This window comes from Melopsittacus undulatus, chromosome 4 (assembly GCF_012275295.1).
Source record: "Melopsittacus undulatus isolate bMelUnd1 chromosome 4, bMelUnd1.mat.Z, whole genome shotgun sequence".
Taxonomy (NCBI): Eukaryota; Metazoa; Chordata; class Aves; order Psittaciformes; family Psittaculidae; genus Melopsittacus; species Melopsittacus undulatus.
Genome location: NC_047530.1, coordinates 39,172,014 through 39,244,102, shown reverse-complemented (window position 1 = coordinate 39,244,102; position 72,089 = coordinate 39,172,014). Strand labels below are relative to the sequence as shown.

The following is a 72,089-nucleotide window of genomic DNA, read 5'->3' as shown; positions in this document are numbered from 1 at the left end:
GGTAGGTCTTCCAGTCACTTCTCTTACTTGAACTGCTGCCTCTGTTGCTTATCTCTGTTGGTGAGAGTTTTAGGGAACAAACAATTGCCTGCTGGAGAAAGCTAAGAAGAATTTTTAATACGTTCCACCTCAAAAACAATGCCATTTGGTCATCTTTATTGAGACATCTGTCATGTCTCAGTACATTGGAATATTCTTGAATTATTATGCTGCTTTAGTCTTCAAATAAACTCTCCACCCTTTTATTGCATGCCTCTGCTGCCCTGAAATCTGCTCAACCTGAGCTCAAAGATAAAAGTTATCCACACCAACTTTCAGAAGCTGTGTTATAAAATCTGGTGTGAAGTGTTGGGGACTTATTTATTTGGTTATTGGAAAAACATGGAAGCAAACTTCTGGAACTGTACAAAAAGGTCTCTCTGAAAGGTGTTTGCCAGTTCACTCCAGAGAGAGGAATTTTCTCAGGAGTGAAGTCTTGAATCAATATACTGCTCCTGTAACCTGTGACAGTATTCACACTGAAAAATGCAAAGTAGGATTTAAAAATAGAAGTAGAAATTAAAATTATTTTAAACTATTGAACTATTTTAGACAGAAATAGTGGTAATATCTTGAATGTAAAGCTCTTCCCTGAGAAATTCCATTTTACCAAGGCTCAAGTATTTTCTGAGCTCAGGAGAAGACCAACAGTACCGAGAGACAGTGAATTATAAACCTGACCTTTCTCATCTGAAAACACCTTTCAACACATTCTGTTTTGTGAAAATGTTCAATAAGATCAGGGGATTTTCTGTTTCATTTCAGAGCAGAATGAACAAACAAATAAAATTTTAAACCTTGAGATTGTCATGAAATGCAATTGTCATTTTCTGGCCTGTTCTCCTTTTAAGTTGCTTGTCATGGTTTGTTACATTCCCTTTGATGCCATGAGAGTTCAAAGTGATGTCTAGAGGTTGGATTGTGACTTATTATGCCAAGTCCAGCAAGCCCTGAAGAGACTGTGCCTGCCTGAACTTGCATGTTGAGGTACTTTGGATTCCCCTTTTGGGAACAGGAGGAAGCGACCCCTAGGAAAGCATTGGGAGATACTGTAGGAAACATTCTACAGCAGTGGAATGTTCATTGGGATTTGCACGTTTCTGTCTTGCTATGATTGATCATGGGCATTTTTTAATACATCCTTATACTGCTAATTTTTTACCTCTTTTTTCAAGAATGAGGCAGAATTCAGCATTTCAAGACAGCTTAAGCCTGCCAGTTCCAAACTGAAAGTACAGCTTCACTGCTCCAGTCCTAGCAGGGCTTTAAAATGCCCAGAAATGTGCTCATATCCAGCTGGAAAAGTGGTCCATAAGAACTGTGAAGAGTTGTTTCTATCCCCTTTGCTGCTTTCCAGTGAACCTGTTCCACAAACATCCCACAAAATTGTTTTTTCTACCAGCAGAATATTCCTAAAAAAAACCCAAGAACCAAAAAACAACAAAGCAGTGTGGTCTTCCCCAGGTCCTCTCCCAGAACTTGATTTTTCTGCTGCGTTCCCTCCGCTGGTCTGTTAAAGCAAGATTAATTCCTCCACTGAATTTGTATTTTTAATTTAGATTTCTCCTAGTAGTGGAATCTGTGAAAGATCCAAATGTCCAAATAATATTTTAATGACAGATCGAGGCATAATTAGGTCTACTCTTAGCAGGAGTACTGGTCTGTATACATTTCCATGCATTAGAAAGTATGATTCAGCTGTCTGTAAAAGGATAGACTAATTATAGTGACAGGGAGGATTAATGCTGTTCTTGTTCTAGCAACTTGTTATTCACAGTGTGAAAGCCCTCAAACATCTTTTGCTGGGAGGGGGCAAATTTGGGGACTGCCCTGGGATGCAACAGAATAAAGTCACTTTGTCAGGACAAAACCATAAAGATGATAATCGTAAGAATGGCATTTCAGTGTGAACTGTGTGAACTCTGAATTTTCACAGTATGCTGTAACAGGCTGAATATGGGCAGACTGTCATTGTGATAGTGTGTCAGTCACCCCCAGTGCTGCCTCGTATTGTCCTGCTCAGGGCTGTGGATTTTCTGCTCTATCACCAGGCTGGAATTTGAACTGCATAGAAATGTTCACCTATTCAAAAATGATTAAAGACTTTGTTTATTTTCAACATTCCTGTGCCACTTGTGTCTGGCTGTGTCTGTTTCCCTGCCTTTGTATGGATTTGGGAAAGGAACACATTTTAAAGGGTGCAAACCAAGAAAAAGCATAGGGTTGGGTTGGGTTTTTTTTAGTTTCTCTGATAGCGTAGCTTTTTTACATTGCAGTCATGTTCATTGCTAACAAGTCACAGGTGAGCACCACATGAGCAGATGAAGATATGATTATAATGGGTGTGTTGACAGTTCCTTATCCCTAACATATGCATCTTATCATGCACATGTGCATCTGTCATATAGTTAGAGTGGTTGCTTTAGGTTTCTTGGTGATGTGGATGCATGTGTGCAGTGTTTAAGAAATATTTAACCTTTTTTTATCTATTTTGGGGCCAAATTCATTTAAGCAGTGGCCATTTTCTTAGCCCATACTGAGCATCTTCTTACTAACTTTATGTATGGTATGCTTGATTAAAGTGTGGAAAACAGGAATGTTCAGAAAAAACAGGTATTGAAAGGGCTCTGGCAAGGTTGATAGAGAACACTGTTACAGAGATAACTCTAATAGACATTGCCGGTGGGAGAGAAACAGATTGGAAAAGTTAAAACACCCTCTCTGTCCTTCCAGGCACAGTAATGGGATCGAAATCGAGATATTTTGTTGTTGGATGATTACACAGTGTAGCTTTACTGTTAGATATCACACAAGCTGTGGTGCTCCACTTCAGTAAGAATGCTTTGATAGGTCTAAAACTTCACTAGAATCAAATGAGTTTTAGTACCTGGTCAATATAAGTATTTGACAGCAGTATTAAAATAAACCTTCATAGAATCCCTGCTGTGAAGCTCTGAGAGGCCAAAAAAATGGATGTGTCTCTGCTCTGCTATTCTTCCTATTTATGTTCTTTGTTCCTGAACTTTGATATGAAAAGAGGGGGAAAGCATGAAACTGCAAATCATTCAATTGTGCTTGTATTTGCTGTTTTCTCTTCAGTAACCCAGAGTACAAGGACACTCCAATGGATATTGCACAACTCCCTCATCTGCCAGAGAAAACCTCAGAATCCTCGGAGACCTCTGACTCTGAATCGGACTCAAAGGACAACTCAGGTAACACATGTGGTTTGCCTTCACGCCCACGAAGTTTTATACCATGTGAGCCACAGTCAGGTTTCCAGCTGCTTTTACTACTCGGAGATTGTTGCATTATAACAAAAACTAACAAAAAAAATCCTGTAAAATTATATTGAAAAACACTAGCAAAACCTTTTACTGACCTCAGCATTTCTACAGCATCTTCATTTCCTCAGTATTTCTCTTCACTCTGTGGATGCATCCTTGCCTACATTGCACTAAACTAAATATCTGATTTCCCAGCTAAGCTTCGTGAACAGATATTGTGCCTCATACAGAGGACCTGGAGTTGTAACTGTTGAATAGAAGCCTAGTTCTTGCCTTTCCACGTTGTGAAGATAAGTGTCTGCTATCAATCTTTATGATGCCTTCCTGTATAAATACGTTTTTGAAGAGTCTCGCTAGGGGGCAGTGAAGATTGCAAAAGTTGAGGGGTTTCTTGGGTTAAAGGAACTGTATTTTGTTGGAAGGTGCGGGTTTAAGCACTTGTTTGTAAGCTCCTTAAGTCTGGGACTTCGACTGTTTTTTAAAAGCTAATCGTACTTGTCAAATTCAATGTGTAAATTAGTTCTACAGATGGTCCAGTGCACAGATGGTTCACACATTCCCCATTAGTTTTGAAAGTGGTTACCTAGGCACAGGTACAGATTTGGCTTTGAAAGGAGCATGGTTTCCTGTGATTCAAGAACTAAGGAGGTTACTCTGCTGTAGTATGCAATATATGTAGATCTGATTTGTCTCTCATGGCTAAAATAACACAAAAAAATATCTGGAGAAAATGAATCACAGTGACACAAATCAAGCAAAAGCAAGAGGAGGATCAGGCCGTAATGTTATATCATGTGGCTGTTCTCTTTCATCTTTTGCCTTTGTTTGTTCTCCTTTGACAGCTTGGTTTGATGGTTTAAGTCAACATTAGGCACACATATGGGCTTGTTGCCCACCATTGTTGGGAATCTCTTCACCTATTCCCAGTGCTTCCTTTATGCTATCCTGTTCCTAAATAGCCAAATAACACACATGTGGAGAATAGTTTGCATTTCCTGTATGCACTGTAAGTTTCTCCAGGTGAGAAGTGCACATACATTCATGATTCTTAAGGCTGATACAGAGCAAGAGAGCATTCTTTGAAGGTGCACAGATGTCTACATATCAGAAGATATCTGTGTGTCTTAGCAGACAGCAAAGGCAGTGGGTTGTTTCTTACAGAAGAATTAAATAGAAAAGCCAAAATACCTGAAACAGCAGGTCCCGCATGAAACCGACAAGTTCAGTTCAAGCTCTGATAAAATCCCAGGCAAATTTTGTGCTGCTTTAGACTACATCACATTAAGCCCACTATTGAACAGCTAGAAAACCATGGCCTTAAAAGAAAGCGTCTTCAAAAAACATAAAACAAAATGTAGGAGAAATTGAGCCCTAGGTGGAACAAGAAGCTGGATGAGATGTAGGGATTTATGGCTGTTTCTTTGCTTCTGTGGGTTTTATTTTTCAAAACAGAGGGTCTCTCTGCTGCTGGCAACTCAACTAAAAGTCACACAAAGTGACTTGTGAAGTTCACTGCCCTGAATCCTCAGGCAGCTTCCCTGCCAAGCCAACCTTCTCCAGCACTTCTGGGAAACTGTTTGATATTGACAAGGCTCCAGGAATAACCGATCTTTAGAGGAAAACTGGCCCTTCCCCTCTCCACCTAAAACAAATATATTGAAAAGGGTAGTACTTGGCTCTGATGAGTGAAAAAAACATCTTTTATTTCCCAACAAAAGATTTCTGGCTGGCCTGTAAAACACAGGGTCTCCTGAAGCCTTTCATGACCCTTTCAAACACAGTATGATAATGGAGCGTATTCAGTTTAAAGACTGCTTTGGCTGTCTGAGTCCAGTGGGCTAGAGTGTTTATCTCATCCATATTAGAATGAGGTGAAAATCTAAAACACAACTAAATGAATTCAGGCAATAAGAGTGACAGCTTCTCAGTACTGTAGCTGGGCTATTTTCAATGGCCCTTAGATTTGGATCAATCAAGAATTTAAATCACTGCCTGATTTTTTCTTTTCCTGGTGTGGGGGGAGGTTTGTGTAGGTTTTTTTATTTATTTGATGCCCTTCAGGGGAATATGAGGAGGCAGTCTATCAAGGTAACAGAATAGTTTTAACTGGTTTATTAATTTAGATTTATACACATATGACCTGCTTCTCTCACATGCGAGGAAATCAGCAGTAATTCTGCTCAAGTCAGAGACACTATGCCGCTTCGAAAGTGACAATGATGAAGGGAAAACAAGATGAGAGGACTAGAATCTTCATTAGTAAATAGTGCTACACCTGGATGCCTGCCCACAGTAGGAGAACAAGGATGTAAAAGAACAATCACCAGAACATAATGATCATAATGGGATTGTGCGCTGCCTCCTCTTTGGGTGACACAGCTACAATGCCATTGTGCTCACAGTTGTCAAAATGATTCTTGTCCCACAAACAGATGAAAAGGCCTCCTTCAGTCAAGGTACAGGACACATTGCATAGGGTTTTGGCGCATTAACTCTCTCTGAGTCAGAGAGATTCATGGTGATCATAACTCTCCCAACACAACATTGCAAAAACTGTGGCTCTACAAGAGATCATGCCTTTTGCCCCCCCAAAAAATACAGAAATCATATCTCATGGGTAGGTAGAAATCTGGATTTGTGTTACAATATTCTGTTCCAGTTGCTAATGGCTTGTTTCACTTTTCTTTTGCTCCAGAGGACAATGAGAACTCAAAGTCAGATGAGAAAGGAAACCAGTCAGAAAACAGTGAAGACCCTGAATCGGACAGGAAAAAGTCAGGAAATCAGTCAGATAATGAAATGAACTGTAATGATGATGGGAACAGCTCCAGCAACCAGGACAGCAGGGACAGTGATGACAGCTTTGAAAACTCTGACTTCGAAAATCAAAAGGCCCCTGAGGACAGTTTTGGCACTCTTGGCTCTATGCAGATCAAGGTGGAGCGCTATGTTGAGAGTGAGTCAGACTTGCGGTTGCAGAACTGTGAGTCACTGACCTCGGACAGTGCCAAGGACTCAGACAGTGCAGGGGAAGTAAATGCCCAGTCTTCCAGCAAACATCAAAAGAGGAAGAAAAGGAGAAAAAAGCAAAAGGGAGGCAGCATGACCCGGAGAAGGCTGTCAAGCACCTCAAGTCCAAATGGACTTGACCCAGCTTTGGTGGACCAGCCCCAGCTGCTCTCGTCACCAAACAGTGCCTCAGTGCTCAAAATTAAAACAGAAATCTCAGAACCTATCAATTTTGATAATGATAGCAGTATTTGGAATTACCCACCTAACAGGGAAATCTCAAGGAATGAATCACCCTACAGTATGACCAAGCCCCCCAGCTCCGAGCACTTCCCTTCCCCCCAAGCCAGCAGTAGTTTACATGTCTCCATTCCAGACTCCGTTCTCACCCCGCCAGGGACTGAAAATACTGCCAGCCGTAAATCTCAGTTCAGCACCTCATCCAACTCAGCCTTGGCTCCTGTGTCCTCTGACCCTTTGTCACCTCCACTTTCAGCATCTCCACGGGACAAACATCCAGGAGGTCCCACAGCTTCCAACTCTTTGTTGTACACTGGGGATCTGGAAGCCCTTCAGAGGTTACAAGCAGGCAATGTGGTGCTTCCTTTGGTTCACAGGGTAACAGGAACCCTTGCCGCAACCAGCACTGCTGCTCAGAGGGTCTACACCACTGGCACTATTCGGTATGCTCCAGCTGAAGTTACTTTAGCCATGCAGGGCAACCTCCTCCCCAATACCCATGCTGTTAACTTTGTTGATGTTAACAGCCCCAGCTTTGGGCTGGATCCTAAAACACCGATGGAAATGCTCTACCACCACGTTCACCGACTCAATATGTCGGGACCGTTTGGAAGTGCTGTGAGCGGGGCCAGTCTGACCCAAATGCCTGCAGGGAATGTGTTCACAACTGCCGAAGGACTTTTTTCCACTCTCCCATTTCCTGTGTACAGCAATGGCATTCACACTACACAGACTCTGGAACGGAAAGAGGATTGAAATATGACCACATACTGTGTTCAGTGTTATACTCTGAGGCATAGACTATGTTTTAATTTAGACCTTTAATTCTAGCACTTTGAATTTGAGCAGGTCAGCTTATTCTCTCAATATGATGGTCCCCGTTTCCTTCCCTTTCTCTTTAACTTGACTTATTCTTTAATGTAAAGATATTTTTTTATTTTTGCCTTCAGAGAGTCGAAGTACCAGTTGCCTGCCATTTTGTCTTCTTCTAAGATGTGTGTTTTTCCTTTGCATCTTTATTAAGATGCCTTTAATATGTGTATGCCTCTGCCATAGAATACTCAGTGTTGTGGTAAAGAGATTTTAAAGTGACAACCATTGGTTTTACTTCAAAATGATCTTGATATGATCAAGATTAAAAGAGACAAGCATAAACAATGTGCCCTGTTTGACTAAGTCAAATGAAAGGGGGTTTTTGTTCCTAATTCCTTTAAGAATAGGGGATAGTATTTTAGAATTTTATGCAGAGTTTAATTCTCTTTTTATGGTTAAGATTTTCTTACTTGCACATAAAATAATTTGGGTTCTTAAAAAGTTAATTTCTGGCCTGTGACTAGAATGTTAAAAAGTTGGACTAAATGTTAATTACTGAAACTTTAACTTAATTTCTAAAACCATGGTGCTATCATTTATTAATCTGCAATGTCTTCATACAATATGCAGCTTGTGGGCTGGGTTTTTTGGAAAGAATGTGTTCCGTACTGGTTTATAGTCAGGTGCTGCAGTCTCCTTGGTTAGTTAAGACAAAAGCCCTCATTAACATTTGCTGCAAGACTTAAATTTTTTTACCTCCAAACTAACAAACATAGCCTCACATCAAATTTAAATGGGTCAGGAAGCCTTTTTCAAAAAGTGCTTAAAAACAAGAAACTCAATTTAATTGACGCGAGGAGCAGTTTCTTAGGTGCATATTGTTTTGCTTATTTTTTTTCTCAGTGTAACTGAGGCTAATTTTACAACATCAAATAACACTTCAGAGTAAAAAGGAAAAAAAAAAAAAACAAACCAGAAGAACTATTTAACATGTTTTGTTTTGGTTTTCATTTAATATTATAGAGGGAAGGTTGTAAATTTATTTTTGTTCTGTGATTTGGGTATTTTTTGTTGTTTTTTCCTTATTTCTAGTATTGAAACCAATATGTTCTAAAACTAAAGAATGGGTTAATAAGCTTGAAATAGATAACTACAACTGAAAACTGCACATTAAGTAAAAGGAAAGAAATCTCCTATTTTGTCTTTGTTGCCAGAAATCACAGTGTAGTGTCAAACACTCCAAATGACTGTCAAATATAAATTCTTCTTCCACTCCATCTTTGGCAGCTGTTTGTTAAGGCATCTAATAACAGATGTGAGAACTGTAATGTGTACAATGTGTAAGTGTCCTTGGCTGTCAGTCCCATTGCAGTTTCAATGTGTGTTACTATATGCAGTATATACTAAGCTAATGTAGTTGTTTTGTCCTTTGTCTTCTCTGTGCTTTATCTCTAGTCTGGAGTGGTAAAGTCCCATTCCTGCAGTCCTAGTGAACCAGTGATTCTTGGGGGTTAGTGGTTTTTGTGTGGTGGCCTTCCTCTGTAATGTCACCTTATGCTGCTTCCACTGTCTGTATACCTTTTCATTTCTGCTGTTGCTTTGCTGTTGTGTATTCTCAAACCTCTCTTGCCCCTTCCTTTCTCCCCCACCCTCCACACTTCTCCCCAATCTCTTTCTCTTGCTCTCTCGTTCTCTCTTCTTCACTCTCAGAGATAAAAGACTCTTAACTAGCTCAAGGTTAATGGAGCCATTTTTCCCACAGAGGAATTCTGGGTATGACTTACTCTTCCAGTGTACCCCACAATGCACTACGGAGTAATGCTCAGATATATTAAGTAAATTAATGCCATATAGCCTCAGTTGTTAACATTCCCAGAGTCCCTTGTGCTCGAACTGTAAGCAGAGGGTGCATTTCTTTGGTTTTCTCCCAGGTGAGCTGGCAGAGTAATACGTAGAGCAATTACCAGTGAGATAGGAAATGCTTTCAAAGGTCGACCAGCATTGTTTAAAAAGGAAACTGAGCTTAGAATTGTCATATATATTTGCTTGTGTGTGCAATGCTAATCTATTAACTCAGCTGTCCTTTGAATTTTTGATCACTCACTGTGTTGAGTCAATTCCTGTGGTAGCTTTGAATTTGAGAAGCAGGTCCAAGCCACATCGGAGTAATAGCGAAAAAGGAATTGGATGCCACAAATTTAATTAATGAACTATTAAAGGTTCCATTGGAAGGATTTAAGTAGGTCTAAAAAAGGTGAGAAAGTTGATTGGGAAATTCAAAGTTTAATTTTGGAAGCTCTACTCTAGCTATGGAACAATCAAAGGAGTGCACCTATCAGCTACAAAGAACAGCTAGACAGCTGTTGTTGTTTTGGGTTTTTTTTATAAATGTTTCTGTGTTGTGTCAAAATGATTTCTGGTGATTTAAACTAACAGATAATCACAGCTGCTGTCTAAATCCATAGTGTTTAAAATTACAAAATGAAAAAAAAAATTTCATTACCTGTGAAGACTGTGTCTGTGTTTTTAACTATTTCTTGTACAAATATATGAAATCTTTTATGAGGAGACTGGTGCCAAGTAGCTGAATAACGGGGAAAGGGATTCTGTTCGTATAAATCTTAGCAGTGTTACCAACTCTACAATATAAAAAAAATTAAAATGTTAAAAAGTGACAGCTATGGTACATTTATTTTGTGTTAAGCTAACCGAATCTAACTTCTTGAGTGCCTGGCTTATTTGAAACATTTTTTTCATTGATCATTGATAATGCTGCAAATCAGAAATGTACATACTTCATTTACAACAGGGTTCTTTTTATACTTTTGTAGATTCTCATACATGTCATACATGGTTGTCTTTATGTAACTTAATTTTTTTTCATCCCGCAGGTGCCATTTTCATAATAAACTTCTCTTGGATTTGTTACTATCTGGCATCATTTCTTTTACATATAACCATCCTGACTAATGAGTGCTGGTAGTATTTGTTTGAGCAGGTATTTTTTAATTGTTTTGGTTTGAAAAAAAAGAAAAAAGAAAAAAAGAAAAAAAAAGAAAAAAAACCCAAGAAAAAATAACCAAAAATCAAAGAGGATAAAGCTAGATATTATTTTATTGCAAAATGAAGAAAAGAAGCTGTCAAGATGTAGGTTAAGAATGCTAATCCAAATACTACAACAAACTTGCCACCATCCTGAATTTTCAGCTACCCCAACTCATTGTCATATTGAGCATTTTTATGCACATTATCAAAGCTGAATAATGGCTATGCAACATTAACCACTATAGAAAGTGTGCATTTTTTCTTGATTAATGCACACTGGAAGAGGTCAGCTTTGGTACATTAATCATTTAAAAAGCACTTTATATTTTCATTTTTGTACTCTACAATGTTACAGCGAAACTCTTCACTCACATTATATCCTACCTAAGCTGCTGATTCTTTTGAACGTGTACTTTCTTTCCCCAGACTGGCAACATGCAAGTTGTTGGTGTTGTGTGGTTAGACTTACAAACTGAGGACAGAAACGTTCACCAGTGTAAGAAGGAAGAGGTAAAAAGCCTTGACCTCACAACTGAAGAGACACAGTTTTGATCACACAAACATACACACACAGTGACTGACCTGACAGGGAACAGCCATCAGTGATTACACTTGTGTAAGTTCTGAAGGAAGGCCCAGAGCAAGCAAGCTTGTTCTGTGCTATGAAAAGTGGGGAGAAGCCACACTGCAGGAGGTGACATCCCACCAGGGTGTGCTGATTCTGCGGGGATGGGTCCTGTCATGGGAGGGGAGTGGGATCATTCTCACCCACCACTGATACGGTCCCTGCATTTCTCCTTCATGCGTTGGTTCTGTACAGTGCCTCTCCCACCTGTGGCAGTGATTTCCAGATTACATACTTTATTTTGTTATTGCTGAGTACGCGGTCTCTAAGAACACAAATCTGGGGATGTAAAATCAAGACAGGGCTGCCCACAGCCAAAATCCGTAAGCAACTTTGAATGCCCTGATCTTTTTCCCTCTATGTTGACTTAGAAGTTAAAACTAATAGGCTAGTCAATTCTGGATCAGATTTTGGTTGCCTTATTAATGCTGATTAAAACTGCCTAATCGGTTGCACAGTTTTCAGCACTTCTCTTTGCAGCAGAAGAGACACTTGGCTGAAGTAGAAGCATGTGAATCATCTGCCTTGCTGGGCAGATAAAACAGCAAAAAAAAAAAATCATTAAAAATGTATGCACAGTTGTAGCTCAGTGAGCCAGCCCAATAGCTTAATAGCCTGAAGTCTGGCTCTCTGAGTTTCCAAGCAGTTCAGGATTCCCACTTCCCAGGCTCCAAGCATTGAGTTTGATACATCTCCAACTTGCAGGGGGTAGAAAGGAGCAGAGGTTAGCGGTGCTGCTTTCAGCTCTGCTCGCATGTTCCAGTTGGCAATACATCTTGTTTATGAGGTAGCTAAGTGTATGGATGCCAACTGAGAGGAAAACAGAATTCAAATGGAGATTGGAAGAATGACCAGAATAAAGCATAATGGAAGAATAACATGCCTGTTCCAAATAAGTGTTAACCAATATTAACTAAAGCCACTAATTCCAAGAAGGAGCTTGAAGGGAGAGCATTTCTGAGTTGTTATAAAGGCTTTTTCAATCTCAGCTATACTACCTATGTAGTGCATCAGAACACAGAGGTAATGGTCAAAATGCATAGATTGCTCTAAGACTCCCAGTTGAAGAAGCAAGTTTGTAAAGTTATTTGTAATAACTTTAGGAAACAAAACTGCTTGAAAAGGTTGAACCCTTTGAAAAGGGTTCTTTGGGGTTGAGCTAGTTGCTATTTTTATAATATTTGAGGGAAAATTGTTTGCCATGTAAAAGCTGGGCAAACTTTGTCAAGTAATTTCATCAAAGAAAAACAACTGATCTCGGTAACTACTATCTCTGGAAAGTTTGTTCCAGGACCACTTGTTTTGCTAGGTCATATATGCAGGTATCTAAAAGCCACTTGAAGAGCTGCAAGGGAAAAAGGGCTCTCTTGAAGCATCATGACTCAGAAAAGTTACAGTGATAAAAAATGCTTTGGGATTGCTTAGATCACCAGCTCTGACAGCTTGCACATTACTGGTGATATTGTAAGGTGGTCATTGTCATGGGAGTAACTGTGATGCCTCTGACAGCACATTTATTGCTATGATTCTAGAAACTGCATTAGTTTAAATGTGTCCATGCTTTAAGAGCTATTTGCATGGTATTTTTCCTTCTTGCCATTGTAACTTCTTTATTTTCATTTTAGGGCTGGGGAGGAGGGTGGAAAGGTTGCATATGCATTGTCAACTAATTTAATGAACTGTCACATATCCAGCAAGTTTAATGAGGAGCCTACAGAAATGTGAACAAATGGGATGTGCCCAGAGCCACAGATGCTCAGGTAAGATCAAACCATTTATAAAATATGCATATGCATGAATACTGGTCTGCTACCTCTGAAAGCCAACTGGGCTTTCAGACTGGACAGGGTAGTACCTGTATGCCTAACACAGGTCCTTTCTTCCCTTTTTCCACCTATTCCTTCATCTTTTCTTCAGAAAGAGTGAGTACTGGAAACTATTTTCATAACACGTATCCAGTCATGTCCACACTTCTTTTCACCAAATCAAACAGTATCTTTCTGAAAGAATAGTATTCAAGGTAAGATAAGGCAAGGATGCAGAGTTCTGCTTTTAACTGACCCAAATCAGGATGGGTTTTGTTCAGAATCCTAAGTTCAGCAAGAGAGAGTGAAAGAACAGCTCTTATTTCCATAATTATCATTAGGTGGGTCTTTGAGCAAAACAAAAGGCCAGAGTACTTCAGAATTACTTCATATAAATAACCAGATTTCTAGAAGCATCCTACTCTAGAAGTAAAACCAGAGAGCTTAGCGACTCAGGTCCAAAGTCATGCAAATGAAGTGAATAATTCTGAGTTTGATTACATTTGTAGGAAGTTAAAAATCTTTCCCATCTTGTAGGAGTTGTGTAGACTAGATGCAATGCAGAAAAGAAGGGATCTTTTAAGACACCAACAGTACAAGGAGTACTGACTTAAAGCCCAGGCAAAAAAAAAAAAAAAAATCATCAGGATCCAATAAAGGCTTATGTGAAGTCAGTGGAAGAAGGTTTACATTGGTTTGCAGATAGGAGACCTTATTACTGAGTACTTTGTCTCAAATTACCTTTCATTGGCTCTAGAAACATGGAAAGTATTGAGATTACCTTTTCCATTACAAGTTTTCCTGGGTAAAAGGACCACTGTCTTGTTTGTAATAAAAGGGAATGTAATATTTTCTTACAAAAGGAAGGGAATCAGGTTTTCCTCTTGCTTTAAAAGCATTCACAGATTTATAGCGGAAATGACAGGAACAGGATGTATTAACCATATGACCCCTGCAGAATGAGTCTACACTCTTGATTGATTTAAAAGTTTATCTGTGTCCTCTGAATAGCCACAAAGGGTCAAGTCTTGGTCCTGCTCACATCAATGAGAGCTTGACTAATGACTTTAATAGCTTCAGAAATAGGACCAAAGTTTTGAGCCAATACTTATAAGTGAATAACAAAACAGAGCTTATAGCACGAACTGCAGACAAATGGTGCCAGGCTAATTGGTACAGTGCATCAAGTTTCCTTTCTAATCCTGTACGACACCACTCACACACTAAGAGAGCAGCTCTTTTTTGTTCAATTAAAAAGGTCTTTCCCAGTCTTACCAAAGTGCATGGTCTCATCCTTCCAGAGAATCCTGCCTTTGACACGGGTGGGGTGTGAAGCAGAGGTGCAGATAGGACTGGGATTCACGTGCATGCTCCCTGGGAGTGGGCTTGGCTGCCTGGGTCTTTAATATGAAATCAAAGGACTCTGAAGTGGAAATTCTGGTGGACATCAAAGCTTGTATTTTCTTGAACCACCAGCAGTGCTACCTGATGGCAGCACCAATATCACCAGTACATCTTTCCCAGATTCTCCTCGAATCCCATCCAGGAGATGGGAAAATTCAGCACATTGTAATGACGTAAGTATTCACTAAAACCAGTTCCCAGTTTCTTTTCCTTACTGTGAATCTCTGAGGCCTCTTAGCATCTTCTGCGGTCTCTCCTGTATCTCAGTTAAAAATTCCTTTCTTTCTTCTAGCCAGCTATCTGCTTTATTACAGCATGTAAGATAATGTCTTGCGGGGTAGTGACAAAAGCTGATTTCAGCTCAGAAAGTACAGTCTTCTTAGTTTATAGCAAATGGAAATCCCTCAAGATTCTCCAAAGATTTACTCTGAGCTGAAAACACACCCTAAATACTGTGATTTATCCTGCTAGCAAGGACACACAGATCTTAGACTTCTCAGGCTTCTGAGAACATGCCTCCCACTTATTGCTCATTGGCATTTTGAACAAGCGCTGGTTTTTGCTCTCTTTCCCACTTAAAAGGAAAGGTCCTTGCTGCTCTGTATAATTCCGCCTCTGCTGCAAGACCTGCAGCTGATGGGCCTGGCCTGGCCCCCTTCAGTTCCTAGATAATTTTCTTCACTGAACATTACCTGAATTTACCAATTGCATGTGGACAGGATCATTTGCTCCCCATGAGGCCATACCCTTCATGTTTCCTGTATGATATGATTTCTACTCTTTTTAATACCACCCTTGGTGTTGGCTTTGCCCATCCTTTTCTGCTTCACAATGTCTTCAAACACACACACATGGGTGCATAGCACTTCCCCAATGCGTTCTATAACCATTACTGCCACTCCCTGGCCCTTGTTACCAAGTCAATTTTATATCCAATCGAGTATTTTACCATCAGTCCCATACTTGCTAACCTTATAAATTAATCTGTTATGTGGCACTGCACTGAGAGCCTTTTCAAGTCCAAGTAAATTATGTCTCCTTCTTCACCCCTGTCCACTCTCATTGTCACTTCCTCAGAGAAATGAATCGAGATTGTTAAGCATGACCTCCCTTTTGTAAGTCCATGCTGACTATCTCTAACCAATCTATATTAGATTGATATTAAATCAGGACACAGACTCAAAAGGGGTCTGCTGTATAAAAGCAACCTAAGGTTGCTTCATATGGAGATGAGAGATGGGAATCACTGATACACTGAAGTTGACAGTACCAGCTCTGATGGTTTGCCAATAACTTTTTAGTAGCCACATCCCTCCTCAGGGTTCCAACCAGAACTCCCCAAGAGAAAACAAAAGCTTTTATCTGTATTTGCCTAGCTTGTCTCTATTGCATCAGTGAATGTCATCACTGAGGATGAGAACTAAGTTCTGCTTTTATTCATTTAAGTCAAAATCACAAAGACGTTGCAAAAAACCTAATTTTCAAAGAACATTGTCACACAGCTTCTGAGAAGAGCTGTATCTGCATTGCCTAAGGCACATGTCAAAAGGCAGCATGGGCATTTGCTTCCTATACAAGCACCGCCAAAGAATAACCAAGAAAGTCTCCCACCCTGGCCAAGGCACTGGAGAGAACGGGTGCTATGTCAACTGCAACAATTTTTCCAATGTCCCATTAAGACATTTGGGATCTTGCTTCCCTGAAGCAGCTGCCTCCTCTGAGCGTGTGTCACTACTGACTGATTCCAGAAAAGCAACTTTTTCCACGAAGATTAACAGTGAGAGGTGTGGGCTCAGGGACTGCAAGATACAGCTGAGTGATTCACTTATAGAATAGTTAGGATTGGAAAGGACCTCAAGGTCATCTAGTTCCAACCCCCCTGCCATGGGCAGGGACACCTCACACTAAACCATATCAACCTGATTTTGAACGCTGCCAGGGATGGAGCATTCACTACCTCCCTGGGCAAACCATTCCAGTGCCTCACCACCCTCACAGTAAAGAACTTCTTCCTTATATCCAATCTAAACTTCCCCTGTTTAAGTTTTAATCCATTACCCCTTGTCCTGTCACTACAGTCCCTAATGAATAGTCCCTCCCCAGCACCCCTATAGGCCCCCTTCAGATGCTGGAAGGCTGCTATGAGGTCTCCACGCAGCCTTCTCTTCTCCAGGCTGAACAGCCCCAACTTTCTCAGCCTGTCTTCATACAGGAGGTGCTCCAGTCCCCTGATCATCCTCGTGGCCTCCTCTGGACTTGTTCCAACAGTTCCATGTCCTTTTTATGTTGAGGACACCAGAACTGCACAGTACTCCAAGTGAGGTCTCAGGAGAGCAGAATAGAGGGGCAGGATCACCTCCTTCAACCTGCTGGTCACAATCCTTTTGATGCAGCCCAGGATACGGCAGCCTTCACAGGTCAGGAGAAGAAAGAGTCTCTCAGCAGTGAATCCTTGCAGCAGTCTAGGTATAAGTTAGGTATATTTTGCTAGCTTTTCTAGCTCCATGACTGGAAATAAGTTGCTCAATGCCATAAGCATAACTAAGGTCTCTTTAGTTTGGGTGGAGTAAAAAAAAAATCGATCCCTATGGTCTGTCTTGAACTTGTTTGACAACATACACAGCAAGTATGACGAGACCCAGAGCTGTTCAGAGACATCCTTTGAGAAACTGACCTTTGGCCTCCTGCCTCATAGGATATCTAATGTGCACATGGGGAGCCTTCTACACCCTGCTTATTGCTTCTATCCTATATATATATATATATATACACACATGTATGGTTCCCTTGTACCTTCAAGTCAGAAATGCCGTAGTCCACGTACGGTGGGAGTGATGTTGTTCTGTGAGGGTTCAGCACAGTCAGTGCTGCTGCAGGACTTGATATTCTGGCAAACATCCACCGAAACAAAGGAAGTAGGCCCCCAAATCAGTTTGGCTTGCTTTCAAGGCCTTGACCCTGTAACAGCCAGTACAGACATGCTCAGAAAAATAACTTGCAAAAACAGCAGGTCAATACAGAGAAGCATAACTTAAAGATAAGGGTTATAAGGGTATTAAAAAATAGCTGAAGCATGTCTTCCCTGTTTGGATTAAAAGATTGCTCACATATTTAATGATAAAAGAGTTCTGAAAAGGAAGTAAAGCCATCATTTATTTCTTAGGTAAATAAAAAGCAGAAAAGTAGGGAAAAAAAAAAACCAAACCCACAACAAAAAACCAAAACAAGTTGCTACAGTTACTACATCTCTAGTATCTGCAGTTAAACATGTAGTCTTTTCACTGGCATAAAGATACACCACAGCTGTTTAGAATCCCACAGTCAAAGAAGCAGAGGAGTTGGAACTAGGCAATCTTAAGATCCTTTCCAACACTAACTATTTGATGATTCTACAAACATGGTTTAATATAATGTGCATGACATAAAGCTAGACATACAATCCAAGTTCTCAAACATCTTTAAGGAATCAGCTATTGGATAGGCAGCACTCTAGAAAGTTCCATCAGACAGCAAGTTATATACAGTACCCTTCAAGCAGAAGGTAGTTTTCTGAACAAATCTGATCATATGTGTCAGATCCCATGATAGTAAACATCCCTTCTCACCATAAGACCCTGTTGAAACAGTGACCTTGCTGATACTAGTAAGAAATCTACTCTAGAAGTATGCAGTTTGTAGAGTTAAGGATTAGACAAATTAGGAATAAAAAGTGAACAGAAAATGTGAAACAAAACTAGCAGCAAAAATATTTATCATGACTATAAGTTTCTGCCTTTGATTTCCATCTTATTTTTGTGAGCAAATAGTGAAGTTTTGTGAAGGATCTAAAGTATCTTCTCATTAAGTTGGCTCCATGTTCTCCTACAGCAGGTGAGTTGTTCTGACAAGACTCAGTAGCGCACCTCAGAGAGTGCATCCATGGGAGGAGAGGATGGGAACGGATGGGAACTGACATTTGAGATGACAGGAGATATCCTGTATTCTCAGCATTAAGTGTGTGCAGGACTCACAGCAGCCAGACAGCTCGAGCACTGTGTGCAGAGTCATAATAGGGCAGCCTGGGGTGCAGCACTCCACCTCAGGCCTGCCTTGCTGACAGCCATCAGCTCTGCTCGCTGTCCCTCGTGTTCATGATTCCTGATCAACAGTTTCAGGGACATACTGGCTCAGGTGGGTGTGGGCACAGCATAGAACTTCTAGATACTAGGAGCTGTCTAAATTGAAATCAAGTTGCTTAGAAAATTAGAATTCATGTGACTGGAAATCAACCATGACAGCAATTTTCCCAAACCACAAATATTAACTTTATCAGTGACTTAGTATAAGGCTCAAGATGTACAAAGCTCGTAAACCTTCCATTGCTTTAATGGCATGGTGCTGAGGTGTACATCATCCCAGACATGCTCCGTGTTGGCTTTGGGGGCTTCAATGAGACATGGGCTTTGTCATCTAGCTACGTATTTATTCCTCTCACTTAAATTCATCTTCCAACTCACACAAGTGTCTTTTCCCAAAACAAATTGAGTCACTACAATATTCCAGACTCTTGCTTAGACCATGAACACAAATCTTTCTTCCTCTTAGGGATTCTCTGCAGCTAAGCCACTGCTGCAGATGGAAAGGTATATCCCTGGAGTCCATATGTCCTCCTTAAAAGTGGGAAATCCCAAATGCCTCCTTGGAGAGATTCTGGCTTTGGCTCAAAATACCTTCTCCCTACTCTTTTGGCCAGGTCCAAAAGAATTAGAAACAATGCAAAGACTGATAAGTAAATGGATCTAAAAGAAAACCATCACTTCTAATTACCAAGAAGTGTGTGGTGATACTACTAAGTAGTACTACTTTGCAATTGTACTGCTACTATTAGCAGCAGTAGTTGTATTGCCATCAGTAATGGTGTTGTATTGTAGGACCAGTATCACATCTACTATCCCGCAGCAATGATAGTAGTGAAGATCAAATAGTCGAGGTGTTATTAGGATAAGTTCAAAGCACTGCAGGATTTTTCTATGCTTATGGAAGTGTACTTAACTGGGAATGTTTCCTTCCAGCTTCCTTGACCCTGTGCTTGCTTCTGCCCTTTCTGGTCACTGAACTCATTTTTTCATTTGTGTACAAGATTATACACTGTCAGAGGTTAATAAAGTAGGCAAATTGGAGGCTTCATTTTGGAATATTATTTGTGAGCTGACCTTGTAATACTATCATTTCACAACTGCATATGACACCAGCATTTAATACTCTGTGTGGGCTGACAGATAAAATCCAAGGCAGAAATCGGTAACTCTCCAAGGATCTGATCACCATGAAGGTGGCCTGCTTTTCCACATCATGCCCACAGTAACACTGCCTAAAGCAATCTGTATGAACAACTAGGAGAGCTTCATTAGGCTGGGCCACTAGTTCTTAAAATTATTCCCCTTATAATATGCCACAGGTGAACTTGACGTCTTTGTAAGGGGCATGCAAGAAGCTTTTCTTTAGTTATCTATAATGACTGATAAATGCTATATGATGTTATATGTTAGAAATAACATTTTCTTTGGCAATATGGAAGGGGGCTGGGGAATTGAAAGATAATCCTCTGCTCCATACTATAAAAAGATGTCACAGACAAGGGCTCAAACTCTGCCAAAATGCTGAATAACAATAATAATAATAATAATAATAATAGTTACACTGGCTTCTTCACAATTATAACTTAGAACTGAAATCTGATTAGGTCTTCATACACATCTCACCTGTATACCTGACAGCCTTCTGCTGAGACATAAATGTGAGTGGCATGTGCTCAGTGAAGCTGACCCATATAGTGAAATAGTTTATGAGAAATGACAATACATGATGAGAATACAGAACTCGATAATACGTTTATTTATTGATTGAAAATAAAATTCATGAACTGTGAAGCTGAAAACTGCACCATAGGGAATTGGTTCAAGAGGACATTAGGGAGAAAGAGAGAGAGAGAGAGAGAGAAAATGCACGTGTGTATGTATATTACATGTAAGTTACAGGTTGCCTAAAGGCTTCTGATTCCACAAGCAGAGCCTCTGAGGATAGGATCTGAAAGCCTTTAATGCTACTAAGGCTTTGTCAGTAAGATATTTGCATATTTTGCCTACAAACCTAAAATGCTGTATTAATTCATTTTTATTTACCTTTCTGCCTCTTCCAAAAGAAACCTCGCAGGAAGCCGTTAATGACACAGCTTCATAAGAGATAAATTTCAGAGAGGCTTTGCAGGTAGTGACTGAAGGGGGAAAAAATGTGTGTCAAATTTGGGTTATTAACAACATAATCCTTAAACAGACGGTATCTCAAAGACTAATTCATCTTCAAATTTCACTGTAAAAACTGCATGATCCTTCATTCTGTGTGCATGTGAATTTATATTGCATGTCTTTTTTTCCTTTGTGTTTACTAAAAAGGAAAGCAGGAGAATTTTGAAGCATTGCAATTCAGGCTGGAAAACTCAATTTCATCTTCATGCTACTGCACCTTCCATTCAAATTTGGGTCCCTTTCTCCACAGTCCACCAGCAAAACTGCAGGGCAAGCAGGTTTCTCTCAAAGCCCATGTGCAAAGCCATTGGGTAGTCACAGGTCCCTTTTCCAACAGTGGCTGCCTGGGGAGGACCCTGTGGGAGCTCCCTGCAGGACACCCCCTGGTCCTAGCAAGTGACAGCCCAAAAACTTAGCTCTCTTGGGGTGCATTTGTCATATGGCATCACATATGTGTGATCTGAATTGCCACAACAACTCACCGCGAGCCAAATCATGCTGATTGATAGCTAAAACATCCCCCAGCCTCCCACATACAAAATTGGAGCTGCTGTCCCTGATTTGTCTGCAGCTCACAGCAGTAGGCATTTGGGACAAGACTTCTGTATTTTGTCACAAGTTAAATAATATTTTTTGTTTAGCTTAGTGCTAGGTTCTTGGTAGACAAACCTTTTGACAAGCTGAATGAGAAGCAATTGCTCTGTAATCCCTGGCTGCAAGAAAGCAGGAGTCCCATTTAATACAATTTTAACAGCATGATTTTTTAATCATGATACAGCAAGAGCAGTCTCAACCTTTTCCCCACTTAAGCATAAAGTACTGAAACCTTTGTGTCTTCCAACACTGAGAGAAGTGAAAACCTTTTTTCTCTTGTGAATTTATAATATGCAGTACAATCTTCTTTTAAACTTTCCTGTTGTTGGAGCTACATCTTTCCTCCCTCTTAAGATATATAATTTAGAGGCTTCCTCTTCCTTCCTGTACTTTTCTGATCTGGATGCTCTATTTATAGTCTTTGTAATATCAAAATTATCTCTGAGGAAAACCAGACTCACTCATATACATAAAGCAGCATAAATGGTCTAGTATCATTGCCCAGTCCAGCATCTTCGTACCTCATTTGTCCTTTAAACAGAGGAAACATTTCTTCTAATTTATTTATATACTGATTTGCCTACATTTAATCTACATTTAATCATTTTATCTGCATCTAATTTATCCCCATACTGTAGCTCTTGTCTCTGCACATGTTGCATAGACCAGGTCTCCCACTGCATTCCTTGTTGGGCTGCCACGTATGCTGTACCCCTGTGTACAGGTGAGTGCCGTATCCTTGTTACAACCTATGTGTCCTGGTTACAACCTAAAGCTGTGTCCCAGAGACAAAATGAAAGGATGTATACATGAACCATGCGAGGCACTAGGCCTCACTGCTCCAGAAGCTGGGCAGAAAGTGCAGGGAAGCAGCATCTTCACTGCACAGCCACTGTCCTTCTCCTGCCTCCTTGGCCACAGCTCCTGGTTGAAGCCAGCGAGATTTTGTTGCTCCTTGGGGATAGGGCAAGGAGGAAAACGTATCACCTGGTCATGCCCTGCCACCTCCATCCCCTGCTCCCCAACGGCATCAAAGTGGGTCTGCACCCAGCCTTTCTTTTTTGTTTAGAAAAAGACCTGTATTGTCCTGGAGGAAGACAAAATGCCTCTATTCCTTGCAGAGCAGTTATTCCCAGAAGCAATCACACTGAAATCAATCCTACAGTGAGTCCCTGCACTGCAGAACAAGTGTTTCAAAGCCCGACCCAGCTGCAGTGGATACACCTGGAGTCCATTACAAGGCCCCTTCTTCCTGTGATAGATGAGCAGCTGAAATGTACTTAAATGAGAGCTCTGGCCTTTCTGGGTGCCTGCCAGCCCCAGGCTGTGCTGGCACAGGCAAGGTGTACAGGAAGGGTGAAAGATGGTGATGGCAGCAGTGACAAATGGCAAGAGAAAGACCTCAGTTTGTAGTGGAGTGTTCCATATGGTTTAGGAAGGGTTTCGCAGCTCTGCATGGAAAGGCTACAGTGCACTGCAGTTATATTTGTTCTTTGCAGGTGCTGTTTTGTTTCCCGGGGTTTTTCTGCACAAACCAAGGAAATGTATCTGGAAAATTACAAGGTCAGTTCATGTCAGTAGCTGTTGCTGGAGTAGCAGCCCTGTGACACCATTAACCAGGACACTGCCACAGCTTAAGAAACACTCTGAAGGTGTTTCTTAGATCACAACACGGAGAGACAGTGAAGAAAGTAAGAGAAAGATTTCTGGCCAGGACATTTCCTAAAGCATTTAATACAGGGGAATCAAAAACCAAAAAGCTCAGGAATGCATGAATGTCAGCCGTTTCCTCCTCCAGATACAAGTGCATGCTATAGCTTCAAAAACTAGCAGCTGCTCTGTGTGGTTGCATCCTTTCCTGCTATGTGTTGTTCTGGGGACATGAATGAGATGGGAAGGTGCCACAGCAGGGAAAATGAGTGTGTGGAAAGGGGGTCCTCCAATGCACATGTATACACTGAGTGTGCACAAGTAGCATATGAAAAGGTCTCTTTGTGCTGATGTTCATGCCATGGAATTCTGATATGACAATTATTTTATAAGCCTTTAATATATTTTTAACTAATTTAAAGTTCAGGGCTGGCAGTAGATTAGCCATATAGCTCGATTATTTAAATGTTTAACCCCTTCCTAACATACAGAAAAAAAGGAGAATTTAGGTATTTCAGCTTTAATACCTGATGATAATTTTCCCCCTACCTTCAAAAAAGGCTGCAAAACAAACAAATAAATAAAGTGCAATGAAAGGGCCAGAAACTGTTTCTCTTTGCTCTCCAGAAGTCATTACCAGGGTTTAATCCTAACTTGCAGTTCTGTAAGACAAGCAAACCACAGGCAGTGATAGAATAGGACTTGGGGCTGTGTGTTGCCACTCTAGGTGGGTGCCCCCCCTAGCTGGCACCACCAGAGGGCAAGACATGGGTTGTGCTCTGGAGGTGTCAATCTCTAGACTGGAAGACTATTTAGTTAATTCAGTTATCACATAAGTCAGCAGTGGCAAATCCACCACATCATCCCCCATGGACTGAATGCTTCCTGGGCAATTTTCCTTGTAAAATTTCAAGACATATGTTTCTACATAGTTGGCAAATACCTTTCTTAAAACTGTTCTTTGTCAATGGACAGAGTTTTATTTCAAGTCAGAAAGATGTCCAGTGACTTCTTTGTGTTTCATTTTAATACGATTTTATATGACATTTTCTATTTATGTTTCTACCTCTTCAGTAAGAGAAAGAACTTAATAGAGAGGAAAAAAGTATATATTCTGCTTACAAATGTAGGTGTGACAGATATACAGATATGCACCAAATATAGCCATGTACAAACAACTGCGTCATAAAAATTTGGCCTCTTCCACCTGCAAAACCTCACCGGAAAATAAAGAAAGCCTAATTTTGCTATAATAATTTCCAAAATAATTACTTCATCTGCTAGTGAATTTATTAAATCAAATCATCTGCTTGATTTATCTGTGTTAATTATTTTTTAAAGGAGTAGTAGTAAAAATAAGAAGTAGAAGAACGTTATTTCTAAAGAGCAGTCATCATACTGGAAAAGAATTGGTTGTTCATAAATGGTCAAGTTAAACTTGCTTTGCATAATATACTAAAACGAGCCATTTCAGGCAAGTTCCCCTGCTCCTGATAAGACATATTTTAAACAGATCTGATATCTTAATTGTAATCTTTTCCCTCTGGGTAACAATGTTAAGTGCTACTCAGGGAACATCTCGCTTTACATTTATTTTCTTTCTCTTTATAATGTGAAGAAAAAAAAAACAAACCCAAAACCAAAAATCCAGAAACAAAAAAACCAAAACCACAACCAAAAAGCCCCCCAAAATTGAAATGTATTCATGCTCACACTTGTAAGAGCCTCAGAACTTACATGGCAAGATTTTTGGAGAGCTTTTCTCCCATCAAGTTTCACTAACACATATATTTGCTAATTCCCTCCTCCTAGCTCCTTTCAGGAGATCAGCTGTATTAATTTAACTTCCCTACTGTGATTTGTAGTTAACAGAGACCAAACCTGGGATAAAAGGAGCCTGGTGACCACGTCTGCCTTTTGCCATCATTTTCTTGGTCTGAAGATAGCTGACAATGTTAAAAGAGAAAATAAGGAAATAAAAAAAATGAGTACTTCAGGCTTTCACTCCAAGAAACAAAAGGCAATTACCCAAAGACAAAGGGAGAGGCTGTTGAAAGATTGCAAAGAAGTGGTGTCTGCTGAGACAAGATATCAGCTTTGAAAAAGCATCTTTTTGACCTAAATCTTTCCTGTTGGGCTCTTACTCCATGTCTTCAACTCACCCATGCAGCCAACACAGCACTGCATTGCCACTGCTATGTTAGGGCCCACGATAACTTTCAGTTCTCCAGACCCCTGCACCACCTACACCTTCCCACCCACCACAGGAGCAGGACCCTTCAGCTGGTGGTTTTCCCAGTGTCGTGGCCACTCAGCGTGAGAGGCAGAGGGATATGAGACCTGCAGACCCTCCACATCTCCGGCATGTGCTGGGATTCAAATGCGCATGATCAGAGGTAGCACCTGCGTGTGTGTGTTTGTGAACACATGTGCATTGGAATGATCTCCCCAGGGAAGTGGTGGACTCCCCAGTGCTGGACATTTCTAAGATTCGGCTGGCCAGGGCACTGGGACATCTAGTCCCAGATCATGCTTTGCCAAAAAAGGTTGGACATGACCATTGCGGTCCCTTCCAACCTGGTGTTCTATGATTCTATAATTATGTGTGCACAAGTCTCTATATCCCTCACTTTGCCTGCTGCTGCCTCATACCCCAAGTTGCTCTGGCCAGGTCCCCATGGGAGAGGCACCTCTCAAGAATAATACTGTGTGCCTCACAGTATAAAGAAGCTCCTCAGTCTTCCCTACACAAAAGTTCTTCTTTTGTTTTGTTTAACCTAGGCTTTCTAAACAACGGGGAAGCAAAAGGTATTATTCAGCTCCTTCACAGTAAAGAAAAACATCTGTCTGAAGTGGATCATATTTAGTATTTTGGCTGAAAAACAGAACACCTTACTTAACACGCACATAAGTGCCATCAAAAAACTTATAAATCTGCTGATGATTTCAAGTCACTCAGAAGGGGTTGTGCTGGAAATGACAGAGGTGTCCTGGGACATTCATCAGCCAGTCATCGGGGCTTGGGGGGGCACACTCCCTTACAGGGCCACTCTCTCTGCTCACATACAGAGAGAGGGATATGCCACATGCCAACAAGACAGAAGACTGAGTCAAAGACAGGCTGAACAATCCCATACACCTAAAAGACTCTTCATATTTGCCTCTCCACTGCCTGCAGCTCCATAAGAAGCGGAAAGGGGTATGGAGTACACACCATGGCTGCATGGAGATGGGTGCTAGTATGATCGTTTAACACCATAGGAAGTAAAATGTATCACAAAAAGATGGGTAGAGAAAGCAAAAAAGAGTTCTCTTATAAATACATCAGGGAGTCTCAGATACATAAGAGATCTATAAATTGTGAGCCATTGCCTAACACAGTTTGTACCACTTGGTGGCAACACTTCCATGTTTGATTTATTGAACCTTTGTTGTAATCTTCTGATACTTTAAAAGACAGGTGTAGGCCCCGATAGGTGCAATTAATTACTGCAGAGAATAAAAATTAAAGTTTTGAATGGCTTTACGATTGCTTTCTGTCCAGGAGCCAACTAAATAGCTTACAAGAACATGTTGCTTCAAGTGCTGAGACATTTCTAACAGGAAACTCACATGCCACAGACATCACTGGGCAGCCTTGTACAGCAATCTCATCTTAAATACTGTCAGAAAACAATTTCTTCCAGTGGGCAACCAGAACCACAAAAGAAAGCACTGATCAGCTGCTTGCAGAGCACAAGGTGCTTTGGAAAGACAGTGTAGTTGGCTATGACTGTGCCAGGTTCTCCATTCCAAGTGTTTTAAGACTGCAGGTACACATCCAAAAGCCATTCAAGCTGTAGTCTTGCATGGTGCCCAAACAACAGCCATGCCATGGCTCTTTCTTGCAGTTTGAGTTTGATCTGCAAGACTCATTCTTCAAGCAAAGATCACTCAGTGTTCTGACTTGCTCAACCTGGGCCCCCTGCTAAACCTGACAAATAATGTCATTAATGTCAACAATTTTCCGAGTTGCAGGATGCACAAACTCACCAGCATTGGGCCCATACCTGCAGTTTGTGATGTCCTGTCTCTGGCACATGTCACTCCAAAGCTATCAAGGAGATATCTCTAGGAAAAACAGCCTGAAGTCTCACAGCAGCCCAGGGGTGGTACTGAGAGTGGGGATACTCCTACATCTCTGTTCACTGACATGGGCAAATTCTGGTTAGCAAAGCAGTCCAGACAACCACATGAGGTCTGTGCACTGCAGTAGCTTTCAGGAGTGTTATGCAGCCCTGACCACTGTAGCCTGAGGCAGAATGCAAAAGGGACAATGCAAAAGATACCTGCATTTACCTATTCCTCACCTCTCAGGAGTCAGAGCACAAATGTAATAACACAAAGTGCCTTAAGAACAGCAGCTGTCACAGCAAATTGAGACATTGAGTCTTAAGGCCACAAGAAAGAAGTCTTCTAGACTGCCCTTTATGCCTGCTGCATAGGGTGATGCTGGCCAGGATGCTGTCACAGGTACTCTATCCAGAGGGGGTGGCAGTGGGGTCTGTCCCCTCCAAAGTGTTGAACCAGCTTGGAGAGGACTTGCCATCTGCAGGGGCTGAGGAAACCCCCACCTCCTCCAAAATGGCCTCTTCTATATCTGACCATGATTTGCTGATGGGGAATGAAAGGAAGCTGAGACTTGCAACAATTTTCATCTGCTCCTGGGCACATTCACGGAGACTAAGCAAAGGAAATAAACTAACAATAAGGGGGAAATGTTTGGCTTCTGATATTAACATATTTATAGCAACAAGAATACTATAGGTCCCAACCTTATATAAATTTTGATGGAATGCCAGTTTTAAAAGTGAAAGAATAGTTTATTACCAAATTATTACCAAAGGTATTTAATATTGAATTCATCTAGGCTCAAGTACTGATATTCCAAGTGTTTGAATTTATGATCACATTAGTCAATTTAAGTTCTTTCAGATGTGTTGAAAGAATTAATAACTCAACTGAGAATTTACTTACAATATACTTGGAAATCAACACAGCTTTGTAAAGGGGGGAAAATGTTCAACAGAGATCACAAATGCTGACTTTTGGATGGACACACACACATTCTCTTTAATCAGGACATGGACTGGGGAGGGTGCAGAAGTTCCTGACTTCAAAACCCTGTATGCTCCCAGATGCTAACTTCTGGTACCCCACTGTATATTTCTTCATCATTCCCTCACCTTTTAAATTATTTCCATTTTTAATTAATGATTGAAGATGACCTATAACTCAACAGTTCCTAGAAAACAGACAGCCCAACCAGCTGCACAGCTGCTCTGGATAGGAGGTAGAGCAGGATGTGCTCCCTGCTCTTAATCAGTTCTCTGCTCTACCTTAAGGCTAGATCCAAAGGGGCATCAGGCTTAGAAATGAAATTCCTGAATCTGAGATGGGAACAAGAGGATGAGAATCCACGGCCTTATGCACTAGATCAAAAAACTTGAGTATTAAATGGTAGGGTAAGCGTAACCAGCATGAAATATCTGATAACGGAACAATACACAAGTTGATACCAACACTTCCTGGCTGTGGAAAACCTGGGTTCAGCTCCTTGCTGTGCAGAAGGATGAGAGATGATGCTCAGCACAGAGCAATGCTGAGCTGCAGGGTCCTCCTGAGATTTGTGCTCACCATGCCTGACCTTCTGTGCAGTACATACACCATGGGAACCTACAAGTGTATCAGGCCAGAGAGAAGAGGGCAAGGGAGAACAACTGTTCACAGCAATGTTGGGTTGAATTTCACTCCTTGGTAAGGGCAGCCCTGGGCTAGTCCTGCATCAGTAAGGGTTAGAGGTCCCTACAGCTATTGGAATAGGACACCCCTAAATCTCTTCCTTTCCATGGAGTACCTTAACTACTTCGGCTCCAAAATCACAATTACATTACCCTGACACCAGACATGTCATCTATACTGGTCAGCTGGGTATGAGACAAGCGAAAAGGGGTAGCTCCCCTCCCTTCTGCTATTGTCCACATGGAACCCAGGCCCAGAATAGTCATGTCTGTTGGGCACTGTCAAGACTGAGGCAGCTCTAGACCAACTAGGAGATCTGATGGTGTTCTGAGAACTTTTCTAAAATAAATGTAGATGACTGTGGTGGCAGGCAGGAGGTTGGGAAATTCCAAATCTCTGGCATGCAGTGCAGCCCTTTGGCACCCTAGGCCATGTGTACACCAAGTAGTTATTACAGTTTAATAAGCTGAGCTGCTCAACTGATGGTGGCGGCTGAGATTCCTCCACATCCCCGGCCCTGGGAGGGATTCACACCCCAAGCACTGCATTAGTACAATTGCACAGCAGATAACAGCATCAGCTTGGCTCTAGTCCTGTCATGTCTGTGCATTGGGATTGCAGCACAGGGAACTAAACATAATTAGTCTTTCCCAAACTGAGGAAAAATATTGCAGGTGAGGACCAACAGAATGAGAGTTAAGTAGAGGGGGGAAATAAAACATTTGAGAAAAGAGAAATGAAAACAACTTTCTCTATTGACACTTGTTTTTAAACCAAAGATATAATTATCCTGTTGCAAGCCTTGACTACAGAGAAAAGCATCTTGTTGGGAACTAATTAAAGAATTAGTCAGTGTTTAGCTTCTCAGATAAAGGAGCATAAGCTTAGAAACAGAAGTGTTTGCAGTGAGCTTCTGAAAAGTCTCCTAAGACAGCCGAGCTTAAGTCTGTTAAGCCTCTTCCTTCAACTACTAAATGTCTGTTCAGACATCTTTTTTATTTTTTTTCTTCCTTTCTTTTTTTGTTATTGTGAAAGAAGCCCCAGGTACCTCTTCACAACAGGCATTTTCTCCCTTGCTTGGAGTATGGGGTGGTGTGCTACCATGCATCACAGTGATCAGCACAGGGCATCCACTGAATCACTATAAAGGTGAACAGGTGTTGGAGATCTCAGGAAGTACAGTGTTTAGTAAATAAAAACAACCCACTGTTGTTACATGCCACTCCTAGGTTATGATCTGACCAAGCCTTTACCAGGCACAGCCACCTTACCTAGCCTGCCTCTATCAGCACTTAATCCTTGACACAGACAACCTCTGGGTGCTATAGGGGATATCCAGTCCAATTGCCCCCTAATCTAACACTGTTGAGAAACCTTATTTTCTAAGTACTTCAGGCATTGGATCTGTGCTTCTCCTGGTGTTCCAGACAGTGGCTGAGCTTTGCCCCATGGAGGCATTTGATGAGAGATGAGATGCAGCTGAGTTAGATCAAAAGACAGCAAAAATGCCATAGCACCAGTTTTATTTCTCACTTTGCGTTCTGCTAACTGACATGCAGCAATGCCATGTTGCAAAACAGCTGGCAGGGGATTGGGCAGGAGAGCTAGTGACTGCTGTGGTTTGTGGTTTATTTACTGCTGTGCTGCAGACCAGCCTAAAAGCCTTGCTCCATCATGAGACCAGCGCTAGCAGGTTTCAGTTATACCATGACTGGATGCTATACTTCTATGTTTTTCTAATTGTTTCTCCTCCAGTTTACTTAGGAGCACAAAACAAAAAAAAAAAAAGACAACTTCAAAGATGCACCTTTCAGGAAGAGTAAATATTTTAACTATAGATCCCCTCTTATGTAAACCCTGGCAAATGGAATAAGTCTCTTCTGTACACTGGAAAATGCAACATATCTTTTCTCCAGTAACAGTAGCAGCAAAAGAGCCTGGAGGTTAGCTGAGCCTTTACAAAGGCTTGCTGGTAAAATTACTGCTGTCTAAATTATTCTGCAGTACGCGGTTTCATTTTGCAGCCATCTCAGGAAAAAGCACTGGTTTATATTACTAACATTAGTTGGTAGCAGAGGAGCGACTTACAGCTTTCTCAAATTAATTCCTCCTGGAAATTAGGCTTCCCTCTAGCTGCACCGGGACACACACACACACACACCTGCCAAGACCAGCAGAGCCTCAAATGCTTTTATCTCCTCACAGGCAGCAGCTGCCCAGTCTCTGCCATGGCACTGCAAAGATGTAGCTGGTTTCTTGGACTGGTATCATAGGGAGTGAGAGGAAACAGTAACAGTAATGTGTCATCTTTCATAAGCTTTCATAGCTCAATGTTCACTGCTAGGGAAAGGACAATCCAGCCTGAAGAGCAGGGGCAGCCAGCCTCTACATGGGCTTCCGTGTGTACTTGGCTCTGGGAACAATCCTTAGGGATAACTGGAGCTTGACTTCAAATGTAGCTGAAAAAAAGTAGCATGAAAGGCTCCATGGCAGTGGAGCTGAGGGGACAGTCCCTGCAGAAAGGAAGCCCAGTTCCCAGAGCAGCTCTGTCCCTAACACCCACAAATGAGACACAGGCATTTGACTGCTACATTGGCCAGCAGCCTAGGCATGCAAACACCTCAGCTGGACCACCACTAATGCTGAATATGGGGTAAAATGTCCCCTTTTTACACAATTTCAGCTCAATACACAATTCTTGGACAGGCATTGCTTAAAAAAGGAGATTATTACTTCCCAGGGCAGGGTTTTTACAGGTGTGCTGTTGGCTCTTGCATCACACAGCTCCCACACCTACCTGTGCAATGTTCTGGTCTGAAAGGGAAGCTTGGATGTAGGATGGCTCTGCTCCCTCTGCTCCAACAGGAGGTGTGAATTCAATCCAGGAGTAAAGACAAGGCCTGCAGAGAGTGGTCATGGCTTCATGTTGTAATCCCTAAGTGCATAAGTACGTGGGCTCGCACTCTCAGCTTTCTGCAACAGCCTCCCCAGCCAGTTCCTGGGCTTTTCTCCATCTGCAGGATGACATGGCTGGCTGCAGCATACACTGGCAGAGGTCAGTTTAGCACCAGTTCTGGGCTGCTGTTCCCAGGGTGCAGGACAAACTCATTCACCACACTTTGGAGCCCACACCACTGCCATGTGGCCAGCTCTTGTGCTAGCCCCAGTCAGTTCTCAGCCATTACTGTCAAGTGTCCTGTTAACAGGACACTTAACACAGCACCAGCTCTACAGGGCAAAGGAGTTCTCTTCTGAGTACTGCCATCTCTTCCCATTGCTTCTTTGCTAAACTGGACGATTTCTCAGTTGAGAAATCTTCTGTACTGCACACAGCATTATAGTGTCTGAAACATCATGCAGCAACAATGCTTCATAGCTCATGAGGCATCAAGGAGGAGGAAAATGCTTTTAAGTCCACAGTTCTGGAAGTCACTGTAATAATAACAACTGTATGAGAGAGGCAAGGCTTGTAAGGAGAGGTAGTATTTTTTTATTAATCAGACTGACAGAGCTGAGAAAAAAAGGACATATTCAGATACAGATACACTTATGTGCTGGCTCTACTGTTTGGAGATCTCTTTTCCCCCTAAGTGCTGTAGCTTAAACTTCCATTCTGATTTTGCTACTCTGAGGCATTTAAGAACAAGACACTCAGCAGGTATGAGCTGAGAAAGTGTCAAAATTAAAGGAACCAAGAACAGCTGTATGTAATCATAAGTGATCTTCAGAGACCTTATTAGCTTAGACCACGAGGTCCTTCTTTCCCTGTTTCTCACCAGCCACCCAATACAACACTTTTAAGAGCCAGCCAGATTAACAGCTTTCCTGAACCTTGGGACTAGGCAGCCACACTGACTCCACTCCTGCTAAATCAGTCTCCAAGGTGTTGGCTAAGATCAGGGGCTGCAAACTGCCTCCTGTCTCACCTCTAGCAGGATGATTTACCACTGTGGGTCTCCAGCAAAGCAGCAGACCTCCACTCTAACACTGAGTGGGTTTGCCACCACGTGAGAACTGCTATTGACTGTGGTTGAGCTAATGTACTTTATTTAGCATGTCCAGCAATATTTAAAATAAGCACACATGCAAATGAAATTATCCTCTCTTTCCACAAGACACATTTAAAAACACACATTTCTATCTATGTTTTGTGAAAGAGGATGGGAGTTTCACCAAATGTCGGAAATACTCCATAGAGACAAAATTATGTGGGAAAGGGGAATCAGTTTTTACTAACCTCTCTTCCACTGTCATGCTACTTCGTAATTTTCAGTGCAACCTCTAATATCAGATGCATTCTCAAAAGTCATGGGAATTGTCAGGGCAAGTATATTTAGCCATATCCCTTTGGGTAGGTGGGGGAGGAACGAGACCCCTAAATAGCTGTAAGATAACAATTACTGCAAACATATTTGCTTAGAGAAAGTTTAGTCAGAGTTCAGAGAAAAGACAAGCTCTTGGCAGCTGGATAGGCAATGGCCAACTGCTTCTTGACCTGTCCCTACAAACCTTTACTCGAGGAGTAGCCTGCTTTGAAGAGAAACTCCTCTGCTTTACTTAGGTCTTTCACCACATGCTCTAAGCACTCCTCAGTGGAAAAGAAATGCTTAAAGAAGTGGCAAATGATCTAGAATTCTCTCCCCTCTTTAACAAAAAAGTCAAGCCTTCCATGAAAGCGCTTTTACATGGGGGGGAGGGGGGGAATTCTCACTATTAACAATATTGCAAAATAATCAAGAAAGCCCACAGCACAGATGACTGAAAATGTCCTGGCTTTCATTCAGCTGCAATGTTAGTGGGAGAAGGCAGAAGCCTCCCCCCACAGCTGCAGGAGAAAACTGTGGGATTCAGGCTGGAAAAGTAGCAGAGGGAGGATGTGAACATTGTTATAAATAAAACTTATCAGACAACAAATGAATCATAAGAATGTTATCTGGTTCAACAGGAGTGTGAAAACAAATAGGCATTTCAAGAGGAGGGTTGCTAGGAAGGTAAATAACTACAAAATAGCAGGAAATGACCAAAGAAATGTGCCAAGCTGATGGCAGCAAACAGAACTCTCCCCAGCAGCAGATTTCAGTGTCACCTCTATGCAGTGCCACCAGCCTTCTTCACCAAGCTGTGTGGCCCCGCACCCACCCACCACAAAACCCTAGCCACTGAACGACAAAAGACTGAACAGAGGTGCACAGGACATTTAACATGACCCAGTGTTTATTGACTCCTGCCACAGTTTTTTGTGTTTGATTTTAATAGTAACAGGAACACAAAATGTGATGCATTGTAAAATATTACTAGGAGGTTCTATAGCGATCTGATGCAAAGTGCCAGCATTGTTGACCAGCATACAACCTGACAAGAGAAGATGTAGTCATAACTCACTCTCAGATATCTGCTGGGGGTACATCACAGTCAAAGTAAAACTAGTTATTTGCCTGCAAATAGATACATTTTCGTCTATATGCAAGTGATGTTAGAGCCAGCTATTTTGCAACAACAAATATATATATAATACATTCCAACACTTTAAAAATAGGAAAAGATTAAAACTTTTAAAAAGAAGGGGAAAAAAAGAGTGGATCATTTTAGATACTACTTTGCAGAGACCATTCCTCATAGAAGCAGAAGTAATCTAGAGAAAGGAAGATTTATTAGAGGCTACTTTGCTCAAAAGGCCAGTGGTTATAAGTTTAAGAATAAAAAGTCTCTTGATTTTCAGCACTGTCTCCTGGCCTTTTATTCCCTGCACAACAAAATCTACCTGTAAGAAACTCTGGCCTGGTGGCTCTGCATATTTTTCCAATGCAATTACACTTGGAAAGGCAACCATATTTCTCATAGGGCCGTGAAAATCTTACATGACACATGTAGCAAGTAACATCTTCACAGATACGAATGATGAAGGCACATTATCTAAAGGTTGAGGGGGGAAAAAAAAACAAAACAGCAAAACTTTTGGAGGTCTAAAAATTAAATGCCTTAGAGAAACCACTGTTCTTCACAACTGGGTGACAAGTGCTGTTTAGCCACAGATGTTTCAGTTTACCACAAAGGCAAAACACAAGGAAGGGAAAGTCTCCTTGAAATGCCCTCCTGACAGCAGCAACCTGCTTCTCCCAGAGTTCTCCAGAAAAAAATCATTCTTGCAGAACAGCTTGCAACAATTCCAGAGACAAGAGAAATCTCTGTAGAAAACATCAAGCTTGTGGATTCCTACATGACCAACACCCTTTTGCGCCCATTAAACTACAGCGTTTTCAAGGAGCTCATCCCACTGATCTGGGAACAGGGTAAAGGGCTAGAATAGAGAACTGATGAACTGGTTTCAAACTCAGTTGTGCCCTCAACTTTTTTGTCCTTAATTATATGTGTTAATAAGGAAAGGCTGCTCTCTGCCACAGAATAATTGCTTTCTCCTCTACCTAGATCAGACATGTATTGCCTAAAAATGAAAATGTGTACCTTATTTACAGTAAATTAATCTATACTGCTCCATGCTCTACCCACCACACACATGTTGCTGACCACTGCTGAAGCCAGGTGGTAGCATTAGTGGTAACTGAAGTACCTTTCTTTTTCAACCTTTCAAACCCACCTCATTGCTCTTCTGCTGTTCTAGGCTCCAGGGAGATGTGTACCACCATCTCTTTCTAGTGCATTTTTTTAAGGTTACAGTTTCTAACACCAAAACAAGCCTTGCTCTGCTCTGGTTTAGCTGTCTTTGCCCCTTTTAAAATCGTGTAGAAGAGTCAAATTTACATGCCATTTTCGACTTTGCATAGCTTTCCTCACTCACCCTATTTTTTTAATAATAATTCTGTGAGACCCCCATTTCAACACCTCCCATCTTTCAGAGGGTTACCTCACTCTCAGGGAAGAGCCTTAATTCCTTCTCCTCCCACAAGAACATTGCAGAATGAGAATTTCAAGTCATTGTCAAGTTTCATTCAAGTCTTTGTTGTGTTACTTAGAAGCAACTGTAGTAATGTTTTTCCTAACATTAAAGGACATTTATCAGATTATTTGCCTTTTTCTAGTCTTGAATTGTAAGAATATATGTCACATGTTCCCTCATGTTGCTCTCTTAAGGTGCATAATAGTCAGGTGGAAGTTAGTCCAACCCGTAAGACCATAGCTGGATCTCTAGGAGAAGCCAGAGAGAATGAGGGGTTTCTTAGCACTACTGTACTTACATTCAAAATTCAAGGACAGGCTGAAGGAGGATGCCCAGCTCTCTCTTTTTTTTTCTCTCTCTCTTTAGAGACAGAACTGTTAAAAAAACTCCACTCCTATTAACATTTGTTATAAGTTTTGGGGTCTTTTTTCTGTCCTAAACAGCCATTATCCTTCTGTTACTGATGTTTTAATAGTTGCCATTGCACACTACTTTTCCATTCCCCACCTCAAGTGCAACAGAGCTAGCCTGCAGACCCATCACTAGCACAACACCCCGGCATTGTGTGGTGAAGTGGTGCAGAGGCTGGTGGTTCCGACAGACCACTTTTCCCATTGCAGGCTGGTGGCACGGCAACACAGGGCACTGAAGAGGGCATCTGTCTGGAACATTTAGTAGGGTCTGACACACACTCGCATTCATTTCTGTCTTGGGCATTAGGTTGAGAACAATTATGTGAGTCATAAATACATCCACTGCCAGATCCCAGCTTCATTAAGAGCTATTCTGAACTGCATAGTAAGTGCTGGTGACAGAAGTTTAGGCAGACGAGATAGCTCACCAGTTACTCTTCGAGTCTAATAAGTTAAAAAGAAAAAATAATGGAGACAAAAAAACCCAAAAACCTGTGCTTTGCTATGTGAATAACTGAACTCACAGCTTGGGCACAGCAGAAGTAGTTCTGTGGTGTAACAGATCTGTTGAAACAGAATTGTTGTTTCATTTAAATTACATACACACATGAAGTTGCACAAGTGTTTTAACTAAGGATAAGCAGCACAGAAATAAAGTCTAAGTTACCCATTATTTATCATACACTTGTCAGACTGCCAGACGTCCTTTTCCTTTCAGATTCATGCCTGTGTCATAGAAAATACAGTAGATGGAGAAGTCATGAAAATAACACTTAACTCTATCATTGGCCTTTAGAGCTAACACGTTGTGTGCCATCAGCGTTCCAAGTTCACCAACCTTCTGGGAGAAAACAGCTCCTTTACCAAACCATGAAAATACAACCCATCCCACTCAGAACAGGAAGGAAATGGTTTTACAAAGTTGTGGACAGATGCATAACTAAGCCCCCCTCCATCCTGGGACAGAAAGGGCAGTCCAATTGCACAGCTAGAACTTGATTCTTGAAAAGCAAACAAATTCCAGGAAATGCAATGACTGTGTAGACAAAAATTCATCTGGAAAGTCATGCTATTGAAAAGCTGAGCCAATGCTCTGCACAGCAAAGTGATGAACAGTACATCAACAGGCCCACGGGGGACAGACCATAAGATGACACTCTACAAAAATCCAATTTCAGATTTCCAGTATCTCTCCTTGCCCATTAGTAGTCTGCCACAGATTTTAAACTTGTAAAGCTCCTTCCCATTGAGCTAGATTTCCGCCCCCCCCCCAACATAAAGTGCAAATAAGACTCAGTATTTTATCACTAGTTCCAATGAACGTTATCTTTGCTACAAGAGTAATCAGAAGCCAGCTGGCTGAGCCACTACTTATTGATACTCTTTCTTCTCTTTCTTTAACCCTGGTTACTTTTTCCAGCAAAAGGCAAATAGAAAACAAGTGTTCCTTCTACCAGATGCACGCATGACAGAAGGCTGCCGTAAGTACCATCAGTGTAAGATGCACATGCTAGACACAACTAGTGTGTTCTCGTGCATAACAAGAATTTGCCCTTGTTTGCTGGAAATGGAAGTCATCTTTGGGATCTTATTTCCTCACAAAGAGTTCAGGAACAGTTATTAGTCTTCATTAAGAGGTGCTTCTCTCTTCCTTGCATCTGCATTGAAAAGACAAAAAGGAGAGACTGTTGAGACAAGGCTTCTGACTGCATTCATCTGAAAACTCAGAAACAGAATAAAGTTTGTTTTCAATGGACAGCACTCTCCATCTCACACTCATGATATAAATTCATTACATGGAGCGCAATTCTGTATGAATCCACAGCATGTTAAGGAGACAGTCGTACCAAATTTTTGTATATTTGCCCTGTTGAAACTGAAGACAATTCATGCAGTATTTAAGCAGACTAAGGAACTTTCAAATTCCAGATCTGTTATATTTACACACACACAGCCCCTTGCTTATGATCCCCTTCTAAAGGGTGAAGCCAGTATTTGCTTTGCATAGCAGCTACAGAGATGACAACAGCCAGCTCTGAAAAGCATTTGACTAATCGCAACATTACTGGTCCCCAGCTGCACAGCACATACCTTTAAAAAGACCAGTGCTCTCCATGCTGTATTTTTCTGGAACTGCCTGAAGCAGTCCCTGATCTTAGTCTGCTTCAAACATCAAACCTCTGAGCATGACCCCAGCTAGGGTGTTAAAACACATATGGACAACTTAGTCCATTACTCATATGCCATTAATACAGCAGCAGGCAGTATGGCTGCTATTAGGAAAGCTGGGATCACCTGTTTTCAGGGCTTCTGCAGAAATGTCTCTGGGCTGATTTTGAGCCACCTGTGAGACCCAGTTGAATGTATGTAGCTTCTGAAGTGAACCATAATCACAGCTACTCTAGCAATTGCCTGCCAAAAGATGCATTTACTTCTAAACTTAGTTTCTTCCCAGTTCATAATCTATACATTCCCAGGTCATTATGAACATCCCCAATTAAAAAATTACTTGTAAATTAAAGACAAATCACTTTTGAATTACTGCAGGCCCCAAATGCCGTTCATTAAGCATACTGCAGATGGGCCCTACTCAGCCAGAATATTTAGATAACATGATGCTGAAACTGCGTAAGTCTCACGACTTTGTGCTAAACTAATTTTGGAGGAGACAAAATGTACTTCCCAAATAACAAGATTTGCTTAGGTTCTCTCAGTGAGTGCAACAGCCACATAGGGTGGGACAAAATCTCAGCAGCCATTTGGGAGAGAAATTGGAAACTGCCTCCTGTTTTCTCCGCCACCATATTCACGAGGAGTACTGAGGTTAGGGCTGACTCTACTGTCACAACTTCTTCACTTCGCATAAAATAACTGACTAGTGATTAGAGATGAAAAAGCTTTCTAAAAACAAATGTCATAACCCATCTAGCTACAGAATTATTCCTAGTCTGTCTCCGACTTCAAAAATATCAAAATGCATTAAGTTCTCCCTGATGAACACTTATAAAAGAACCATACCAGTTAAGTTCCTGAACTTCTTTTTGGCTTCTGCTCTTTCTTCGGCATCAAAATACCATACAGTCATGGCATATCTATAAAAGAAAGAGATCTTGTGTTTGGTTCAACTTTTGCTATTAAAATAGTTTTATGCTCGTGGAGAAAGCAAACAACAAACCTTAGATAAAAAATAGGATGCTTTACAGATAAATACAGAAAGCATTTTAAATGTGGATTTTATTATCAAGTAAGATAGAAATATAGGTGAGAATTTCTGCTTAGAGGCACAAAAGATTGCACAACTCCTGGTAACAGAGGACAAAAGTAGCTTACAGACCTTTGCCTGGTTTTCTGTTCTGGGATGCCTGTAGGCAACTTGGGGGCTGCCCTGCATCACATTGGCTTTTCATAGCCTGTTGACAGATGATAGCCTTAAGAATCCCTATAGCATTACAAGGGCAAAAGTATAACCCAGCATCTCCCAGCTAAATAGCTATGCCTGGCTTGGAAGATTTCTGCTGTCAACAGTAAAACCACTTTTTTTCCCATCACACAAGGAAACTTATCATTCAAGCTTGCTCTTCCTCATTTGAAGAGAGAATTCCCAGTGACTCAAAACCAGAAAATCCACTCAAAATCTAGCCAACTATTTCTTACACATGTGTATGGGAAAAAAGAGAAAAAAAAACCATGGCCATAATTTTAGATACAGATACTGGTAGAACAGATGCTTTGTTTTTCCCTGGCCAAATGTCAATACTAAATATACTACCTACCTGGTTGCATAAGAAGGCTGAACTTCATGTGGGTTCCTTCGATCTGACCAAAAAAAGAGTAATCGGTCAAAAATCGGCTCAACATCTGCTACATAGGACTTTCCTTCTGGGAATATCCGGAGAATTCCACCATGAAGCTGAAACAAAAGGAAAGGTTACCTTTTATGCATATTCATGTGAACAATGACTTATTTCTTCTTCCTCAGCATCCAACAAATGGGGAATAAGCATCTAATGATAATCAAGACAGCTACGTGACAACACTGAAAGCCATACACTGAATCTCTTGGCCACCTTGATTTTCCCAAGCATTTTGTAATGTTTCAGCATAAACATCTGGCTAAAGTAAATGAATCAAGATAAAAGACAACATTGGCTCTGTAACAAGCACTGGGAAACCTCGGAGCTCCAAGTCACATCTCCAGAACCAGTGAATACCACAGGGGTGGTAAGGGTGCTCCACCTGACCAGACTGAGATCAGACTCTCCTCCCAGCTATAGCCAGATTATCAGCTGGAATACTTCAGTGCCTGTATCTGATCATGTAGGAGTTAACTTTAACACCCTGGGAAGAGTAAAGTCTGTTCTATTGTTGGATTTGTAATAAATTTCTCATAAATGTATTACATCTGCCAGACAGTGTTTTCCCTACTTGTATCATAGCGTGGTTTCTCTACCATCTAATTTCCCTTTCCATGTGCCATGGTTTTTCAGAGAAGTCTGGTGGTTTGCACACACTGCAGAAACTTCAAACGATGCAGATGAACTCTGCCTCCTTCCTGCTGCTCTGAGAGGGCTCTTTGTAGGCTGTTATGCTTCACCACATAGTGCAGGGAAGATGCTGTCACACGGTACCAACCTAACTTCATACTTCTATATGGCATGCAAACCTCAGCAAGAAACTATTAGATCAGGTTTCATACAATCATAGAATGGTTTGGGTTGAAAGGGACTTTAAAAATCATCTTGTTCCAATCCCCTGTCATGGGCAGGGACACCTTTCACTAGAACAGGTTGTCAAAAGCCCCATCCAACCTGGCCTTGAGCACTTATAGGGATGGGGCATCCACAGCTCCTCTGGGCAATATTCCAAATGTCTCACCCCGCTCACACTGAAGATTTTTTCCTTAATGTCTAATCTAAATCTACCCTCTATCAGCTTAAAGCCATTACTCTTTGTCCTGTCACTACATGTCCATGTAAAAAGTCTCTCTTCTGATTTCTCGTAGGCCCCCTTTAGCTACTGGAAGGCTGCTATAAGGTCTTCCAGAGCCTTCACTTCTCCAGGCTGATCTGACCAAGCCCAGCTCTCTCAGCCTGTCTTCATAGGAGAGCTGCTTCAGCCCACCAATCGTCCTCATGGCCCTTTTCTATATAAGGCAACATGGTTACTTTCAAAGGCCAGTATGCATCTCCTTCAGCATACATTTGCATAAAATTGCCCTCATACCCATAAAATACTCTTCACCAGCATCCTGGATTTCAGTTTAGACTTCTTAGTATCCACTTGGGTGCTTTCTCAATGTTAGAATAAGAGCAGTGCACAAAATAAACTGGATAGTACATTTCCTCCCACATCTCCTCTTTCATTTTATTATATTGAGGTGTTTCACAGAATCACAGAATCCCAAGGGTTGGAAGGGACCTCAAAAGATCATCTAGTCCAACCCCCCTACAAGAGCAGGGTAACCTAGAGTACATCACACAGGAACGTGTCCAGGCGGGCCTTGAATATCTCCAACGTAGGAGACTCCACAACCTCCCTGGGCAACCTGTTCCAGTGCTCTGTCACTCTTACAGTAAAGAAGTTCTTCCTGTTTCATTGTCATACTCTCACTAAAGGAATGTGTTTTTCAAACAATGTATTTTTTAGTGGCATTCCCTCTGAATCTGAACTCACTTTTGGGGGTTCACAGTATTTACATGTGTTTAAAGAGCCTCGATGTGGAGGCTAAAGTGGGCAAGACAGGTTAGAGAAAAAACATTTGTCAAATTTCAATGGATAACCCATGTGAATGGTTTGTGCCACATTATGACAACAGAAGTGTAAAGAGACATCCTGTGATTCTACAAACCCTTATTTTCCTTCTAACATAAAGGTACGGTAAATTCAAGGCTGATTTTACTGTTTATAGTAATGAAGGTAGAATTAAGAGCACCATCCTGTCAGGAGACCCATCGGTAGAGTCAAAGATTAAGAGCACAAACCGTGTGCTCTGCTCCTTTTTACTAAGCTCCATCACTTCTAAGGAAGAAAACCACAAAGGCAACTGCCTGAAGATCTTCTGCAGGTTAGCCTGAAGGAATAGTATCGCTGAAGTCCCAGTCTGAGCTGTCATTTTATTCTGTTCCCAGTATCCACTTATTCTTTAGCGGATTATGTTTTTCTTTCTAGTGCTTCATTGCTTTTTCCTCTAAAAAAAGCATAAGAGCCAGCAGCCCAATGCTTAGAATCTTTACAGCAATGACACTGTGTGTGGGATGGGAGAGAGAATGATAAGGCAACAGTTCAGATTCTTACTTCCAAACGGTTGCCATAAACAAAAAGAAAATAAATGCAGAGATACAGAATGGACCAGCTGTTCAAAAGTTCAGAATTCACAGAAGCAACTGACAGCACCAAAGCTGGTGGCTTACTCACCTTGGAGTCCCAGTTCTTATTCAGGTAATAAATACAGGTGATGCAGCGCCCATCGCCATTTGGATTGTCCACATGACGAACATACCCAGTTCCATTTCCAGGATAGCAAGCGACCATAGCCTGAACAAAAGATAAAGATTGTAAAAAAAATAAGTTCTGCAAGATGCCCACCTCCAGTTTGTCTTTGCCAAGTATCCTTCCACCACCAACTTGGTTTGGTATTTTTCAACAATGAATCCAAAACCTACAGCAGATAGCACCAGAAAGTATCTTTGCATAAGCTTCTTTCACTGGATGAGTAAGCCAGTGTGAAGCTCCAAACTGGAAATAAATACACTTCATATTTCACTATATATGTCATTAAAGTTGGAGGAAAAGAAAAAGAAAAGCACTAAAACACTGGTATGTACAGTATAAGCTTTTTCTCTACAAACTATGTGACTCTGAGGCAGTCTCAGCTAGTTTCCTTGGGTTTCTAATGATGAGCAGTTGTTGCAAAACTGATTTGCAAGTCATAATAAAATAGAAAGCAATCTCAGGATGTTATGCCTTACTACCACCATACTTCTCTATACATATTTTCAGTCCCCATCTAATACATCTCTATGGTACAACACAAAATGAGGGTCCCCAGAAGGTGTGGGTAAAAGTCCATAGAGCAAAGTCTGCAAAAACCTGCAGCTCCTTTGAACTGTGTTTGCACAGGGCAGTGCGTGTTTGCTTTCATGGACTGAGCCACAGAACTAACCAAACAACTTTCAGACACATACTTCTCTCTTTGATCATCTTCAGACTTGCTGATACAATCGTTTAATTCACAGGTTGCTTAAATTTCACCTTGAATAATGAGATAAGCCTAACATTAATTACTTCAAACCACATGATGCTCAACAGGTCTTAAGAGAGTTTCTACAGCAAAAACATATTAAACTTGATTTGACACCATTAGCAACCTAAGCAGGATGCAACGCAAGAGCAGGTGAAACTGGTAGGGATCCAAGATCCTTATCTCAGAATCATTTTTTCACTACTGGAACTACTTAGTACTGGTACAAGTCACCTGCCATGGAGTTTACTAAAGCTGTGGTAACAGAAATCTTGTCCCCACTCCTCTGACATCTCCTTTGATTGCTTTCCAGTGTTAGCAGAAGAGTGATGAGATATTGTCTAAGCTCAGTTGGAAAACTAGACACAATATCCAGATGTGGTTTTCCCAAGGCTGAGGGCAATAATCACTCCTCTCAGTCTGGCCCCTGTGCCTATTGTCTTGGAAGCTGTTCTGCAGGGACACAATGCAGACTCACGTTCAGCTCACTGCCCACTAAGACCACCAAGCTCATCTGGGAAGCAGAGCTGCTCCCCAGCCTGGCAGCCCCCAGCCTGTACTGTTGCAAGGGGTTAATTCTTCCCAGGGGGAGGACTTTGCATTTGTCCTTGAATTTCCTAAGGTTCCTGTTGCCCTGTTCCCCACAGCCCACCTGGGTCCTTTTGGTAGCAGCCCTGCCCCTCAGTGCATCAACTGGTCCCACCTGTTTGGTGTCATCTCCACACTTGATGAGAGTGCACTCTGCCATCCACAGATAATAGTGGTCCCATGAGAAATCCCTGTCACTTCATTTGTTACCAGCCTCTGGGTATACTACAACTGATCAACCACTGCTCTCCAAGCCCAACCATTCAAACATATTTTTTTACCCATGTACTTTGCCATTCACCCAGACCATCACATCTTAACTTTGGATATGAGAGTACTGTACATGCCTTCCCAAGGAATGAAGATGCAATTGTGCAGCACTTGCGTGAACTGCCCTCCCTTGGCACAACCTGCCCAACACAGTTGATAACACCAAAGACTGCCAGTATAGGCAAGAGCAACAGAAATTTTTATTTAGGGACCCCAGATCTTGTTTTCTTCTTCCAAGCACATGCTAAAACCATGCTGCTCTCACAGGACACTGGACCAGCTATAGTACAGTACATGCTGATTTAATGACAGAGGTGATTTTACTGTACCAACAAGCACCAGCACAGAAGTTACTGCCAGCCAGTACAGTGCATCCCTTCGACTCCGTTACCAAAACCAAAATCTATTCACAGGAGCTGGCCAGTTAGGACAGGTGTATCTATACTGCTGCAAAAATACTGCTCTGCATTTCAAGTCACGTATGAATTGACTTTCTGCCCTCCCCGCAAGCACCAGCAGAACAGTACCTGCAGGCAGCACTAAGTCACAAGAGCCTGCTCCTCACTCCAACACCTGAGGCCACAGCTGTTTGAGGGCTGGTGGCCTGCAGGGGCAGGAGATTAGGCTGAACAAGAGTAAGTACCTTTAATTCTAAGTAATGAGCCCTCTTCCATCATGGCTGGCTAGATGCCTTGCCATAGACCTGTCTGCTCTGCTGTCATTGTGCTGCTACAAACTGCTCTGCAGCTTTACTTACATTTCACTATCAGCCTGGTATCTGCGGTAAAGGAAAGCCTACAGTCTAGTGCTGAAACAGGTTTGCTAGGGGCATAAGCTGGGTGGAAACTGCAAGTCAACTGCACCTGCAACGCAGAATGGCACAACAGATTCAACCTGGAGAAAAGTATTAATATAATACCAGAGTATGGAAACAAGAAATAAAACCAAATCCTAAAATCACCTTCCCCACCCCTCCCCTCTTCCCAGACTAAACTTTACTCCCAATTTCCTCTACATCCCCCCACACAGCAGCACAGGGGACAGTGAACAGGGGCACTCTTTGCAGCAAGCACAGTTGCTGCCAGGATGCTGCACACCTACACCACCAGCACAGGGCTTGGCTCTGCAAGGCTCTGCTAATCATACCAAAGGGATGGTGCATGGTGGGAACAGAACTTTGGCGACTGACAATACCTCCTTTTAAGCTGATGTACAACACAAAATCATGGATGCCTCAGAGAAGTCTCTCTTTGAAGTTAGACATTACTCGAAGACCACTGAGCTGCCTAAAAAACTCAGTCCAATATTACTATTTTTTAATGTGACAATCAAAAAGCTGCTGAAGAATAACAGACTGCAGGCCAGGTCCTTAAAGAGATTTAGGTGCTTTACTTACTATCGAAATCTGGGCAGAATGCTGGAGTTTTCCCTGGCCTCCACCATGTAATATGTTCTCTTAGCAGAACATGTGCTTTGACTCTGAGATATTGATGCATTATTTATTTATTTACAGTGTGCACCTTTTGCATCTGTAGTGCACAGAGTCCCTGGGGATGAAGAAGTAGAACAATTCCCACAGAATTCAAAAGCACTGGCCACGCTCTAGCTTAACTTTAAGAAAAGAAGGGGGGAAAAAAATATTTCTAGTAGCAGCAGCTAAGGGAGAACAGCAGAAGTGAAATATCCTTTTTCCTGGCATGGCGAATATTTGAATGAAACTTTAAACAATGAAGGGAAATCATTCTGGTCCTCCTAGAGCCTGTTGAAATGATATCAAGCTTTATCACAGCACTGGCTGGAGCAGCTCCAGAGCAGATCACACTGGCCTCAGCAGGGATTCCAGCTGTTAGCACTACTTTCAGATTCATTCAAAGCAAACAAGAAACAGGAGATGAGATACGTGACCCAGACTTAATTTAGTTAACTGGTGAACACTGGTATTTGCCAGCTTAGTGCACAGGCAAGCTACAAAAGCCAGAGGCTGGATCATAATAAACAAACCATTTACCAGGTGAGAAAGTGGAGTGTCAGTAAAAACCATTTCCTATACTTTCAGCTACTGTGTCCAGAAGAGCACACACTGGCTTTGGAAACATCTCCCTTGATTAACCATCTCCAAACCTAAACCAACAATAGCCAGCAGTGTACCCAGCCAGGAAGGTACCCTACTTCTTTATTTCCAATACAGTCCATTACCCATTACAATGGCTGTTAGTTGGCTTAAATTCCCTGTGTGACAACTCAAAGCAAGTTTCAGCAACACTGCCCCTCCTCACCCCCCAATACTTAAAGTTAAAATACATGAGTTTGTCTTTAACTGTTCAGCTGTTGTTTAAAATTGACATACAGATGCACGCCTTTGCTGTTGCACACACACATGCCATAGCCTGAAGTCCAGCACTCTGGTGGTCTAGTTGATGGTCACAAATTAAAGCCTACAAAACTTGGAAAATGAAAACCAAATCATTAAGACTTCAGTATCTGTAGTATCATTTTTAGAGATATTAGGTTTCCCAAAAGGGTGTAAATCAAGCAGTCATTACCAGCTTTAGTAAGGAGCCAGGAATCATCAGTAAATTCCACATTGCACAGAAGCTTGCAAAATAAGTTATTCATCATTCAGTTTAAGTATCACACTCAAGTCAGCCAGAGAAATCTGCAAGTCAAACTGCAAGACACCAGCAAAGTTTGGAGGCAGATGAAAAAAAAAAAAAACAGTTCCATAGAGAGGACTTTCCCTGCCTCCCAGTGCTTCTAGAAAGGGGAAAAAAAACAAGTTCTCTTAGCTGATAGCCAGGACCATGCTGTGAGGCACCATTCTGCTACATTTCATAAAATAAGCAGAGCTGGAATGGACTGATACTTGGAACAAAATGCCACAGAGAATACCTCAGCTAGAAGAGGCTCATAAGTAGAAATGAATACTGCTTAATAGGAAGCAGTGATGACAGGCCAGAAGGAGATGCTACCTTTGCCTGCTAGCACTAAGCAAGGGACCCCATGCACTGCTAGCGCAGACTGTGTAGGTGGTATTGTAACCCTATACTGGTCCTGTATTTTCTCCTCAGAACTAGTACAACCTTTGCAATCAGCAGAGAAAATTCTGACCCGCATAACTATCCTACCAACACCAACCACCCTTGCAAACTAAGTTTGCCTTGCAAACTAAGCTAAAGACTCTAGGTTTTGCCATTTTCTGTACCAGAAATGCCCTGTATAGTGCTGAACAGCTACTAGTTTTGATCCTTGGTATAAATTATCTCTGCATACAGCTTGTACATCAAATAGTTACATTCAGAAATTACTTGTAAAGTCTGTTAGATGAAAGGTACTATACAGGCACAAAGTAATACTGACCTAGAGTATCACTATTATAGTTATCTAGAAAACCAAGGTATTAATAAGAATTAATGATGCTATAGCCACTGCAGCTTTCAGATACATTTTTATTTGGCTGCACACTTCCAAGTTCCCCAAATTTCAGTCCAGTGTGTGATTTTCAGTCTCAGCCTTAGCACAAGCAAAAATTACTCAATCAGACTTTAGGAAATGAAGACTACCAGGATTCACTTGATTGACTTGGGTCCGACTGCATGTTGTACTCAACCTGATTTTAGTCTGTAGACGCGCACAGTCTGTGCAGCCAGAAAGCGAAAGGCACACAGCATGTTCTACATTAAAAGAACATGAGTAGTCTGACATTTCATGATCAAAGACAAGAGATTCCCAGTCGAGGCTTGTCTGACACACAGGCACAATGGGGTGTTTCTTGAGTACTTTCTTGTTGCACTCAATTACACCCAAGTGTTTTCTACTGCATAGCTTATAATGGTTAAGTGTAAAATTATTTGTGAAAATTAATAAATATTACTTTGTTTGAATTTATGGAAGTTAACACAGAGAAGAAAATCATGTTAAAATATCTTAAAAAATGAAAATAAAATCAGAGACATTAGATTCAGTGGAACGGGGATCCCTAATTCCAAGCAGGGCGTGAGTGTGAAACCCTGCTTGCTTCAGTCAAAACACGAAATGGGCTTCATTAGCAGTATTACATGAGAAACCAGTACCTCATGTCCTCACCCACATCTTGAGTCTCAGTCTTCCATCAGACAGCTGTTATGGAGCTAACCCTCCTCTTTGATCAGCTTCTTGCTCAGAGGTGGAGGCAAGAGAGGGAAAAAGCTGTGTGAGGAAGGAGCTTATTTTCAGAAATTGAGAAACAGTGGGGAATGGCCTAAACCAAAGCCATACGGACAACATCTAAATAGCACGAAAAGCCAACACAAACAACAATAAAACCCCTAGGGCAGTTACCTTGTTTCATGGAATGCAAAGCAGATCAAACTACAAACTCTGCTATAAGCACAGTTTACTGAATACACCTCCCTCGTTAGCTTGCCATAGTCCTACACAATGAAGGTACCTTGGATGCAAGTGATAAGTATCTACTGAAGGGCCAACAAGCCATTGGCAAACAAGACATGAAAGACTGATAGGACCTTCTACCAGCAGGTGAATCATCTCTGGAGCATTATATCTTAGAGAAATTGATATGATCACAGCTACTTTTGCTCCTTGATCTTGTATTATATCAGCAACCCTGAAAACTTTAGGGAAAAGGAGAAGGCATCTATGGCCAAAGATACAGCCACACAAGTGAAAACACATTCACTTTAGATCTTCCAAGAACTAGAAACCCCATGTTTTTATTTTTTATTCTACTTAGTGTTTTTGTATGCACTGTTGTAGGTTGATTATTGTTTCCAGGTGCAGAGGCACATTTTGGAGAATTTTTTGAGGAACAGTCTGAGAGTGGGAATTGTCAGAAAGACTACTGCTCTCATCTGCAGAAAAAAAATGCAAAGATACTGATTTATCTTTACTTACCAACCAGAATGCTATTATCTGACATTATTCTAATTACCATAAAATGGAAAACTGCTTCTGCTTATTAATCTTCCTCTAGAACTAAGCGTAGAAACAAAAGCTACCTATGACAGCTCTGTTCATGGATTATCTCCATGCCACTCAGCTGTTGATGACAGGCATGTTATCTAGTGGTAGCTTAAGGAGCACCCACTAAGCTTTCAGATGTTATGGAATCTGTCTTTAAGGAAACTAGATCATAGATCGATGCTGCTTTAAAAATTAGCTCCCTGTTAAATGAATCTGTGATGGGGCTTAGGAGGCTTTTCTTCTGATTGACAACAAAATTTAGCTCTTCATGACCCATTAATGTGAAGGACAGCTTCAGCTTGTGACTATTTTTTATTTCTTTTCTTAGCAGAACAGCCACTTAAGAGATAAATCTGAATGCCCTTCAAGTTCAAGCTGGCTGCCAGGGCAGTGCTACTGTGAAGTGGAAAGCCACAGAGCAGCCACGCTTCATGTCGGCAGCAACTATCTGTGACTGTCAAGAGAATAGGGAGCAATTGCAAACCGAGTTCTGGAGACAGTAGCAAGTTTTGTGGAGCTGTCCCGATTGTTGGATATTATCTGGGATCCCAAAATGAAGGGGCAGTTCAGGAAACTATGAAAGGAGCCAGCCAAGGGAGAAGTTCTCCAGGCTTCCAAGGAGAGAAATCAGACTTGTGGTTTCCTGGGCAGAAGAGTCCCAGGCAGTAATCTTCCACTGCAGTGTCTACACTGCCCCAACCCCACCCCCCCCCCCCCCCCTTTTTCTTCTGTCTTTAAAAAAGCAAAATAAAAGAACACGTCTTGCTTTCACACCATCTAATTCCCAGGCATGGCCAGAAGAAAACAGAATAATGAAACTTATGGTAACAAATCTAAAATCACCATAGGGTCCAAACTGTCCTTGCAGGGAACATCTTTGTTTCCTGTAATAATTAAAAGGATTAACCTCCTTCCTTGTTTGTTTAATTAAACTACATATTTCTGCAGATATGCAAATTCACACTTCTGTTCCCCAGTTCTTCTCTCATCTTCTGCAAGGGCTAAATCCCTGGCAGTGTTCAAGACCAGGCTGAACAGAGCCTTAGGTGACATGGTCTAGTGCGAGGCACCCCTGCCCACGGCAGGGGAGTTAGAGTTAAGGTCCTTTCCAACCCAAACCAGCCTATGATTCTAGGTAACATTTTTACTTAACATCCTCCTCTGACCTAAAACTACACTTCAGGCTGCACCACTGCTCGTTGTGGTCATTGTGCCTTGCACACACACACAGACAATACAGTTTCAGAAGAGATTAGTGTGCTGTGAAGAGCAGGCACACCATCACCGCGGGACCTGAAATTTAAAAGGCTATTGCCAGTGAATTAGTTCAGTCAAGGATATTCAGATTAAGTCTCCAATTAGCAGCTGTAAACATGCGCAGTGCATCAATGTATCAATAAAGGCTGTTTCAGTGCAGAGAGCCCGCCCGCTCCTGTGCCGCTGAGCTCTGGCTCGAGGCCAGCGGGATGATGGCTTAACGACAGTGCTACGTGCAGAGCGTGAGGCCATCCGCCATCAAACACAAACTTTACTCCAGAGTACACTTCACAGACACGCTGCGGAGGGAAGAGGGGAAACCCATGCTTGCAGCGCACAGACTTCTCTGTTCTGGTTCTTACTGGTCTCCCTCCCCCCCCCCCCCACCCCCCCCCCCCCACCCCCCCCCCCCCCCCCCCCCCGCTGCACACATGCTCAGTTCCCACACTTGGGAAAAGAAAAAAATAATACTGTTTAATCGAATTTTAAGATTATTTTTGCCTGCTCTTGAAGCCCTCTTTCATCACCCAGGAAACCCCTTCAGTCCCCTCCTCTCCCCCAGGAGCCAAACCTGGATGAGCTGCACTAAGGAAAACGCATCTCAAGCAATCAATGAAGAGACAGCATCTCCTGTAATGAGTCCCAGGGGACAGGTGACAAGCACCACCCCAGCAGAAAAGCAAATTTGTAAGTAAGTGCAAGCTTATTAAGGAAATCTGTAAGGACTATTGCTGTACAGTCAGGCTCTCAGTGGGGAAAAAAGTCATGGAAACCAGCACAGACATCTCTGCTGAATACCCTCATCTGTGTGGTAGAAAGATATTTTCATAGTTCCTTAAATATTCCAGCCTTTCATTCTTTGTCAGCCCTTAAATCCTTTTCAGTTCTGCTACTAATCACCCACAGGATTACACCACATTTCTTTCTTTCTTCCCCCTGCAGCATTTAAAGAACTGCACATATTTTGAAGCTCTTGTGAGTTAATAAAGGTCAGGAAAGACGGCCTCAACACAGGCAAACTGTTTTGTTGGTGTCAGAGTTGCCCAAGCTGGACAACATCCCTTTTTAGCTATTCCTTTATTCTTAGCCTGTGGGCCCAGGGCAAGTGAGCAATGCTACCCGTGAGACTTATCAGCTCACACACAGTACACAGCACCCCTAATCCTTCCCCTGAACGGTTCGCTTTGGAGGCTTACGGGAGCAGCCCAAGATGCAGGCAGAGGAGGTGATGAGCCACCACCTCAAAGCAGATGTGCATGGGGACAGGGAGGCCCCAGCTGCTCAGCACGGTCCCTCCTTCGGGCCACTTCCCGGAACACCTCTTGTGGCCTCGCATGCCCCTGCCACAGTGGAGGCAGCACCACACCAGGGAGGTGTTTTTCTTTGTCCCCTTTGGCCCACTGTAAGTCTCTCCACTGCCAGAGGACAACAAGGTTCAGACTAACACAGTCATACTTGGCGGGTACCCCAATTATGCCTCAAGGGTCCTCCCAAAACTGTCAGAGCTGTCTGGGCTTCTGAGGCTACTAAGACATTACTGTATTACATAAACATAGAGAGATTAATGGTTCTCCAGTGTTGGTTATCACAGCAGTTGCACCAAATTAAGGCTAATTGATGAGACCAGTTATCTCCCATGTTAACTTGAGAAAGAAGCTGTCTCACTCACATCCCCAACCCATTTTTGCCTCCCCACCACCTTGTCAGAGGACCTTGTCTGCACAAGCACATTTGCTCCTGCACAAGATTTTGCGTAAATGAATATTTACGTTATCTATTTTAATGATTTTTGTCCACAACCTATATTAGATACAGTAGATTACCATCAGATAATTTCTGCTATGCTTGAACAACATGTGCAGTCTCTACCTCTAAGGCTTTGCCTGCAGATAAAGTTCTACTGCTCTGACTACACTGTACATTTCAACAGCATAATCTCTCTAGTGTGTGTGCAATTAAAAGGAATGAACATGTAAACAATGACAGCACCTTTCCACACAGAAGGGAAATAGGCTTTCCACATTCAAGGGAATTTTGTAATAATACCATATAATGTAATAGCTACACACCTGTTTTAAGGTTGGTTAGTGAGAAGAAAAAAAAAAACAAAACAAGGGTTGTAATGGCTCCCTCCACACCATCTACACAGTCAGTACTTGCCCCAGTTAGATGTCTGTAGACAGAAACTATGCACATCTTAAAGCTATTCACAAAAGCTCTCAACTCATAGACAAAGAAGCCAGGTCCCAAACTCAGCTGCAGGCAACATCAGACTCCAGATCTGAACATGTGCTGCTGAATTCCCACTTTTCCACTGGTCAAGCCTCTCCCATGGATTTATGCTGCCACCACCTGACAGAAGAGACCAACCCTCCAGGCTGGCTGCGCTGTAGCTACTGCCACAGGCTTCGACTCGCTGGCTGAGCCAGTAGTCCTGCACAGCCTGCCTCAAAGGTTCCCTGCCCAGCTGCCCTCCAGCCCCTTCCTGCCGGCTGCTCAGCTCCATCGCAGTCCCCTCTGGAGCCTCACCCAGGCACTCCCACTGCAGCTCACTGAAAAAATGGCCCTTGGGAGGTTTCTCAAGACACACTTCAGGACTGGGTCTCAAAATAACAATGTTCTTGGGCATTCAAGGTAGTTTCTGCAGGAAGCAGCACATCAACTGTTGAACAGGGAAGTGTTCTCTATGGTATGGGTTCAGGATGTTTCCTGAGGATGCATAAAGCCTGGAGTGGTCTTTCTGGCTCTGTTCCCTCCTTTTTCCTTTTCCTCTCCAAAACCTTTCCTCTCTGGCAGCCAGTGTGATGAGAGCAGCATGTACTCAGAGCCACCGCAGGGGCAGCTGGGGGTGAGCCAAGCTGGAGGTTGGATGGGGGCTGCTCTCCCAGGATGCCAGCTGCTTGGGCAGCCAAAGAAAGCAACCTTCATCCCTGTCTCTTCTGTTCCTTGGGATGGAGATGAGAGATGGTAGCTGCACAGCATGACTGACTGTGGTAATAGTGGTGGCAAGAAACAACCTGGTGAGGGCCTGCAGCTGGCTTTGCTAGAGGTGTGAGGTGCAAATGCTTCTCTGCAGCGTGAAACACAGAGGGGGAGGCAGGACAGATATGTAGCAGCAAATCAGAGCTAAAGGTGTGTATATGGGTATTTAGGAGTGGGGGTGAAGTATGCACTATATATGCCCTTAACTATGGTCATTACTGGCACAACTAGTGCCTTTTCCAACTGCAACCAAGACGCTGTACTAATACAGCTCATAATTAGTAGCAGTAGCTTCTATAGATGGAAACAGGCCTTCTACCATGTGCCAGCAAAAGACAAAGTAAACTAAAAGGAAAAAAAATATGTATTTATTTCAGTTGCAGACATCTTAGATAAGTGTAAAGAAAGAAAGAGCAAACAAGTCAACTACATTTTTATACTTGCCAAGAAATTATCACAGTGAGTGTCCCACTGGCACTGAGCCCTCAGGTCACCAGTGAGGTATCAGGTTATGTACTGAGAAATAGAATGGTAAAACACGTAACTTTGACACTTCATTTTTGACCACCATCTAATGCTGAATTACAGTAAATTGGCAATGAGGACCAGCATTTGCAAATCCTCTCATTGCTCCTCTGTGAAGAGGAAGTCTGTAAAACAGTTAACCAGGCAGTGACCCTTCCTGTTGGCCTGCTTCAGAGACACCATACACATACTCCACAGACAATGGAAAAGAGAAGACGAGTTAATTTAACAGAAACATTGGTGAACAGTGTCAAGAGTTATCAATGCACCCTGGGGACACTGTTCTCTTTGTGCACATCTAGTCATGTGCCATGGTTTACATATCTTAACAGCAGGACACAACACAGCATTTAATGTAGAGTTTCTCCTTTTTACACTTCTCAAACCACTTCTACCAGATTCCCTACCGGGAATCGGAAGAGGAAGGTGCAGTGCACACACAGTCTTCATCAAGAAGCACAACACCCTAAGACTGTTAACAATCTAGGAACAGGCAAGTTGAGGACTGACACTTCTGCCCACCTTCCTCCCCTCTCCCCCACACCCACCCCCCTAATGTCTCCTCTCCCAGATTCCTCTTGTTCTGCATCTTTTTTTTTCCTTCCCTCTTCTCATACTACTCACATGCTCCAGTGAGTGAGGGACTGTAGGGGACTTCCAGCACTCCCTGGAGCCTCAGAGCAGTCAGGAAGCGCCATGCTGGCACCCACCACCTTGAAGCCTGCTGTCCAGCAAACAGTGCCTTGCACCCTAGACTTTTACCACTAAAGATGGTGTTCCCCGGCCTGCACTGACTAGCACCTATCTCCCTGTACACATGACTGTAATAACTACTAGTGTTAATGGTATGAAACAGGTTTGTCACAAGGCAGTCAACTGCAATGGCCAGATAAAAATCATACCTGCTATCTATAACTTCAATCATATAAGGCTCCTTGCTCCCTCACAGGACACCATGTAAAAGATGGTCTGTTTTTCACATCTCAGATAAAATGTAGACAAAGACTGGGCACAGCACAAGAAATCACTGCAACATTTCCTCAAGTTTTCCACACTTTTTCTAGCACAGCCTAAGCCAAGCACCAGAGGAAGTGCTTCAGGCTCACTGATTTAAAAGAGCCTTTAGAAAAAACTAAGTAAGTGTATTGCTGAACTGGGGCCAATACTTTAAAAATATTTGCCTTATCAATCTGTATAAAAAAAATAGTGCAAGAATACATAAGCAATGATTAATTATTGTTATGACTCGAGGACAAGAAAAATGCAAATATATTTCTTGTCTGGATTTTCAGGTCCAAAACCAAGCACATGAAAGAGTCTATTATGACCAAAGAATTCATATGAACTAGATATATATAAGACTCAAAATGGTTATCTTTTTGCTTTAAAGTAGGATGGAATGCCTTCATGTTTGGCAAAAGTTACGGCTACCCTGACATTTTCAGCTGACAAGGTTTTGGACAAACTGTTTCCAGCCTATGCAGATGTGTTATGCTGTACTCCTGCAATTTATACTATTCATTTTAAACAGTGTGGCTTTTGGTATGGTAGTGTAGTTAAGCCTCCATGAAACTATTATGGTCAGCAAAATCTCTTGCCTTATTTTATTTGCAGAAGATCAGAGCAACAAGTAGCTTGTTTAATCAGCTGCTTTCTACTAAGTGCTTTGTATGGTGGCACTAAGTGTCTTTGTCTACTAATCTTATCAAACCACAATGATGAGAAAAATTACTGTAGGGAAAAGCTCCTTTCTGTCACTGAGAGATAGTAGATGCATATGTGAGAGTGAGTGATGGAAAGGAAATAGGGCTTACAGCTCTCTCCAAATCACTCACAGGAATGGTCAGGAGTGGTGTGCTGACGGGATGACATGCCTGTGAATAGTTTAAACAGTAGGAGATAGTCTACTTGGCATGAGCCTCCTTCATCCGTTTCCTTCCTCCACCTCACTACCCAAACAGCTAGAGACACTTTCTTGCTTTTCTGACCAATTCCCTGTCATCTCTTTTCAAAGCAGTGAAATGTCTAAAATAAATTGTTATGTAATGTTATCTAGCAAACTCTTTTGTCAAGCCCTCCCTCTCTCCCTTCGCCACATTCTGTGCCAATGCATGTTATTCGCCCCAGAGCCCACCACAGAGATCATCAGCTGCCCTAGGCACAGGTACCAGCAGCAGTTCCCAAAACACCTCTACCTCAGAGCTCCTCTACTAATCCAATAAAACCTTTTCACAGAAGCTTAGGGAGTCTTGTGTTGCTGGCAGCTTTCTAACAATGTTGTTTCAGTCTTCAGCTTTGTGACAGAAGGATTACAGTAATGATAAATCCAAAGAGGGCTTCAAATTCCCTCGAGCTGGCATGCACACATCCTCTGTCCCCATAAATCTAAAACCAGCACCACTTACTCACAGGCTTCCCTTCCTGACCTTCTCATTCTCACAAGCCAGGCCTCACAAGATGGATGAGCACTGTGTAGCATGCTGGTACCAAAGGACCACTTGCCCCTGACACAGTGGGAAAAGGCAATCCAATTGAAAGAGAAACAGGAAAAAACTTCTTAAAAAGTGAATAACAAAAAAAAAAATAAATTAAGATGTCATCTGATTAAAAATGCATTCACTTGGGGGTCATTGTGGTTTTATCTTCTCCCTCTATCCCACACCTTCTACATATGGAGTGGAATTACTGAAGGAATACAGACATGCTTGAACATCCCCACCACCCCAGGAAAAAAAATAAATAAATAAAACAGGAAAATCTGTCTAGCACAGCAGAATAAGGGGGAGACACACATACTAAATCAAGGAACTTGCTCAGGAAGCCACATGCAAGGTAAGGCAGTTTTACACAGAGACACCATCCAGATAAGTTTGCAACTCACTCAAAGAAATAAGAGTTTACTGTGAAACCGAATAAAGACACTGGTTTTAACACTGGCAGCTGGAATCTTTAATGCAAAGAAACAAGTTCATTTTTACTGTGTACAGGCTGCCCTGCATCAGTGTTATGGGCACAAATCCTCCTCCATTTAAACATATACTGTTGTTAGCAGTGAGCTGTAATGAACTGAATTATTCATTAATAATTACCTTGGGAAAAGACTGCATACAAATATTAATAGCCAGGACCAGCCCCCCTCCCTTCCAAAATGCAAGCTCAGCAGGAGGGCACTGACCTCTGAATCTTGCCTTTTCCCTGGTGGCTCTCCCAAGGATATCGTGCCTTGCAATGCGGTGCACACCCCTGCCAGTCCAAAGGACAAACACTCCCCATACCCAGAGGCACTATGCCACCCGTATTATTGTGTCCCTCCCCACACCACTGTGGAAGGTTTACACTGACATTTAGTAAGCAATGAGCCCTCATACAAAGACAAACTGAGAGGCACATATTTACTTAGGGCATATTGGCAGACACAATAGGTCTATAACTGCAAGTCTCTGGCTTTAAGAGCCAATGCAGTGCTGAGAAAGAGTCACAACAATGGATAAGAAGGTAGAGGAAAATACATTACCAGAATAGACAAATTTCACTGCTTTTCCATCATTGTCTAACTTCTAAGACTCATTAAGCATTGACTGCAAAATTACACACAATAAATAAGAAAAGTCAGGTAACCTGCCCTGATGCCACAGATGGACAAACCCAGGATAAACAGATCACTCTCCTATTAATGACACCTGAGAGCTCAAACTCATTTTGTTTCTCTTGCAGAATTAGCCACCTTCTGCCTTTCTCTGTGACTACTACATCTGTAAAGCACATGGACAGGCTCCTAATGCAGAGGAAGAAAGATAGCGGAGTAGTTACAGACTTCTCCACAACAGAGGGAAAGTAGGTCCAACAGCAGCCATCTGCTGCCAATGGCTCCGGTGCACACACTGACAACAGCATTTTCCCCTGCCTTCCATGGGATAAATCTACCAGTGCACTGCAGTCAGGTTCTTTAGAGTAATCATACATAGCAGGTACCAAACTCAAGTTGATTGTAATTTCAATACCCAACTCTGAGCTCAAACGTCATTCCATAGAGGCTACCCATGTTTCTGATCCAAGTTAAAGATACATGCATCACTGTCTGTATAACATTGACCCATTTCTCCAGTACCCTGTCCCTGCCGAGTGAAGAACCAATCTGAAAGATTCTCTGGGTGCCACTTTCAGAGAAGTATCTTCTGAAAGTTTCAAAAAGTCATCGAGAATAATTTGATGAGGAACAAAAACAAGAGCTAATATGCCCAGGTTTATAGTCATTTAACATTCAGATTGTCAAGTAAAAATTATACATTCCTGTGTATAATTAACCAGGCTAACTAATCTTGCTTGACAAACACAGATATAAACATCAGCTTTGACACTGAGCCAAGGCAGCCACTCTAGGATCTGTGCCAATGTTGAATTCCTCAGTCTGATATCATAAAATTACTTGTCTGTTGTATTTACAGTTCCAGTGGCTCTGGACTCTGCCGGCAGCCAGCCACAAGAACAGATCTGAACTTACCCTTTATGCCAGAACATGTGCATTTGATTAGAAAAGAAATTATGCATATTTCTTCTGGACAATGGTATTCATCAGACCTCCCATTGTAAACTAATTGCAAGGCACGCTGCTTACACAAGTATCAAAAATACTTTGTAACATATAATAAACCAGTATATTTCTATAGGCAGTATTGCTCTTCAGCTCTATTGCCAGTTTTGTTTTCCTGCTCCTTACATCTGTACTTTAAATAAGAAAATTCAGCATTTCACTCCAGTTTAGTTGCAAAGGATACAATCTGAATGCTAGAGAACAGAACTTTTCTTTCTTCATATATACACGCAAAAATATCTCACCACATTACTCGAGCTACGATGGACATGGTAAAACCACTCAATCCAAGCCCATGACATGTCATGCATTTCTTCAGCCCTCAGGAACAGAAATCTTGGTAACAACCTGCTTAAAGGACCACATTTCACAAACTACCTGAGAATACCCCAGCGTGTGTGGCAGGCAGAAGGACCCTACCAGAAAACCCTACCCAAGGTTCTGGTTTTCAGCACTCACTGGCCATGAAGTGCCACCACAAGAGACCTGCTTCTCCTGTGGCAGTCAGAGAAAGGCCACCAGGGTGAGCAGGGAAGTGTTATAGCTACAAGTGGAAGATGCAGAAAACATCCCATAAAAAAGTGAAAGGCCCACACAGAGACTCTGAAGCCAGTTCTCAATAGGGTTCACATCCCACAGGGACTAAATAAACTAATCTCACATTGAAAACATGCTGGGTTTTCTCTTCAGGCCCATATACTTGCACTGAATGTAAGCAGTTGGGTTCTGAGATAAAATCATCAGTCATGGGCTTCCTTCAGTACAGGTCAGCTCTCAGGATTATGACTTTCTGACTTATTTTCTAACCAGCAGGACTCACTAATGTCAAGCAAGTGACAAGATAAGCTCAAGGTCCTCAAAGGCAGCCCTGACACACACGATGGCACCCGAAAGGGTACCAGTGAACTCACAGTAGGACACGCTGCCGTCATGACCAGGGTGCAGGGTCCACACAAGGCACAGCCACACCAGTTCAAAGTACCTTCAACCCCTCACCCATGAGGACCAAGGCAGCCCACTGGCAGCATATCAAGCGCCGATTCAGCCACGGTGGCCAGGAAAACAGGTGCTGACAGCATCACTGCCTGACCACCGGGAGAGCTGCCCTTCTCCCACAGAGGCAGAGTTTAAGGGGGAATAGCCACAGCCTCTCAGCAGCAATGAGCTACCCATCCATCCTGCCACAAACATTTCCACACACCAGCCAGCTGACTCGGTTCCTAGAAAAAAAAAAGAATAAAAAAAAAAAGGAAAAAAAACTATGGTCTCAAAGGAGACATTTCTCAGATGGCTTCTTCTGGAATATTTTACTATTTTTTTATGTTGTTGCTTTTAATTATATTTTTATAATGCAGGGATTTTTCTACAGGGCACCACCTCAAGCCCCCACACATGCCAACTAACCCCAAAAACGGGCACTGGCACCTGAGGAGCAAGAAGCTGCAGCACATCACACTTTCTGCTGCAGTTTCCAGAGCATCACCTAACACAGAGGTGCTCCAGGTGACTGACCTCACAGACCAGGCTGCAGCTTTGCTTCCAGGACCCAACTACCCACCAGCTCCAAAGCTTTACCAAGCACCAAAGCTCTAGCAGAATGGAGACAGGTCCTCAAAACTAGAGAAACCTCTGTCATGTGAATCTTCTCACACTGAAGAAAAGCCTGAGCCATTTACCTACTAGGAAACGGGAAACACTGCATTATTTTCTATAAAAGACGAGAATGCCAAAGCCAACAAGCAGTACATTGGGTCTGTCAACAAGAGTGCTTTAAGAAGAATGTTGTCTGGTTATTTTGATCATTTAACCATGTCAGCTAATATTTTAAAATACGACTTACTCCAAAGACAGATTTGGATCACTGGTCTGCAAAGATGAAAGGTTACATTTCATTATCAGACCTCAAATGTCAACCAGCAGCTCTTAAAGAGTATTCAGTACCCTTGTAAAGTTTTACTTCTATCCATTCTCTTTGAGGCAATCTTAACTTTCTTGTAATGCTGTTGAAATTCATTTGGGAACAGCAAAATCCTGACTTATTTCTCTCATGTAGCTAAAGTTTCCTTTATTGGACAAAAGTCCTTCTTGTCTTCTTATGTTTGTGTAGCTACAAAAACAATATAAAGCACTTCACACTAAGTAGATAGTAAGCTGACGGAAGTTCATTTACTAAGCAAACTTCTCCCCCTCTTCTAGCACTTAGGCTGAAGATTAGTCATACTATTGGTTTAAAAGCATAAACCTCTAAATAATGAGGCTGATACTACATAGATTCATTTTTAAGGCAAGAGGAGTTCAAATGTAGCCAAGGCTTAAATTTTAGTTTAATTGCTCTGAACTCTTAGCTCCATCTAATACCTATATCTCAAAACAGTAATTTATAATAGCATTTGTCCAGCCAAGCAGTTCTGGTCCAGTTGCTCAGAAACACCCCACAACCTTCCAAATGTTAGGCTGTGGAAGTCTGGTGGGCATCCATTTTTATGTATAAGCTAGTAGATAAATACAATGAATGTAGGATTTTTGTGTATGCCCTCATAGAACCAGAAGACAAACAAAATGGACAGACTGAAAAGTAGAAGGGAAATGTCTGTAGGTGACGTGGGAATCTGCATGCACTGTAGGAGTCAGTTGGTTAGTCACAGGAATAACCTTCTGGCTGAAGGCGTCCCACATCTCAGTTACAGATGGCAGCTGCTATTCCAGGGCCACACATATCCATAGTAGTTATTATTATAATAAGGGGATTGCTTACTATTAACTTCTGATAGAAATTCCTCCTCATAGTTTCACAAATTATACTGAGTCCCTTTCAAAGCTGGACTGTCGTGTAGCACTTCCATACACTGGAAGACATCTTCCACGCTAAAGCACAAGGGCCAAAATTCTCTCTTTATAGAAAGCTATTTATAAAACACTCTGAACTGTCTGTTACTGCTATTTGAACAAAAATGACTGCAAGAACACTGCAACTCAGGTTTAAAATCATCTCTACAATCCCAAAGACCTTTCCCCCACCCAGTGCCAACAGCTTTCATGCATCCAGTTGACTTTTTTTTCCAAATACCTTGTGAAAATGCTGGACAACCTCCTCTCATTCCAGTCCAGCTTTAATGTAAGCCCTTGTTTCCCCCACACCCATGTAATCAGCAGTGTAATGCAGCAATGTACTTCCAACAGTAATCAGACAAGTCACCCAGAGAAAAAGAACTAGGATGACCTTAAAGGCATGCCAGAGCAGAATGGTTATTTATACCTCATAACACCAGGCTCACACCCGGAATAAATGAAATCCACTCTACTTACATTTTAAAACAAATCTACCCAAACTTTAACTGAACTGATAATCAGTAGTTCAGTGGAGCTAAGCACAGGAGCAGTGTTACAACCATTTATTATTCCCACCACCGTGTGCAAGAGCATGCACACAGGTTTTAAGGTGTTCCCAAGCACGGGTAAATACCACCATACTGCTTTGTTTTCTGTAAAGAAAAAAAGAATCTCAGTAGCACTCACACATCCCCCCTACTCAGTGCAAATGAGGACCAAAACAAACTATGACTTTTCACTTCCGTATTTTAAAAGTTTAATCCTTTTTTCTGACATACCACTAAAAGAAACAGGTGTTTTGAAAATGTACAATAAATTCTAGAGCTCAAGTCAGAAACAAAGAAACAGGGACATTTTCAGCATCTGGGATAATGAAGGAAATTTAGCTACAAGCCAGTACACTTCTGCCTCAGCAGAAATGAGAGGAGTCCTGAGGAGAAACGGTTGATGAGAAGCTCAGAGTGACCCAGCAATGTCCAGAGAGCCAACAGTATCCTCGGCTGCATCCAAAGAAGTTTGACCAGCAGGTCCAGAGGGTGTCTTCTCCCCCATTTACTCCCCTATTTTGAGACCCCACCTGGAGTCCTGCATTCAGCTCTGCGTCCCCCAATATAAGGTGGTTGTGGAGCTGTTGGAGGCCAGAGGAGAGCCCCAAAGATGACCAGAGGGCTAGAGCACCTCTCCTATGGAGACAGGATGACAGAGCTGGGCTTGTTCAGCCTGGAGAAGACTCCAGAGAGACTTTAGAGCAGCCTTTCAGTACCTAAAAGGGGCCTACAAGAAACCCGAAGAGGGGCTTTTCACAAGGGCAAGTGGTGACAGGACAAGAGGGAATGGCTTCAAGCTGAAAGAGGGTAGAGTTATATTAGACATTAGGGAGGAGTTCTTTACTGTGAGGGTGGTGAAGCACCGGAACAGGTTGCCCAGAGAAGCTGTGGATGACCCATCCCGGGAAGTGTTCAAGGCCAAGCTGGTTGGGGCTTCAAGCAACCTGGTCTAGTGGAAGGTGGCCCTGCACATGGCAGGAGCTGGAACTAGACAATATTCAAGATCACTTTCAACCCAGAACATTCTACGATTCTTTCATTGTCCGTTTTCATAGAATCACAGAAAAGCCAAGTGATCCCAAACTGAAGTTAAGACAATGTAAGTGCAAATAAACTTCTCTAGAAGGAAACCTGTAGTACAAGTGTCCTCTCAATTTCTGATGAGGAAAAGAATAAAAAGCAAAAGAAAACAAACAAAAAAAAAGTTTGCTCTGCTCAGACTGAGCATCCCCCGTTTCGTACCACATACCCAATGCGTCAACTATAACCTCTCGAAACTGCTTTGGGTATCTCATGGGCACAATCACCCAAATAATGGGATCCGAGGCATGTACCTGCTCAGGGGGCAGGCAGGTGCTTCGGGTGTTTTCCCTTCACCTGAAACAATGCTCCAGAGTAAAGGCATGATCAAGCCTAGACCTTTTTGGTGGGATGCTCCCCGAGTTGTCGGTTCCCTCTCTCCGCAGCTAGGGAGAGCAGCGGACAGCGAGGGGTGCAGCAGGGCTCCGGCCCCATAGCCGAGAAACGGGGGTCCGCCTGCAGCCACCGGGACGGTGCGAAGCGATCCCGATGTCACAGCCAAGGGCCCGGACGGGGTCCGTCAGCCAAACAGCCCGACGCAGACCCAAGCACTGGCAGGGCGGCGAGCTGCACCGGAGCGGCGCTGGCAGTAGCGGCTCGACCTCCGCACCCACACGCACCGCCAACGGCTCGGGAGCGGCTGCCCGTAGCTGGCGTCCCGCACTGGTCAGCGACTCCGCCATCCGGAGCGGGGCTGCGGGGACAGCCCAGCCGGGCTGCCTGCACCGACACCTGCGGACGGCCAGGACACCACACTGGCGGGCGCCCGTGGAAACTTTCTGTCAGGTCTCACCGGCAGCTGCGAGGCGGGTCGATCCGGCTGGGTGCCGGTGCCTGCGGGCGGGCGCCCCGCGGCCCCCTTACCTTGGATCGCTCCTTCACGTAGTACTTGCCGAGCCGGCTCCCGCAGTACATCACCAGCCGGTCTATCAGCGTGAGGAGGAAGTTGATGGCCTCGCAACCCTCCTCCGTGCCGCCGATCCACTTGATCTGGTCGCCGCGGAGGTGCCGCTTGGCCACGCCGCGGCTGGGGCCGGCCAGCTGCCCGTCAGCCAGCTCCCCGTCGCGATGCATCCGCTTTACCCGCTCCAGCACACAGTCCCCCACCACCTCCCCCAGAAAGTTGTCCAGGTAGCAGAAGCCGATGTCGTGCAAGCAAGGCACGATGTACTCCAGGGCGATTCTCTCCAGATCGAGCCTCATGATGTGCCCCAACGGCATGGTGCGGCGGAGACGGACGGGCGCGCCGCTGCCCTGACGGCGCCCGCGTCGGGAGACGATGCCCTCCGGGCCGCCGCGGGCTCCAGCCCGAGCCAGACGGGAGCTCCGCCGCGGTGCGGGGCCAGACGAAGTAAAGCGAGGGGAAAGTTTCTCTGCGGCGGCGGGCTGAGCTGCGCCCGTCCCGGCGGTGCTGCCGAAGCCCAAACAACGTGCGGGAAGCGGAGCCGAGGACCCCCGTCCGCAGCACGGCCGGGTCGGCAGATGGCCCCGCGCTGATTAATACGCCGGCTACGTGCGGGATGTGTGCTCGCGCCGCCGCACGTGGGTGGAGCCCGCCCGCACGGCACGGCGCGGCACCGCGCCGCACGGCACGCACCTCCCAGTCCCCGCCCACGGCCGGCCAGGACAGCCAATCGGCTGTTCCTGGGGGCGTGGCTAACATGCGGGTGGGGACAAGAGGCGGGGCTTTACACACGTGCGCGCGGGGGGCGGGGTTTGTGGGCCCGCGAGCCCCGCCTCCCCTGGGAGGCGTGGCCAGCGCCATGGAGGAGTTGTCCCTTCGCATGTCGGCCCCGGCGCCCCGCGGGGCATTCCCACCCGCCTCGGGGTCCTGGGCCGGGCCAGGGGGGTCTGCCGGCTCGCCCTGGAGTTCTCCCGCCGCCTCTCGCTCCGCGGTGGCGGTTTGAGCACCTGGTGGAAGCATTTCGTTAGGCGGCAGGTACCGGTCTCCTGGGCCAGCAGTGCGCTGTTCTGTGAGACGTGTGTGCAATCAAGTCACGGTTCCCTGAGTTATTTCCCCCGTTGCTGGCACCTCCCGGGCTGTCGGTGACTTCGTGCTGTGACAAACTTCATTGCTCGCTTCCAGGTGCGTCTTTGCCCGGCGTTACCTGCTTTCGGTAAAACCGGCCCTGCACCGGCCGACCACAGAATACGATCCCGCTGCCGCTGTTCAGTCCGCCCCGGACTGAACGGCTTGCACTGGGCTCAAAATGCTTCACGAAAAGTTAAAGAACTGCACAGCTCCGCTCACAGCACCCGACACGCCCGGGATTTGCTGAGCAAACAGACAAACCAACCAAGTCTCCACAGAGACCAAAACTACAGCAAAGCCACGTTACGGAGAAACGGTGTCCGCGGGCGAGCAGGGCTGGAAACCCAGCGGGACAGAGCCCGTCTGTCCATGGGAGGACGTGCTCGGAGGAGCCGTGTCTCAGGCGGGGAGAAGCGCCCATCCCGTCCCGGCACAGCGGCCGGTCACGGCGCGGGAGTTACACGCTGCAACCCAGCAGACTTCATCCCATCCAGAATCGACTCTGAGTATTCTCCCCGTCCAGCCACGAATCCCGCCGGGTCTGCACGCAGCCCGTGTTGCTGATGCTGCTTGAGCTGCGAACTGCGGACCCGGACACACGCAGGAGCGGGTCACGTATCCCACGTCTGTTCTGCTCAGGCTCTCCAGCGAGTCCCCCCTAGCTCACAACACCAAGCACAGGTGGGGTCCTCCAAAGTTACGCCCTAAGAACTCTGTCGAGAGCCAAGCGATCAGATAAATTCATATGCGGTGAGATACAGATTGTCACAGGACTTTATTCGATTTAGATACACACTTCACATTAAAGTGTGGTTATAATTAATAAGATACAATTCTGAATCTTATTAATCCCTTAAGGCTTATCTGAAGAATCAGTCAGGCATGGTAAGCTAAGAGCAGCTGTAATAATCAGCAAGAGATGCAAGATTAGTTCAGCTGCAAAATGTCAATGTTATGAAATTTAGATACATTAGGAAACATTATGGCTGCATTGTTCTACCGTTCACGCATTTTTGTCATGTAAAAGCCCTAAAATCCTTTTATTTTCTTGTGGTTTTTCACTCTCTTTCTTCTTTACATGTACATGTGTGCACACAACCCTGTGCCAGAATCAAGTATTTGTAGACTCTGAACACCGAGCCTTTTTATCAAATGTAACGCTGCCACTTTGGCAAGTAGAGGGCTGAGAGGGCTATCTTCTGGCTGTAGCTGAAGCTGGTCGTTGCAGCTCTATTTTTGTCCTTCTGATAGTCTTTTTGCATCAGGAAAAGCCACCTTAGAGAGTTAAGAGTTGTGCCTTAGAAAGTCGAGTCCACAGCCCCACTTGCAGCATAATGTTCACAGAGTTGTGAATGTTTTTGTTCCACAAGCATCGATAAGTTGTCTTCCTCAGGAGGGCTTCTTCTGCTACTTAGCAACGCAGGTTTTCCGGTGGACATTGTGCTTGTTTCCTTGAAGCACATCAGTGTTTTTCACACCTAGAATTTGCAGTAGCAGTCAAATACATTATGTTGCCATGTGAAGACAAAACGTCAGGAGAAACAAGCCCCAAGAACAGTAATTTTGTCTATTGGTATTTAGAGGTGCTATTTTACTTCAGCTGTTTGCTCCCCCCTGACTTTTGTGGGAAGCATGATGTTGATGAAGGTGCATAATAGAGACTGACTGCTTAGGTTACAAACTCATTCAGGATAACGATATGGGAAATACTGCTGGGTGCAATCTGTAAGCATGGAAAAAGAGTTTTTAACCTAAGCAATCACAATCTCTAGCACACACCATCACCAAGAAGGGCAAGTTCCTGCCTAGGCCACAGGCACTCTGCAAGAGCTCTCTCAATCCCCTTAAGGATACCAAAGCTGAGTGGAGAGATGCTGGGCTGCAATTAGTAACTCCCAAGTCATGAACTTGCCAATGAAAAGGCAAAGTAATCCTTAGTGTATACTATCTTGCACAAGGACCACCCACAGAAGAAATAAAGCAGGACCAGATATTGAACCTTCCTGAGTACTTCTTGTGCTCAGCCAACCACTCCACAGCTCCCCAAACAAAGCTATCATGTAGCATGTACAATATGAGTATTGCACAGGTCATGAATAAAGGCATGAAGGTGTGAAATAAGGGAATTCATAATGTCACCAACACCTTTGGACACCCACAAAGTTTGTTTATAGGGCTGTGTATCACAGGCATGAAAGGCGTCACCACATTTTAATTAAAAATCCTACATCATTCAATTATATATGAGCTATCCCTCTGCCATGTAAAGTTCTACTTATCCTTATACTGTAGACATTTTTATTTTCCATTTTAAAATTAACTCTATATTTTCTCATTTTCCACTCTAGAATATAAAATTAATTCTCTATTTTCTCATTTTCCACTGTCGAATCTCATCTCCAAAACTTTTGTGTCCTGTATATCTGCTGCTTACACTTTCTCCATGGTACATACTGATAGAGTCAGTAGACTAAACCAGGACGTTCTGCTGGCAGAATGATTTTAAGGAGGTTTGGTTTAGAGGATAAGGCTGATTCGTGTCAGTAAAGCCTGCATACCTTACACACTAAAGCTTTTTTTTCCCCTTTCTTTTTGACAGTAGTGTTTACAGATGAACTGCTCCACACTCTTTAGGGCAGAGAGTTCTAGACGTTTTGAGTCTTCTTTTCAGATTCTTCCATTCAGAAAGCCAGACTCCTTCTGTGCCAAGAACTGAATTGCAAAGGACCTAGTGAGAGAAAGGGAAGATAAAATTATTCTTTATATCAGTGAGAAACTGAGAAATAGTAATTTTAACACCTCACAATGTAATTCATAGAGCTGATGTCTCACAGTCTGGTAAGACAGTAATTGAAACCCTGCCTACAGAAGGAAGTTTTCTGATGATGTGGGTATGGTTATACAACCGCTCTCACAGAGGGGTAGGCAGCATTTGTACCGGGGTGACATGCCAGCGCTAGAACACCTTGCCATGACTGCCTGAGAGATCACTAACACACCTGCCCTTCCCACTCCTCTGCAGCAGGGTTCATCCCCTCCTCCGCAGGGCTGACAGAAGGGAATGCGTGGGTTTGCCTCAGCCACTTCAAAAGCGCAAAGTGCAGAGCTTTAAACCCACCTTCACTGAGGCTTAGCTTTACACAGAAGCAGCAGGGGCATCAGCACCTCTGCCATTCCTCTGTCGTCTGTGCAGGTATCAACTCCTGGCAGAGCAGCCATGTTTTGGTGTGGTGTCTCCTCTGACTACAACAGTGAGACTCGCCAGAGCTCCTTTGTCAGCACCCTTAATATTATGTCATACTGAAAGCAGGTGTGAGAGCAAAGGTACGTGTCATGGCTTGAGCTGATCTAGCAACTTGTTCAGCGCCTTTTCCCCCACACCCCTCTTTGCACTTGCTTTGGCACACTTTGGAATCCTCCATGGACAATCTCATCTGCTAAGGTGGCAGAAAAGCAACCCTGAGAAAAATAATAAAGAGTCACTGTCTGCCAGGTCAGGGAGTTGAATGTCTTGGGTCAGGTCCAGTGAGATCTACTGGACTGACCCCTTTGGGCAGGGTTGAACAATTTATTTGATAGCTGAGCCCTCACCAGTGTCTTTCCTCCACTGCCACAGTTATCTGACCTGTATCGGGGTTCAGAGTTACTTAACGTGTGATAAAACTTCAGGGTAGGCTTTGATTCAGCTTAACATCTACTGAAGATTGCCTCGTTTATAGTAGACTGTGAACATGCATTAACTGGTGCACCACTATCTTCCAAATCCTAGTCCTGAGAAAAAACAACTCTATAAATGCTGTTAGTGCTAGGGAAACTCAGCTAGCATCAGCCACAACTGTTTTCTCAAAGCTTTTCTAAAGCTTTCTAGGTGTAAAACTGGCCCTCTGGGAAGCAAGATTTCCAGCTTCCTGATGGGATTAAGTACCCCTGTCTTGTTATAGCAGTCCCTGAGATATGCTGAGCCTTAAATTTGCAGCTTTTACTGGCTTGTCCCGCATCTCTTCTGGAGGAATGGATGTTTGTGTCATGCTGTCAGCTGTTTGAAGAGCGTGGGGTGTTCAAAACTGTCCTGTAGGGAGTTAGCAAGTGAGCAGAATGCAAGTGGAGCAAAGTTGCATAGTAAATGTAATTAATGCACGCTCTGACAATATATAGCATTTGGCAGTTAATTTCATGGCTATCAACAATCATACTATCAAGAACCTGGATCTAAGTATGGCTCTGAGGAAAAAAAAAGGCAACTATTGAAGCTTTCATTATGTAAGCAGAGACGTTCAATGTGGTAAGTAAATAGTGCAAACAAGGCAAAGCAGTAAACTTTGCTAAAATAGATTCAAGGATTTTTAAATTCTTAACATCTTTTTAAGAATCTGTCTCTACAGACATTCTTATATTTCCATGTTTTAGAGAGGTTTGTGTTACCTTTTTGATTTAGAATGCTAAATTAAGAGCTACTTCTAGGGCAAGTATTTACATTTGAAATTAAATAGCAAATTATCAGAAGTAACATTATGATTAGCTTGATACTGATTTCCTTTTTAAATAGATATTCTTCCCCAGAAACCATATCTTTTGCTACCAAATGTATCTCAGTGTTTCTGAGATTAAACAGTAAATCCTGACAACAGAGAAATAAATCTACCCCAAACGGTGCATTGTAATAAAACAGAGAATCTGTCCAGGGAAGCAGTAATCCACCAATCAGAAAACTGGAGCGACAGCTGATTTAGCTTGCCAAGGATTTCAACTCCAAGTGAATTCAGAAATATCAGTTTTGAAAGACAAGAAATCAAAGTTCTCGACATTACAGAGGACCAGGCTTCGAAATCTTTCATATTGTATTTTCTTTCTCAAAGACATTAACTGGTCATTTAACATCAGTACTGGTGAAGAAGAAGGCCAGAAATAAAGTTGTTTAGCATATTTTTCCTTCTGGTTTGCAGTTGCCGAGTTTTCAGATTTCCGGTTCACTCACAGCTTCCAAGGAAAACAAGAAATATGTATATGATAAGTATATGATGTAAACAAAAATTCCCTTCCCCCCCTCAACACTCCCCCCCCCCCCAAAAAAAAAAAAGTAGGATCTTTGGGGATGGACAGTTTTAGGGATCACACTTTCCACATTTCCAATCCTATTAGTCAATGAATGAGTAGCAGTTTATTATCTGGATTTCATAATTAAAGCCTCTGCTTGCAATTGTCAGTACAGCAGAACAGGCAAACTTAATTTCTGGGAAATCTCTAGCTGGCAATGAAAATTACAGTTGGCTTTGAGAAGTTACTGCCCTTCTGAAATGCCGGGACATGAAAGCGAGACAGTAGAATTGTCTGGGCTGTTGTTGGGTTCTTGCTTTTATTTTTTTGGAGAGAAGGGTGTTGTGGCTTTGATTGGTTTCTGTTTGGTTTGGTGTGTATGTGTGTGTGTGTGTGTGTGTTGCTAAAACACAGAACAGCAAAAGATCTTGTAAGTGAAGAAAATAAGAATTCTGGTTCTTCTTACATCTTTCTGATCGAAATCGCTACAAAAACATGGTCTTCAGTATGGGTGAGTGGCAATACCACTTTTTCTTATTTCATGTTCTTGACCTTTTATTTAGAAAGTCCCTAACTACTACTGGAAAATTTCTGAGGGGCTCAGTGGGTATACATTTTAACTCTCATGCCTAATCTCTCAAGAATTATTGTCTTCTGCTTGTCTTTGAAATATGGTATGTCCAAGTTGAACAAAGAGAAAACAAGATTCTTTAAACTACCTGACTGAGAAGCCCAAAAGTCTTCTTGTCAATCACTTAAGACAATTAAAGCAGTGTATTTCTGTCCTTTCTTTTCTATGCTACAACTATTGGTGCATTTGTATTGAGACAAGGAAGCACAAAAGCACAAAATGTAATCAGTTCTAAGTAACTAATTCTAAGTTGAGTTTGATGGCTCGGTAATGGAAAAAACTTCTGTGCTTGAAGGTAGTTGGCATAGTTTCAGGTCCTTAGGACCTCAGTACAAAAGGTGTAAGAAAAGCAGAATACCTGGGGACTTGGGGATAGGGAGTATCTGGGACTAGCAGATGTCCAGGATGGGCACACTAACTGATAAGTAGGACAGGATGATAGCTATGTCTGTAATGTTAATTAAGCTGGTTATGAAGATTGTTAGGAAAAGTAAACAACCCTTAAAGATCACCATCACATTTTTGTATGCATGCAGGAAACTTTCTGGAAAATGATGTAATATGCCCAATGACCATATAAGGGTGGCCTGTAGAGCAATACGGGGACACACTTAGGAGGAGCAATCCCCCCTGTCTCCCGGAGCTGCAATAAAGAATACCTGCTTGTCAACTTGAAACTCTGTTGGCGAGTTTGTTCCTGGAGTTTTCTCCGGGTCAGTATACCTACAAAGGTGTTTCATACTAGTATACAGACTTCTTTTGCATGAGAAGGAGAACAAGTCCTATAGAATGTAAGGCACATTCACATTGCTGTATTTATATCCATATCAGTAGTTGTAACAATATAATTATTCCATAAAAAAACCTAACGAATACTGGTTATACATGTTGTGTGTAGCCAGGCCATAAATAATACAGTGCCTCTGCCTAAAGAAATGCCTATCTATATCATAATTTTTTTTTCAGTTGTGTTAATGAAAATATACTTTGCTCTTTTTTTTGTAGTTGTTTTATTAAAAATGGAGTTGACATTTTTGCATAAAGATCACAATAAAATAGTTTGGATCTGGGTTTCTGGTGACACAAAATGAATACAAATGTAAGCTTTTTCGATATTCTGGGTTTGATGATTAGGAGCAGATGTTCATGGTCTTGGACATCTTATTGTATGTATAATTACTGGAGCTGTCTTCCTAATCATAGCATGCAGAATTGATCATTTACCCTATCTAATTAAAGCAATTTTTCTTCCTAATGCAGACCGATGAAAGTGCTGTTCCCTAAATTCTCTTCTGAATGGCTTGCTAATAAAACTTATATCAATGATTTGTTTTCCTCTCTTAAATTAGTCTTTCTAATAAAACTCATCTATTTTGTAGGATGTTTGCCAGATGTTACTCTGAGCAAGTACTGCCTAAGAATTATTTTGGCTGCATAAAATGTAAAGTACATGTTCATATCAAGTTATACAATCAATGATTTACACATATAAGTAGTTGTAGTGCCAGCCTCAAAACAAAACTGCAGTCAGTTTTTCAAGTACACAGTTCCAAACACCCTCATGGCAGGACATACACCTTGTTCAATGTAAAATATTATTTGGAGGTTTTTTTATTTTTTATAAAGTTTAATTAAGATA

At 42.7% G+C, this 72,089-nt stretch overlaps 2 protein-coding genes across 4 annotated transcripts in view; one reads left to right on the top strand and one right to left on the bottom strand.

Moving 5' to 3' along the window:
• NPAS3 (neuronal PAS domain protein 3) overlaps window positions 1-8,340 on the top strand; it is a 607,091-nt gene extending 598,751 nt beyond the window's left edge. For all 3 annotated transcript variants that reach the window (XM_034061945.1, XM_034061944.1, XM_034061943.1), the window contains 3 exons: window position 1; window positions 3,139-3,254; window positions 6,022-8,340. The exon at window position 1 is cut by the window's left edge and continues 147 nt beyond it. In XM_034061945.1, coding sequence (XP_033917836.1) covers window position 1; window positions 3,139-3,254; window positions 6,022-7,331 — 1,427 coding nt within the window. In that variant the 3' untranslated portion in view covers window positions 7,332-8,340. The remainder of the gene's footprint in view (window positions 2-3,138; window positions 3,255-6,021) is intronic.
• A 25,432-nt stretch (window positions 8,341-33,772) lies between these two features.
• EGLN3 (egl-9 family hypoxia inducible factor 3) lies at window positions 33,773-64,296 on the bottom strand. Its single transcript, XM_005149299.4, has 5 exons — window positions 63,618-64,296; window positions 42,299-42,418; window positions 39,658-39,794; window positions 38,903-38,976; window positions 33,773-37,542 (listed from the first exon to the last, which is right to left on the bottom strand). Exons 1-5 carry the CDS (start codon window positions 63,972-63,974, stop codon window positions 37,505-37,507), a joined length of 726 nt encoding a protein of 241 aa, XP_005149356.1. The 5' UTR covers window positions 63,975-64,296; the 3' UTR covers window positions 33,773-37,504.
• Between the last annotated feature and the right edge of the window lie 7,793 nt (window positions 64,297-72,089).

Coding starts and splice junctions, on each gene's coding strand:
- EGLN3 (XM_005149299.4), bottom strand. CDS start 63,974: ATGCCGTTGGGGCACATCATGAGGCTCGATCTGGAGAGAATCGCCCTG. Junction 38,977..39,657: donor CAGCCTTCTTATGCAACCAG/GTAGGTAGTATA, acceptor TTTCTTTTATAG/ATATGCCATGACTGTATGGT. Junction 37,543..38,902: donor GAAGTTCAGGAACTTAACTG/GTATGGTTCTTT, acceptor TTTTCAATGCAG/ATGCAAGGAAGAGAGAAGCA.